General features: G+C 40.7%; 2 protein-coding genes across 6 annotated transcripts; one reads left to right on the plus strand and one right to left on the minus strand.

Annotated features, from left to right (window-relative positions):
• Window positions 1-1327: 1327 nt before the first annotated feature.
• AP3M2 (adaptor related protein complex 3 subunit mu 2) lies at window positions 1328-19608 on the plus strand. 5 transcript variants are annotated; one of them, XR_014019178.1, is made up of 10 exons: window positions 1328-1420; window positions 3220-3565; window positions 7833-8004; window positions 10558-10695; window positions 13573-13658; window positions 13952-14085; window positions 15599-15806; window positions 16108-16252; window positions 17310-17496; window positions 19071-19608. XR_014019178.1 is itself a non-coding variant. In XM_081269721.1 (10 exons), exons 3-10 carry the CDS (start codon window positions 3293-3295, stop codon window positions 17408-17410), a joined length of 1257 nt encoding a protein of 418 aa, XP_081125847.1. In that variant the 5' UTR covers window positions 1392-1420; window positions 1808-2005; window positions 3220-3292; the 3' UTR covers window positions 17411-19608. The 5 variants fall into 5 exon arrangements, 4 of the variants coding, with proteins under 4 accessions (XP_081125845.1, XP_081125847.1, XP_081125848.1 ...); XM_081269721.1 differs by adding an exon at window positions 1808-2005 and having other exon boundaries at window positions 1392-1420; window positions 17310-19608; XM_081269719.1 differs by having other exon boundaries at window positions 17310-19608.
• A 3808-nt stretch (window positions 19609-23416) lies between these two features.
• On the minus strand, window positions 23417-50923 carry PLAT (plasminogen activator, tissue type). The gene is made up of 14 exons (XM_081269827.1): window positions 50705-50923; window positions 36682-36779; window positions 35740-35782; window positions 33502-33639; window positions 33021-33131; window positions 32501-32675; window positions 31777-31868; window positions 30081-30255; window positions 29456-29541; window positions 27935-28130; window positions 27691-27827; window positions 27351-27491; window positions 25840-26006; window positions 23417-24307 (listed from the first exon to the last, which is right to left on the minus strand). Exons 2-14 carry the CDS (start codon window positions 36772-36774, stop codon window positions 24149-24151), a joined length of 1713 nt encoding a protein of 570 aa, XP_081125953.1. The 5' UTR covers window positions 36775-36779; window positions 50705-50923; the 3' UTR covers window positions 23417-24148.
• Between the last annotated feature and the right edge of the window lie 20866 nt (window positions 50924-71789).

A 71789-nucleotide genomic window follows, 5' to 3' on the forward strand; every position in this document is an offset into this window, starting at 1 on the left:
GTTAGGCACATGTTTTTTAGTAACCACGTTATTGTATCTTGTCTCTTAGGTAATAACAATTGCTAACATCTTTCCAATGCAATCTTCTCAAGTCTATTGAAGTAGGTGCGATTAGTGACCACACTTGAGAAGTGAAGAAGTGATATTTGGAGAATAGAAGGTACTTTATCAAGGTTACATGGGTGGAATGTGTTGGAATAGGGTTCAAACCTAGGCACTCTGACACCAGAAATACCAACACTTACACAATACTACATTATTCAGTCATTTTGCATTTCAGTTTTCTCTTTTACTTCAAAATTAATCAACCACCTATACTTCACATGTGTGGCAAAGAGCAATTCATACCATCTTCAACAAAGGTCACCTATATGGAGGAGATGCCACCTATGCTCCATTTTACCAAATGAAAATTAAAACCCAGGGTGAGTGAAACCCTTATCATTTAGGTTGACGTTATTACCATCATCACCATAACTTACTATTTCATCTGCCAAACACTTACCATGTGCCAGGCACCCAGGCACATTCTTTGCATGCCTCATCTTATTTAATGCCTTATTCTTAGTTTTAATGTGCTGTTGAACCTTGTCTTCTGACTTTTACTGCACATTTCTATGGATCACAATGACTGAAACCACCTAAAGTAGTGTCAAAGTTATTAATGTTCAAAAGCAGTTTGTAAGGAGAACTGCCCCACCCCTTCATTTTCAAATATGGGAATCGAGATTTTGGAAAGTGAAGTGCCAAAAGTCATACAAAGTCAAGCAAGTGGTGGCCTTGCTGGACTTGGAAGGGGCTTCTGGAATTCTTTTCCAGAACTCTGGATAATAAGCTGTACAACCAATCACGTTTATTTTACCCAAGACATAGCACATAAATGAAAAGGTTTGACTCTTTTTAAATGCACTTAATAGCGAAGGGTAGTTATTGCTATTCATGACTTCTTATCCATGGTGTACTATTAGATAAATTGTGCCCTGGAAATCACCTCCTCCCCTGCCCAACACATACTTTTTAAGCATCCCTTTCAAGGCACATCCGCAATTATGCAGATTGCAGCAGCGGCCTCTTGGGCCCTTTGTGACTGGACGACTGCAGACCAAACGGCCCTCAGACTGTCCTTGCCTTCCAATCTGGGCTCAGAACCACTGAGCTGCACCAATCAGAGATTACCCGGCCCTCAACGAGGGCCAATTAGGGGTTCGAGCCCGAGAACTGGGAAGGCCGCGGACAGCGATCAATCAGAGAAGAGCGGTGCACTGGCGCCCAATCAGCGGCCTTCAGGCCTCAGTAGCGGGCGGTGCCGGCGCGAGCCCCGGGGGCCGACCAATCAGCGTGCGAGCGGCGGCCAGTGCGCGCGTGGGGGTGGAGCTTGTTGGCACAGCCGAGTGGTCGGCGCTGCGAAGAGCGAGGCTGGGTGAGAGTCGGCGGCCTCAGGCACCGGCGGGGAGGGGGCTGGGGCGCGCGAGGGTCAGAGAGGGGGTGCGCGGGGGGCGGGCAGAGGCGCGGGGTGGCGCCGGACGGACTGACCCTTAGAGCTTCGGCAAGCAGTGGGGTGAGGTGAGAGACAAGAGTAGCGGGCTCCGGGAGGTGGTCCGCTCTGGCCGGTTGGTGGAGGGAGGAGGGGACCCTGTTACCATGGCAATACATGGGTGCAAAGTGGAAGGCCCCGGCTCCTGAACCCTGTTTACCCCCGGAATGTGCGTTTACCTTAAATCTACCCCGTGCCTTCCTCACCGTGGCTCGCGGGGTCCTAGGCTGGGACCATCGCAGAAATAACCCACTTTGGCCTCCTTCTCCGCAGCCTCGCCATTCTCCACCCTCTGTCCCTGCCTCCCTCCCTCCTGCAGTCGAGTCCGCTGGCAGAGGGATTAAGCTTGCCCTGGCGTACTCGGTACAGCAGGCCTTTGCGGTGCGATCACCTGGGCTAATAGCCATAGTTGGGGTCCCTCGCGGCTGCCTCTTTCTGGCGACTGGAGCCGTGGAGATTCCGCCGTCAGAGGTACCTGTTCCCCAGAGAGATAATTTTTAAAGGCACCCAACGAAGAGCCTGTGTATAAGAAGTGCTCAGAGAATGGGTCTCATTGAATGAATAAAGACCACAATGGCAGCTTTCCATTCTGGATTAGCTCCCAGCACAACTCTAATAGAAATATGAGCAAATTAAAATGTAATTTTTACATTTTTCTAGTAATTATATTAAAGTAATAAAACAGGTTAAATTAATTTAAATATATTTTCTATTACCTAATATATACAAAACAGTATAGCATATAATCAGTAAATTAATGGTAACATTTGAAATCTTTTTTTTTTTTTTTTTGTACAAATTCTTCCAAATCTGTTTTAGATCTTTCAGCATGTCTCAGTTCTTTTCTTTTTTCTTTTGGAACCAGGGATTGAACTCAAGGGCACTTAACCACTGAGCCACATCCCCAGCTCTTTTTTGTATTTTATTTAGCGAGAGGGCCTCCCTAATTTGCTGAGGCTGGCTTTAAACCGTGATCCATCTGCCTTGGCCTCCCAAGCAACTGGGATTACAGCATATCTCAGTTCTAACCAGCCATATTTCAAGTGCTCATTGGCCCTACCATATTTATTTTGGAAGGTCCTGGGGATCGAACTCAGGGTCTCACATACTGAGCTACACCCTCACTCAGTTCCTGGTGGCTACCAGATTAAACTGAGCAACGTGTATGTGCACATTGTGACCAAAACCTGACATCAAAGTCACTAATGTTCTTTGAAACCTTCCATTTCTCCTGTATGCAAAGTGGTACTGTGCAATAAGGCAACAACAACAACAAAAAACCCCAAAACTCCTTTAAAGAGCTTAGTTGAAGAGAAAATAGATACCCAAAGATTAAGTAGTATTTTAAGTGGGTATATTTCAGGCAATAGTAAAGATAACTGTAAATAGTAAAGATAATAGTAAGGGCTAGGACTGTAGCTTAATGATAGAGCATGTGCTTAGCATTTGAGAGGCTCTAGGTTCAGTCCTCAGCACCAGAGAAAGAGTAAGTGGGAGAGATAACTAGGAGTATATGATTGACAAAAGAGATGGCTGATAATTATTCTTAGGAATTCAAGAGAAGGATACTTCAGCTCATGCAGTAAAGGAAGACTTGAGCCTGATCTTGAAAAAATTGGTAAGTCTTAGACTGCTGGAAAAGATGGGGAGAGAATGGTACTGAATATAGCTTCTTTTGTTTTTAGGTTTGAAAGTTTGCAGAATCCTGAGGCTTTCCCATTGAAAAAGACTTTTCCTCTTCATTGACAATTTCCCACCATGATTCATAGTCTTTTCTTGATCAACTCCTCTGGAGATATTTTCCTGGAGAAACATTGGAAAAGTGTGGTCAGTCGTTCTGTTTGCGATTACTTTTTTGAGGCACAGGAGAGAGCAACTGAGGCAGAAAATGTGCCTCCAGTTATCCCTACCCCTCACCATTATCTCTTAAGTGTTTACCGCCACAAGATCTTTTTTGTGGCCGTGATTCAGACTGAGGTCCCACCTCTGTTTGTCATTGAGTTCCTTCACCGAGTAGTGGACACATTTCAGGTTAGTGAATATGAGAGGATTCATATATGTAAGTTATAAAGTGTCTTTACAGCCCTGTTTCCATTGTATTCAGCTTCAGTTAAAAGAAGTCTGAGAAATCAAAACTCTGCTATTGCTCACTTTTATCTAATTAAGATTCTTTTTTTCTAATTATTGCATTGGCTGCATTTAAAATGACAAATTGAATACTTTTGAACTTGTGTGTGGTGTGTTTAGTTCCCATCCTACATTTTGTTTACAAAGTAGAGTTTAGATTTTTTTTTTTTAATATAGTGGACTTGATGCTAACCATTGTTATAGTGTTGCTTTGAGTTGCTTCAGAAAGTGATAAATGTGTTAATTTTTATAAAAGAAAATACAGAAAAAGCCAAGTAATGCTTATCTTAATTGTCCCTGGCAGAGGTAATTTGTGAACCCATGCTTCATTTTTGGTTTGAGGTGGTTATTTGTAGCATATGACTGCTGAGTGATAAACTCTTGTTACAAACATAAGGTTGGGAAATCTTCTGTATCTGTAAGAATTTGTAACCCATTTTACAAGATACAGTTATCATTTTGATTTGAAGATCTTGGGGGTCCTGGAATGCAGGGTAAGGGAGGTAAGTTTACCAGGGTATGAGAGCATAATTTATAGCGTGTGATTTTAGAGTATCCAGGCTTTAGATTTATACAGTGGAATCCTCTTCCTAACAAAATCACTGAACTTCTAACTGTTGTAGTTATTTGTATAATTCAGATGATAAATTAGAAGCAAAGGTCCTTTGGTTTAACTTCTGTGTCATGTGAGGTCTGGAATTAGTCTCATGAATATGGGAATTGTGGAGTTGGAGAAGAGAATGAGAATCCAGACATTATGATAAAAATTAAAAAGCAAATCAAAAAGTCCATTCATTTGCACTCATATCTATATTCTATGTCTAGAACTGTTCTTATTCCCAAGAAAATTAAAATATATTTTATAAGATTTTTTTCTCCAAATACTCTCTGATAGTACTATTTTTATAAATATTTATGGACACAGTATCTTTATGTGGCGCTGAGGATTGAACCCAGTGTCTCACATGTGGGGACAAGTGCTCTGCCACTGAGCCACAATCCCAGCCCTCTGATAGTACTGTTAATCTGGGATTCCAAATATTCAGCATACTAGCTCCTTTGCACAGTGAAAACCTAAGAATTAATAGGTTTGGGGATGTAACTCAGTAATAGAGCAACTGTGTAGTTTGTGTGAGATTCTGGATTCAGCTCCCAGCACTGCAAAACAAAAACAACAAACCCCTAAGAATTATAAGCCCCAGTATGTGAAAGGACTAGAATTCCAGTAGTTATGATCTTAAACCTTTCTAACTGCGCCTTGCTATGATTTCCACATATGATACTTCACTCTTTCTAAGATTAACAGTCCAATTAGTGAAACTCAACAGTTGTTGCTGTTGCCATATACAATTATTATGTAACTCATTGCAAGACAGGTAGTGGGAAAGTTGTGTAATCTCTTTGAAATCACAGAGGAATTTGAGAAAGCAGGGTAAAATTGCTGATTTAGAAGTCTAGAACTTCAGATCTTGTAATTTTTTTGAGGGGGCCTGTTTACTGGAGATTGAACTCAGGAGCTCTCAACCTCTGAGCCACATCCCAGCCCTATTTTGTATTTTATTTAGAAATAGGGTCTCACTGAGCTGCTTAGCCTCTTGCCATTGCTGAGACTGGCTTTGAACTCAAGATCTTCCAGTCTAAGCCTGAGCTGCTAGGATTATAGGCATGCACCACTGTGCCTGGTGAGTTTGTCATTTTTTTAAGCAGTTGTTAAAAGTAAATACATATCCTGATTTCAGTGTTTTTTTTTTTTTTGTTTGTTTTTTTTTTGTTTTGTTTTGTTACCAGGGATTTAACCCAGGAACATTTAATTACTGAGCTACATCCCTGGCCCTTTTTATTTTTTGAGACAGGGTCTTGCTAAGTTGCTTTGGTCCTTGCTATGGTGCCAAGGCTGACTTTGTAGTTGTAATATTCCTGCCTCAGCCTCTGGAATAGCTGGGATTCCAGGTGTGCACAATCATACCCAGCTCAATGCCTTTTGTGTGTGTGTGTGTGTGTGTGTGTGTTTATCCTTTCTTGACACCATAACTTTTCTAGTACTAAAATATGATGATAGAGTTCCAGCTGTACTGCACTTTTGCTATGGTACTTTGTCAAGTCTCCTTTCCAAGTGTTTATATCACATTATTTGGTTTATAAAATCAAGTGAAGTCGTTTTTTAAAATTTAATTTAATTTTTAAAAATATAATCACTTTGGGAAGGAAATTTGTGACAGTTTTCCCCCTTAAATCTTGGGATCTGACAATGGAGATTATCTATTGTAATTTAGCCTTCATCTAGTGTAATGCATTCAATATTGGATGTCAAAGATATGGCAAGATGGTGAAACAATCTGGAAATCATACCATAGCATGAACAGTAGAGTGATCTTAGAAGTTTGGTTCTGTGAAAATGAGTGAAAGTTTGTTGTTGTCTTAAGATAATGGCAGTGCTATTATGTAAGCTTGCTGTGTAAGGCAGCTAGGACAAGGCAGATTTGAATTTAGCAAAAGAAAGAATTCTTAATAACCAGAGCTGTCCAAGAGTAGAACTGTGCAAAGGAGCTAGTATGTTCCTTAGAAGGGGTAAATTTCCCTTTGGTGGATGAATTCAAGAAGGATTGCATGCCTGTCTCAGAGGCCCTGTAAAGGATGAGCCGACAATTTTAGAAGGATACACTAAATGACTATAGACATTTATTCCATTTAACATAGAACTTTAAATGTATAAAGTACTTTCATGGACCTTATCATTTAATCATTTATTCTTAGTACTTTCAATATTCTTGAATATTCAAATGGTATTATCCTGATTATTACCACAACAGAAATCAAGACCTAACTTAGTTAACATGTTTATGGTTTGGATACGAGGTATCCCTCCAAAGTTCCTTTTTTAATGTAGAGATATTCAGAGGTGAAATGATTGAATTATGAGAGCTGTAATCTAATAAATCTATCCTAGTTTGAATGGATTGGTGGTAACATCAGGCAGGCAGGTTGTGCCTGGAAGAAATGGGTCAATGTCCTGGATGGGTTCATTCCCTGGAAGGGTTCGTCTTCCCTTCAAGATCCTTCCCCTTTCTCTGTGCTTCCTGGCTGCTGTGAGCTAAGCAGTACTCATCTGCTACGCCCTTCCACCATGATGTTCTCCCTCACCTTGGGCCCAAATCAGTGGGGTTGGCTTTCTGTGCACTGGGACCTCTGAAACTGTGAGCCAAAATAAACTTTTCTTCCTCTAAGTTGTTCTTATCAGGTATTTTTTTTTTCACAGTATTGGAAAGCTAACGAACACAGAGAACAGTTTGATCTAATAAGTGACAAGATTATAATCCAGGTCTTCCAGTGATTTTTCTAGACCCCAGACGATACAATATTTAACTTTGTTGTTGTCATTGAGACAGGGTTTTTCAGTGTTTCCTGACTTGCCTCAAACTCCTGGGCTTAAGCAGTTGTTTTGCCTCAGCCTCCCAGGTAACTGGGGACTAGGGGCACATGCCACCCTTGCCCAACTAGTTTAGCCTTTTTTTTTTTTCCATATCCCTGATTGTTTACAAAGTATATTCACACCCATTCATGTCTTCATACATGTACTTTGGATAATAATGTCCATCACATTCCACCATCATGTTTAGTCTTTTTAATAAAAGGAAAAAGAATTCTTAGAATTCTAACATTAGGGCTGCCTAAGAGATTTTCTACTGTGCTAGCTCATCCACTTCATTCTAATTTTTTTGTTGTTGTTTCTCAATTCTTATTCAATGCACAAATGTAAAGAAATAGCACAGTTAAGGTTAAAAAGATTTTCATGTATAATTCTGTTATAGTATAATTTTGCATAATTCAAATTCTTATTCCTAAGCACATAAAATAATCTGGATTCAATTTTGTATTCTGCATATTTTATTAAGTGGAAGAAACTAACCCAAAGAGTTAAATTGACTTCATCTAGTTTATAGAAGTAGCTACTAATGATAATAGTACCATATGCTAGTATTACCTCTGTCCAACCTGGCTGCCTAAGAGAACTGTGGCTGTGTCCCATTCCAGCATTGTAGAAGAGTACCACAGAAACACTGTGTAAAACACATGTGGATAAACCAAATTCTTACTCTTTGAAAACCTTCTTTTATTTATTTACTTTTTTACAGTCTCTGGACAATAAATGTGCATGTTATATCTTCATCAGGATTATTTTGGAGTCTGTTCAGAGCCAGTGATCAAAGACAATGTGGTTGTGGTTTATGAGGTTTTGGAAGAGATGCTTGATAATGGGTTTCCCTTGGCTACTGAGTCGAACATTCTCAAAGAACTGATAAAGCCTCCCACTATCCTTCGGACAGTTGTCAACACCATAACAGGTATGGGAGTTCTGACAAAAAGTTGCTATCATCCTGAGTGTAGCTTAGTTTGGTGTGTGAATTATTTTTGAATGTTTGGGAATCTTGAGTGTTCAGATACTTTAATGTTGCTCTTTATGGTCTTTGAATCTAACCTGAAATAATATTTTTTTTTATATAGAAAATACCCTGATTTCAATGACAAAATAAAGTATTTTATGGGCTGGGGATATAGCTCAGTGGTAAGCACTTGCCTGGCATGTGCAAGGCTCTTGGTTCCATCCCTAGCCTCTCAAAAAAAAGGTCTAAAGAAAAACATGATGGTTATAGAAACTTCAGAAATATAGAAAAGCACAAGGAGGTACATGAAAATTCCTCTTAATCCCACCACCACACTTAACATACTGGGGTATATATTTCTAAATAGGTAAATGGTAAATGAAACTTTTTAAAGCAAAAACTCTTGTATATTTTTTTAAGCTTCACTTTTATCAACATTTTATGAACACACCTTGTTTCTATATCATTATTAATGATTTTGTATTTTTTCATAGTAAATAGATGTAAGTTATTTACTGAATCCCTGTTTATGATATTTCTGACATTTCTTCTTTTAAATAATGAGGGGTTAATATTCTTAAATCTTTGTGTACATCAGGGATGATTTATTTTCAATACTAGAAATGGAAGCGCTAGGTAAAGGGGTGTGTATATTTTAGGGACTTTTGTGCGGTGCCAAGTTTTCCTCTAGAAAATTAAACATGAATTTGTGTTTTCAGTAGCAATTTCTGTGGAAGCTAGTCAACCCTAGTATTATTTTTTTCCGAGACTTTGGCAATTTGATAGATGGTTTGTTGGCATCTTGTTAGTTATGAACTCAGTTTTTGTTTATTTTTTTGTTGCTAGTGAGATTAAAACCTGCTCAAGTTTCTTGATTGCTTTTCCTCTATTGAGAATTGCCTTTTCATGTTCTTTGCCCAATTTTTTGTTGTTGAAATGTTTTTCTTTTCTCATACTGATTTAAAAGAATTTCTTTTATTTAGGGATATATTTCTAATATACAGGGTATTTGTAGGAGCTCTTTATATATTTTGAATACTGCATTGCAGATATTTTCTCACAATCTGTCGCTTGTCATTTAACATAGTTCATGGTGTTTGTTTAGACACATATTGAATGTTGATTTGCTGGGTGTAGTGACATGTGCCTGTAATCCCAGTGACTCAGGAGGTTGAGGCAGGAGGATCCCAAGTTTGAGACCAACCTCAGCAACCCAGCAAGGCCCTAGGCAACTTAGAGAGACCCTGTCTTAAAAAGTAAAAAGGGATGGGGATGTAGCTCAGTAATAGGGCACCCCTGGGTTCAGCTCCATCATAACTAACTAAATAAAAAAAATAAAATGTTTTGATTTAGTCAGATTAATCATTGTGCTTCATTAATGTTCTGTATTTTGGGACTTGTTTAATGAATAAACAAGGATTTCATGGAATTTGAAAACTAGTGTAAAAATGCATTTTAAAAAGTGTAAATATAAAAAATAGCTATGGCATTTTGAAAAAGAATTATAAGAATTTGGCCTGTTGAATATGTCAAGCCACCTTGGTCATGCAGACCAAAATTCTTCGAGTAGTAATACTAGAAGATCCAAGACAGTTTTGAAAATAATTTTTTAAAAAATAAAAGAAAGTTTGCCTCACCAAGTATGGGATATAGTATGAAGTTTTAACAACTTTAATAATATGGTAATAAGTATGGCGTTTTTTCAATATTCTGAGTTCATTTTAAGCCTTAAAAGCTTTGTTAGTGCTTGAATCATTTATGGATATTATGAAGTTATTTAAGCCTGTATCTCACTTCAATCTGAAGAAAAGAATAAAAGCTGAAATGTTTAATAAACATGCTGAATATATAGTGTATATAGTGTTTCTTTCTTTAGAGTGAAACTATCCAGGAAATGAAGTAGGAAACAATTTAAATTATTTATAACATTTGTTATTTCAGTAAAAAATCTTTGAATTAGAAAACTTTTTGATGCAAAAATGTAGAATTCATCTAGAGCTCTTAATGACAGGAAGGGATCTAATTTGTGTTTTTTTTTTTAAGTTTTAACATTAGTATGAAACAGCCCATGTTGATGTGTACATTTTAATACTACCACTAATGTACCTAAGAACCTACCTTATGCTACAATACTTTTTTTACCCATGAAAATTTTATGTCAATATGTAGATTACCAACACGTTCTGAAACCCAATACATTATTTAGGCTGCAAGCTATTGTGGAATTTGAGACACTAAGTTCAAGTTACTTTCAAATCCAAAATATGATATCTATCTCTCAGGTAACTTTTTTAAAAAACCTTTATTCTGATCAAGGAGACAGACCAGATGGAGACAATGAGTTTTAAAAATAGACCGGTTTGCCCTATATAGAAGTTTGGAAACACTCATCTTCTGTTTGATAATGCATGAATAGTGGGAGCATAGAAACTTCTGGGGAAATGTACACTGTTAGAATCAAATTGACATTAAAGTACCTGTTTGATTCTAAAAGTATCAATATTAATTATCTAGGAAGTACCAATGTGGGTGACCAACTTCCAACTGGGCAGCTGTCAGTGGTGCCTTGGCGACGGACTGGGGTAAAATATACCAACAATGAAGCCTATTTTGATGTGATTGAAGAGATTGATGCCATTATTGACAAATCAGGTAGGTGCTCTTAAGATGTTTTGAACCATCTGAGATTTGAAATTAGGAGGCCCCTTTTATATAATACGTGTTAGTATCAGAACCATTCATTTTAATTTTGTACCCACTCTGTCAGGCACTGTGCTGGTTAAGGGATGGACTTTTTTCTTTTCAATATCTTTTTTAGTTGTTGATGGATCTTTATTTTATTCATTTATTCATATGTGGTGGTGAGAATTGAACCCAGTGCCTCACACATGCTAGACAAGTTCTCTACCACTGAGCCACAGTGGATTTATTTTTATGTGGATCAGTTGTTTCGTAGGTGTTATCCTCTTCAATAATAATAGAAAAAGAAGTAACAAACTAATATTTTATTGATTAGATTTCCTTTATAAAAGTATTTAATTCCCATTTGTGATGGTGGAACTAAAATTGTAATTACTGATTCAGGAAGCCTTCCTGTCTACCTATTCTAAATTAGATAAATATAACTAAAAGTTCTAAAGCTTAGAGGTCTACAGAAAGTTCTCTTCACATTAGTGAACTTATCCATTCAACACATGTTTATTGAAAACTTGTATTATAGCACAGTGCTGTATAGTGGGTGTTTGGTGGTCATTTCTGAAGACATAGTCTGTGTCTGGAAGGCTTAATTAAAGTCTAGTGAGAGAAAGTAAAAAAGGTGGAGTATTAATGGGACCATACCCATCCAGAAAAGTATGTAGAGAAGATAGTTTTTGCTTCATTTTGGAGCAACCACTCCAACAGTGTCTCCCAAAATATTATTGGAAAATAAAGTAGTTCAGTATGACTGGATTGAGAAGCATAAAAAAGAACTGATGAGGCCTTAAAACTAAGGCAATGTGGCATACACACACACACACACACACACACACACACACACTGGAATATTACTCAGGAATAAAAGAGAATAAAATCATAGCATTTGCATGTAAATGGATGGAGTTAGAGAAGATAATGCTAAGTGAAGTTAACCAATCCAAAAAACCAAATGCCAAATGTTTTCTCTGACATAAGGAGACTGATTCACAGTGGGGTAGGGAGGGGGAGCACGGGAGGGATAGGCGAACTCTAGATAGAGCAGAGGGGTTGGAGGGGAATGGAGGGGGCATGGGGTTAGAAATGATGGTGGAATGAGATGGTCATTATTATCCAAAGTACATGTATGAAGATATAAATTGCTGTGAATATACTTTGTAGACAGAGATATGAAAAAATGTGCTCTGTATGTATAATAAGAATTGTAATACATTCCGCTATCCTATATAAACAAAAAAATTAATTAAAAAAACTAAGGCCAAAGCATCTTTTCGTATTAGTTTAAATGGGAGATAACCCAATATTCAGCAATAGAAAGGATAAATAAACTTTAATATGGCCATACAGTAGAACACTGTATGGTAGAGAAAAAGAATGAACCACTGATACACCCAGCAATATAAGTAAATCCTAACAATATTGAACAGAAAAGTCAGGTGCATAAGATTGTATAAATAATGTGGTTACATTTATGTGAAATTTGAAAATAAGCACAATCTAAGGTAATAGAAGTCAGAATTTGGGGATGTCTTTAACTGGAATGGATAAGAGGGAGCATACCAGGTTGCTGAAAAGGCTCTATCTACATTTTGATGTGCATGGTACTTGCAGAGATGTAACGATATTTACTGAACTGTATGGTTTTTGTATTTTACTATAGAATATCAGTGAAAACTTAAAAAAAAATGATGGCCAGATCATGAAGAACCTTGTATACCATTTTAAGGAAGATAGTTGAGAGCATTTGGAGAGTTTTAAATTGGGGAATAATTTCATCAGGCTTGTTGTGGAATAACAAGTGGGGTTGAAGTGGGGTAAGACTGTAAGCATTGAAAGCAGGAAGTCGTTGCTGAAGTTCACACACAAAATATCACTGTCTATAGTGGTAGTCAGGATGGAGAGGAATGAATAAATTTGAGAGCTGTTAAGTCTTAGAAAAAAGAAGAATTGGTAATTGACTGGATATGGGGACTAAGGAGGTAGAAATAGTCAAAGATGCGTCTGTGTTTCTAACTTATGCAGTAGGATAGGTGGTATCATCATAGCAATGTGGAAAACAAGAGGAGTGGTCCAGGGAGCAAGATGATAAATTTCTCTTTCACATGTAGAGTTTGAAGCACCACAGTGACACTCCAGTGGAATGTCCATTAGAAGTGAGGCTGAACTTAAAAACAGTAGGAAATAGTTGGTTGTAAATGAAAATGGAAATCTTGGGAAGTAGGTAACACTACTAAGGAGAGAGTATATAGTAAAAGAAGTTCAGAACTGTGGAAAAGCTTAGATATTTAAGGGCATGTAAAGAAATCTGCAGAAGACACTGAAGAAGAAGAGCTGGGAATACAAGGAGAAAACTAGGAGAGGTTAGGACAGAAAAGCATTTTGAAAAGGAAGAAGTGATCAACAATAGCAAATGCTGCAGAGATCCTGTAGGACAGAGACCATGGGTGTCTTATTTAGCAGCAAAGCTCATTGGTGACCTTTGGGAGAGCAGTTTCTAATAGGAAATTTTCTGAACCATTGGTTAAGATAATGATGCTCTGTGTGATTGTGATACTAGATTGAAAACTCCTTTAGGCTAATAACTATCTCATTAATCTTTTCATCCCCATCATAGTGTCTCAGCCTTGATATCTAGTTGATACATGTTTGGAAGGATGGGTGAATGGGTTGGATAAATGAATTGGACAGCTGGACAGAAGGAAAGAAGAAGGGAAGAAAGGAGGCAGGGAAGGCAAAGAAGAAGAGAGAGGAGCAAGAGGGAGGAGTAAGTTAGCTGGGAAAGACAGAGAGGTGTTCAGTAAATCTTTACACTCTATTTGTCTTTTCCTGTCTCAGGTTCCACAGTTACTGCTGAGATCCAGGGCGTGGTTGATGCCTGTGTAAAACTCACTGGAATGCCAGACCTTACACTTTCCTTTATGGTAAATCCTGGACTAGAGTTCCTGTTCTTGGGGTGGGAAATTAAAAGTTTCTATAAAACCAGAGTGGTAAGAACAGAATAGAACTAGAAATGATTAGGGCAGCCACAAAGCTTATATCAGCCTTGAATTTTCTATAAGTAATTAGAGAGTTTGTGTGTGTGTGTGTGTGTGTGTGTGTGTGTGTGTGTGTGTGTGTCTGTCTGTCTTTTAGTAAAAATAGCAACTGAATTACTTTCCTGAAAGAAAAGTGGGTGTTTAATTCCTACTTGCTTTTCCTTGCCTGGTAACTATAGAACCCCCGGCTGTTGGATGACGTCAGCTTCCATCCTTGTGTTCGTTTCAAGCGCTGGGAGTCAGAGCGTATTCTATCCTTCATCCCACCTGATGGAAACTTCCGTCTGCTCTCTTATCATGTCAGTGCACAGAAGTAAGCGGCTCCTCCCACTGAGAGTGGAATCTGTGTCTGTCTGTGTATGTGGAGATAGTATCTGTAGTGATTAAGAACTTGGGCTCTAAAGTTACCTGGGATCAAGTTCCAGCTCCTATAGTTACTAAGTGTGCCTTCTCAGGTTAGTTGTTTCCCTGCTGTGTGTTTTCTTATCTGAAAATAATAAAAGTACCTTTTTATCAGGATTGAGTGAGTCTAAATAGTGCTTAATTTGGAGGACGTGCTCATCAAATTTATCACTATCATTTTTGTTATGTGTCTAAACAAGAACATTTTTTTCTCAAATTAAAATCTGAGCAAGCCTATATTCAACCCACTTGACCCCCCAAAAGATTAAATTGTGCTATGAAAAAGCATAAAATTTAATGATTTTTTTGATCTTGAATGTTCACTTCAGTTTGAAGCATACAGGCTTTTGGATACATGCAGTATTGCATGGGCAGAAGGTGTGCAGACCCAAGAGCCAAGAGACCTCAGAGCCACCAACACCTTTAGGTGTGATTTGAAGTCAGTTGTTTAGGGAAACATCTGAATGCTTAAGGTCAAAGGCTTTGGAATCTGACTTCCTGGATTTAACCAGCACCTTTAGTGCTTATAGTATATGACCTTCACAAGTTACTTAATTTCAGTTAAGTTCAAGGACACCAGTATTCATCTCTAAAATCAGTAACTACTTCACACTTATGAAGTAGCACATAGTGGCAGTAATATTTCATTGTTATTAGAGGATGAAATAAGGTAAGGATTAAATGAATGGTAAGCATTGAGAATAGTGACTGGTACACAGGAAGTACTCAGTGACAGGAACCATTATTACTATAGGATTATTCTGTGACTTCTCTGGGTCAACTTCCTGTCCTGTCAAATCATTATAGCCTACGTAGATCTACCTTTGAGTGTTTTTTTGAGGATCAGATGAGGTAAAATAAAAAACCCTTAAGAAATTATGAGGGGCTGGGGATGTGGCTCAAGCGGTAGCGCGCTCGCCTGGCATGTGTGCGGCCCGGGTTCGATTCTCAGCACCACATACAAACAAAGATGTTGTGTCCGCCGATAACTAAAAAATAAATATTAAAAAATTCTCTCTCTTTCTCTCTCTCCCTCTCTCACTCTCTCTTTAAAAAAAAAAAAGAAATTATGAAAGGCCTCTCTCTCCAGTACAAATAATAGTCACAGGTCACAAATTAAAACAGAAATATAGGGACTTCATTATTGTTCAATATTTTTCTCATGGTAGGCTTAATGTGCACTTTGACTTTATTTATGTTATTCAGGAATTCATCAGAAGACAGTTTACTAGACAACACCTTAGCTTTTCAAAAAGAAAAAAATAATGATTGTTTTTTTTCTGTATTTTTAAAAATAAGGAGTAAGAGTATAAGTGAGGGAGGAAAAAGCTGCCAAAGGGGCAAAAAAACCCATAATGTAAAATGAAAAATAATGCCATTTTCCAGTACATGAATAATATGAGCTCTTTATTTCTCTTTTCCAGTCTCGTTGCAATTCCAGTGTATGTCAAACATAATATCAGTTTCCGGGACAGTAGTTCACTTGGACGCTTTGAAATAACAGTGGGACCCAAGCAGACTATGGGGAAGACTATAGAAGGAGTGATTGTCATCAGTCAGATGCCCAAAGGAGTGCTGAATATGAGCCTCACTCCATCCCAAGGGACACACACATTTGACCCAGTGACAAAGGTAGGGGAAAATAGGGCATTTTGAATTGTTGATGTTAAGTAGAAGTAAACTTCAAGAGCTCTCCATGCAGACGTTATGCCTTGTTTGGAAGGTGAGATTTACCAAAGGGATCTTGTTTTCTTTTTTGAGTTTACTTCTGGTGACAAATAGGATTCTCTATTGAAAAAACACTCCAGAGGCAACTTGTGATATTGTGAACCGATGCCCTGAGGTTAGAGTCTAACCATCTCAAATGTGGGGTTCTACTATACTTAATTACTTTATGGTAAAGATCATTTCTCTTTTTAAATTTTCTTTGAAGATGTTGTCTTGGGATGTAGGAAAAATAAATCCTCAAAAGCTACCAAGTTTGAAGGGGACCATGAGTCTTCAGGCTGGAGCTTCCAAACCAGATGAAAACCCCACAATCAACCTGCAGTTTAAAATCCAGCAGCTGGCCATTTCTGGTAAGTGACCCAAAGCTCAGGAAGCTTTGAAACAAACATAAGTTGCTTTCTTCTAAAAAGTACAGACAGCAAAAAGCCTTCCCAAGTCTCCCTATTTATATAAGATCTGGTTTTCTTACCTGGTTTATAGTCTTTAGGTACATCTTTTCCAGTACATTTCTGGAGGAAGTTTACAATCCTTACTTTGAAGTTGGCCTAAATGACCTTAATAAAAGTGTTTAAGTCACAAATGATAAGAAATAATAATTTGAGGTTCTCAAAGATTTTCAGTATATGAATACTTCTGCATTCTTAGCTGGTAATGGAAAAGAATAATTTCCTCTCCTTTCTCCCAATTTTGAAAGACTCATATTTGCTTTTAGTGTCACTTTGGAACCATTGGACCTATCCAGGCCAGTCCAGTCTGTACCTACCACAGGAAGATAGTAATAAGTAGTTATCATCTATTGGGTATTTATTATGTGCTAGTTGCTCTTGTAAGCTCTTTTTATATATGACCTTAGAACAACCCTATGAGAAGGAAAGAAAATGACTTTAGGTTATATGTATATTCCTGTTTTTCTTTACTAAACGACCTTATTTAATTTAAATGGTTAGAATTCAGTTAAGCTATAAGCTATTTCACCTTAAAACACTTAATAAATTACAAGCTGTATATAATATATTTTTATTACAAAGCAGTCACTGATGAGTTCATTATTTTTAATTATTAATTCATTAGTTATCATTTGTTCATTTGTTAAGTCCAATAACTTGAACAAAAAGTACAGTGATCTTTTTTGCTCTAGCTGTCATTGCAGTCTGCAACTTTCTGTCTTTCCGACACGAGGAGGTCTTCTTATAGAATAATTTTTTTGATGAAGCATTTTTTTTTTTTACTGTCAGAGTATGTACTGCGTGTGAAGAGTCCATCAGCTTCACAGAAGTGATTCATTGTCACAGCAGTCTCCATCCTGCTGATCTCTTTGAACTGAAATTCATGCAAACAATTGTGCTACCTGCATCTTTTGAATACTCATATCTTATTTTCTCTCCTCCTTCCCTTCCTCCTTTCTAGGACTCAAAGTGAATCGTCTGGATATGTATGGAGAAAAGTACAAACCCTTTAAAGGCATAAAATACATGACAAAAGCTGGAAAGTTCCAAGTTCGAACCTGAAGGGAAAGTTTTGTACCTGGAACACTCATGAACACTTTTTCATTTCTTACTTGTCTAAAAGTAAAAAATATCAGCCTGTCTCTTAGGTAAGTCCCCTCCAGGGCCCATCTGCTCCCTTTTTCCTTAGCCTTCAGTGCCATGGAACTAATCAAGGGAGAAAAGAGTCACCAGGGAGAACGGCATGGAACTGAAACACAGTCAGCACCAACTCAGTTCTCAAGAAGAGATGTGTAATGGAGGGTAGCAGTACTTGACATCTTATTTAACTATTCTTAACATGATTACCACAGAAAAAGACCAGCATTTGTTGCTTGCTTGGCTTTAATAATCTAAAGCCACGGAAAGACTTTATAGATTTTTTTTTTTTTAAGTAGAAAGATTAGAAAGAAGGGAAATTAGAAGAAAAATGAATCTTAGTTGAAGAAAGCCAGTTATAGATCTCTGATCTTGCTTAACAGTGTGCAAGGCCCTGGGTTCAAGCCCCAGCACCACACACAACATGAAAAATGATCTGATCTAGGCCTGGGGATATATCTTAGTGGTAGAATGCTTGCCTAGCATGCACGAGGCCCTGGGTTTGATCCCCAACACTGCAAAAATTTTAAACAAAGAAAAAAGGTCTGATCTTTGAGAAGAAAGAGGAAATGGTACTAAAGAAGAGTTTTGAGGAGATATATTAAAGTGAAAGATTGGCAAGAAAAGTGATCAACCTTTACATTAAGGAGGGTTGTAAAGAAAAGAGTTGATTTCTTTCTGATCCCTCTGATACATAATATTGTTTATACTTCTAAAAATGAACTGGAAACTTCTTAAATTCAAGTCCACTATTGACACAGAAAACCCAGTAGAATCAGAATTTTCCTTGAAGACTGATGATATTGAGCTAGCTTTCATATTCTTTTGCTTGCCTTTAACACTTGGTCTGTGTGAAGGTGACCCAGTTTCTTCCCAAAATAATTCTACTCTTTTACAGAATTCACTGCCTTTCTGGTTACCTGATCCTTCCACAGGATTTTCTAAATAGCAGGAGTTTCAGTGCAGCCAGATGTTATGAGTCAGAGTATTGGAGTAGCAATGGCAGCTCATTTCCCATTAAGGTGGATCACAGCTATAACTGAGTGATCCCATGTCTACATTTATCTGTGCTATACTGGTACTGGATCCTGAGCCTTCCTGTATGAAACTTTTCCATAGGTAGAACTTGGTAAAAATAATGCCTAGCATTGAGGACATGATAGATCCTTGAAACTGCTTGGTAAAGTTGTCATTTCTTCAGTCTTTTGTTTTGTACTCTATAATGTATTTATTAACAATGGATAGGCAAAAATTTCCCTTAAATCTTTGAATAAAATTAATGTTGTAGGAAGCTGGACCATTTGGTCATATGTAACCAACCCAGTTTAAGAAACAACTTAAGAAGTACTTAAGGTTTTCCAAGTGGGTAATTTTTGTTCTATTTTCATGTGTCCATTACTTATTCAAATATCTAAGTAAAAGACAGGTTTTGTTTTTGTTTTTGCTATCTTCAAAGTATAGGGTAGAGAACAATAGTGTGCTCTGCATTGTGCATGGAGAAAAAGGAAACCTGCGCTCTCCAACTGTAGTTCTCTAAAGTCCTATTTCCAAATACTTGTGCAACTTTTTTTTTTCTTTTTGCTAGTTTTATCTTGCTGCTTCCAGGACTTATTTGTGCTGCAGAGTAATGTTGCTTTGTGGTTTTTCTCTGGGATAAACTGCTACATACAACCAGATGTGCTTCATACTCCATCACTCCACACTGCAGCCTGTACACACCCACCATGGTAGAGGAAACTTTTCTGCCTGTGAATCCCAGGAATGTTCAGAATCACCTCTTCTGAGGGCTCTGAAAGGTTCCTAAGTCACAGGAATCAACTAATCTTGGTCCCTGAAGATTTTGCAGCTGTTTTATGTCTTCTAGGGCAGCTCATCTTATTGCAAGGGACATGACTAAGAAGAATTAAAGTCTAGACTATGGGACCTATGGGCCTAAGCATGTGAAATAACCATCACACATGGGTGTAGCAGACCACTGGAGTACAATCAAGCATCACTGCCAGCTTCCCACAATGTGTCAGGTGGCATGAATAGTTCAGGGTGCCTTAGTTGAGCTGTTCAGTTCCATGTGTGGTTAACATGTGCAGAAGTAGTTTCTCTGTTTAAATCTTAATAAAGTTGAATTTTACCTGTCCTCTGTGGCTGAAGTGTTTTGTTACTAGGACTAATAATAATGCTATGCCATGCATTTGTCAGTAGAAGCAATAAGCAATTTATCTTTTCAGGAGGATCTTGCTAATTTTTGTTCTATTTAGCCAGATGTTATAAAACCATATTTGATTCTCTGGTCACTGCTGGGAAATAGGGGATGTTGGTGTTAATGTCACTTTTAAGTTATGACAACTAAGGTCCCTATCAATCAAACTATTTTCCCCCAGGGTATAAGAGACAAAACCATTAAAGCTACTGGTGTTTATTCTAGTGCTTTCCCTATCTCTTTCTTTCTTTTTCTTTTTTCTTTTTGGTACCGGGGATTTAACTTGGGGGCACTCAACCACTGGACCACATCCCTAGTCTTTTTTTATATTTTATTAGAGACAGGTCTCACTGAGTTGCTTAGCACCTTACCATTGCTGGGACTGCCTTTGAACTCACAATCCTCCTGTCTCAGCCTCCTAAGCCGCTGGGATTACAGGCAGTGTGCTACTATGCCCAGCTCTTTCCCTAATTCCTCCCCCCCTCTCCCTGCTTCTCAGGTTGATTAATTTAGGCACAGAGCAGGACTGCAAGGTACTAGACATCCTTATTGTAGTCAAGGTTTTATGGAAGGTTAAGACCTTGGGAGTTTGGAAAATGTGGATGCTGATATTCCCTATCTGTACTGATATTTTTCTGAAAACTTCTGTTTAATAGCCACAGTGTTTAGGGTTTGTTAATATTCAGCTTCTTCTCTTCATCACTTTTTAGTATAGTAGTCCCCCTGTTCCTTATCTGCAGTTTTGCTTTTCCAAGTTTTAGATGTCTGAGATAAACTACAGGCTGAAAATATTAAGGAAAATTCCAGAAAAAAACCCAGCTCATATATTTTAATGCACAATTCTGAATAGCTTGATGAAATCTTTTTCTTTCCTGCGTTATTCTACTCTAGCTTGTACTGATATGTCCTGCACCATACTGCCGTGGATATGAATCATCTTCTTGTCCAGCATTTCTACCCTGTGTATACTACCAGTTAGTCACTTAGTGGCCTGGCCATCTTGGTTATCAGATTGACCATCACAATATTTCAGTGGTTAGGTTCAAGTAACCCTTATTTTACCTAGTGGCCTCAAAGCACAAGAGTAGGAACACTTGGAGTTTGGATTAAGGGTTTAGAAAAGCCTAAAGTGAAAAGGTGAAAGTTCTCTGTTTAATAAAGGAAAAAAAAATCCTACACTGAGGTTGCTAAGATTTATATCTGAAGTTGTAAAAGAAATTTTTACTCATTTTGCTGTAGCAACACAAAGTTACTGCCATAGTGCATTTTATAAGTGCTTAATTAAGATGCAAGAGGTATTGAATTCATGGGCAGAAGTCATGAACAAAAAACATGTTCCAATTGCTGATTGTGTATTGCACCAAAAAGCATTGAGCCTATGTGGAGACTTCAGCAAGGAATCCCCTGTAACAGGTGATACCAAGCCATTTATTGCAAGTAAAGGGTAAAAAAGGGAAAGAGAACACATTTACATATCTTTTATACAATAGTACATTGATAATAATTGTTATTGTTTATCTCTGTGCCTAATTTTATAAATTAAACTTTATCACAGGCAAACTGGATATATAATGTTCTATACTTTCAAGCACCCACTGGGGATTTCCCATGGATCAGGGACACCTGCAACTCTTCCCTCAGGATGTTTTGGTAGCATTGTGATGTCATGTGAAATTTTGTTATCTACTTGCACTTTCCTCTATGGCCTGCAGGTGGTGACTTAGTGCCATCAATACAAATTGGTTTTTTGTTTTGTTTTGTTTTGTTTTGTTTTTTAAAGGGCATTTAATTTGAAACTCAAACTTTCTCCAAGATCCTAAGTACTGGGGATTGAATGAGCTTGGATTTTGAAGTTAAATGTTGAGCCAAAAGTTGATGATAACATTTTGATGTGCACAAATGGAACTCTAGGAGGACAATAGTTTTAACCATCTGAATTCCTCTAGGTCTTTATACCCACTAAAACTAACTTCACAATTACTTGGGAATCTTTCTTGTTCTTTGGGTCTGTTAGCATCTATTTGTTTTATTAATCAGCCAGGGATATTGAGGAAATAATATTGAATTTCCTATTGTACCCATTTCCTTCACCTGACAAGATCCAGCCATTTTATCCTGAATTTCCTAACCCATCCTGGGTAATGATGTGTTGCTCTGATGTTTTAGTATAACTCAAATGAATCTGTATTGCTGGGTTGGATCTCTACCCTGTAACTCAGTGGCCTCTTCTAAGCAATTGTCTTCATTTGGTCTGCGGTTTCCAAGACTCCACTCAGAGGAATGCTGGAGCCTTTTTACTTTGTATTTCCATCCCAGGAGGCCGTACTGCTTCATTTCATTTCATTAACCCCACTCTCTAAAGAAAAGCTTGTCACACAAGGGGGAGGGGTTGGAACTGCTATGTTTCAGCCAGAGATGCAGAAGCCAGGGATTCTTGCTCATTGCAGTTCACAAACAGATGAACATCTGTCTAAAATCTTAGAACTTATAAACAAGTTGTGTGAAGTCACCAAATCTGCAACCTAAGTGTCCACAGTTTGCATTGATTTAACTGGCCTAGGGACATTAGCGTTTCAGGGGAGACCCCCATCTCTGTCCCTCCTCCTGACCCCCCTCCCCCATCCAACCAATCAAATTCTTGGACTGCAGATAATTTCTTTTGTGAGTGTAAACTACTTTTCTTCCAAGAACCTCAAACTGGGTAATTTGGACAACCCCTCAAGAGATAAAGACCTTTCTCTTCCCTTAAGAAACTGTCAGCATATGCCCAAAAGTAAGCTTCATTGGATATATTCTTGAAACTAGAGTGTCAATGATAAAAACTGAGGCAGCAGCTAGGAACATGGGTCTCATCTCAAGAGTGATAAGAAAGTAGTCTAAGAGAAGCAGAAAGCAGCAGTATTCAAGTAATATACTTTGTGAACTAATCTAGAGGTAATTCTGATGAACAGAAAAGCGAAATGGCCTGGGAAAAAGTGACCTAAATACTAGCTTCTAGTCTGAACCAACAATTGAGATATTGCTATGTTAGCAAAGTCATGATTAGTTCATTTGTTTTTTATGTAACTGTAGTTACTGTCAAAAGAGTCTCACTACCTGTCTTGTTACTCTCCCATTACCACACAGTTCATTTTCCTGACATACTCCCACTTGCCTGAGCAAAATACTCAAAATAGCTCCTTATTAAATTAAATCTAAACTCAGTTTGGCATTCACAGCCCCCATAATCTGAATTCCAATCTGCAGTCCCCTTCATAAAGCTCACCGTAGACAAACTACTAATTTCTTTTTATACTTCTCTGTCTCTCTTGCCTCCAGATCTTCGTATTTCCAGGTACTGAATTTTTTCATCTCAAGATTGCTTTTACTGCACCTGTGTACCAATCCAGATCTCACCCAATCTGAGAAAACCCTCCCTAATTTTTTTTTTCCTTCAGATTCCCTAATCCCTCCTGCAGCTGAATTCCAATAAAAGTTTCTGCCCTTCTATGGCCCATCTCCATTCTACCTTATTTCTAAATATCTTCTGTTCCTGTTATACCAAGCTGTCCTTTCTTCCCTCTTATACTGTCCGCAGCACCTAGCATATTTATTTGTGGGCACTGGGTATTCTGTTTATGTTGAATGAATGAAAGGAAATATTTCAAATGATTTTTAAAAATGTGAATTATGAATAACTGAGTGAGCTGTGGGATACTGCATATGTAACAAAACCATTCTACTCTGGAGAAAAATGTGAAAAATATATCTGAATTTATTATTTAAAGACAGTATAATACAGGGTTATGGCAACAGAACATGAAAATTACAGTGGATTGATATAAATAGTCTAAATCCTAGCTCATCTATTACGAAAATCTCTCAGTTAACTAAAAAGTTTATGAAGAAAAAAGATTTACACTATACACAAAAGGAATATTTTCCAAGTGGAGTGGAAAGGCAGAAGAATACTTGATTTAAAGGATCGTTTTGGGAAAAATGATCTGTCCAGCCAGCCCATCCCTTATTTGGAGGCCCTGTTGGGCTCTTGTGACTATAAATACACATTCTTTTTCTAATGCAATACTTTTCTCTTTCAGGATCTAGTTATTGTTTGTTATTGAGACATACTTTTATCTTTGTGTTCCCATTTCCAGATTTTCTCACAACCAGTGATTAGGAGTCTGGACTTTCGTTCTACATCTCTTCTGCTCTAGACAGAATTCCAGGAGGGGTTGGCATTTATTTAGCTGTCTTCTTATCTGACAGAATACATTCTGAAATCAGCCTTTAACTCCTGTAAAATGTCCAAAATGTAAAGTACCCAACTAAAACACTTTGTCTTCTCCTACTGATTCTTCTCCCCTACTACCATGTGGTGGCTCATGGAGAAATCGGCATAGAGAAGCACATGGACTTGACAGTATGTCTTCTGAAGAGGAAGAAGTCAGGATCTCCTTTGATTTTAAGGAGCTGAGTTTTCTTGGTCATAGTCGCATATTTTCTTGAATCCAGTCTAGGTAATTCATGACCTTGGTGTATATACCTGGAACGTCCTTCTGCCCACAACCAAGACCCCAACTGATGATGCCAACCAAAGTCATATGTTTGTCCTTTACACACACCAAAGGGCCTCCTGAGTCACCCTGCAAAAGACAGAACAGGTTTGCAAACATGGCACAATTTCTGGGAGAAAATTAGAATTACTATAGTATTATGATATATTCTTTAAAGTACTTAGTTCAGAGAGGGCAAATTATCTCAATTTTCTTGATCCTCTAGATGATTAGGTTGTATCTATTCTGATAAAGTGAATTGATACAATTGCTCAGGATTATGGTAGCTCAGTGGTGGAGCACTTTTCAAGGCCTGGCCTCTATCCCCAGCACCACACCACACACACAAACATACAGACACAGACAGACAAAGATAATTGCTTAGCCATTTCAAGCCTCCAAAAACACCTGGTTTGAACTTGACCACTTACTAGCTTTGTGGATTCAGGATAACTGTCCTTTGGTTTTTTTTTTCTTTTTAATTTTTTAATGTAGATGGACACAATACCTTTATTTTATTTGTTTTTATTTTTATGTGGTGCTGGGGATTGAACCCAGTGCCTCATGCATGCTAGGCAAGCACTCTACTACTGAGCCACAACGCCAGCCCCTTTAGTTTTCTTAACTATAAAATAGAAAAGATGCTGTGTAACTCATGAGGTTGTTATGGAAATTCATTGGGAGGATACACAAAAAGCAGCTGAGAACAATATGGCATTTAGTAAAACTCAGTACTAATTATTGTCATATTGGATCAAAATAATATTTTTTAAGCATAACTTTAAGCATATAGATAGATCATAGTTTCACTTTGTATACACCCTTGTTTTGACTGTGACTAGGTGGTACATATGAGCTTTCTGAAGAAACCATTCAGAAAGAGACCAAATGCTCAAGAAACCAGGCCCGGGGAACTGCTTTTATGATTATAAGAACAATGTCTGCAAAGTCTTCAACACAAGAGCCTCATTTGACTTCTTTGTGTCCTAACTTCCATCCCCTAATGGAGAGCATGGTATACTGTAGACAACTGAAATGTCTGAGCAATAACAATTCCTTGGCTATATTTTAGTCTTAATACCAGCAGTTTGTCTGTCCCCCATGCCCCAGTATCTTGTTAATCATGAAATATAAATATTCTGATAGGGATTCTAACACAGAACCTAAATTAGCCTGTATTCTAGAATATTAGGGCTGAATATGAGTTTTTAAAACTCCTTTCTCACAATTCATCCTATTTCCTTTCCTCCTGGCCCTTCTACAAAATAGATTCTGGTTCTCTAGCACCTATAGAAATTAAGGATTTCTTACTTATATTGCTTTACCTATCACTTCAATAGTCAATTAATTGCCTTGGCTTACAGGAAATCCTGTACCAGGTGGAGTTTCCTGTGAAAACATGGGAAAATTTCCTACAGTTTTCGATTTCTTAAGTTTAGGTAACTTTCATCTTTCCCCAATTGCTTTATTCCTGGAGGCCCCTATCTAGAATCCCTAGGGCCTCACAGAGATGAAACCACTCCATTCTGGCTATAACTTTCCCCCTTAGTTAAGAACTTGTTGGCCAAGGAGCATTTTTGTCCTTGGGTGGGCCTCAAGAGTGGAGCAATATTCATATTTACCTGGCAAGCATCATGCAGGTTTGCTTGGTTCCCTCCACTGCGAGTATCTCCAGCACACAGCATGTTGTTTGTGACAGTTTTATTAAACATATGTTGTGATGTACAGCGGCTAGATGGGTACAATCTGACATGAGCCTCCTTCAGCCGTTCAGAATAGAAAGGAGAAGCTGAAAGAGAGGGAGGAAATGTCTTGTAATTCTAGGAAAACTTATTTGTAAGCCTTTTGGAAGGAGAAAGCCAAATTTTCCAATAATTAACATCTCTCAAGTATTAATACATGTTAGGTTGAATTCTATAATATCACTAACATTTTATCATTTTGACTTACAAAAGCAGCAGTTTTATAGGGTTTGATCTAGGATTTCTTGATAGTGACCCTATTAACATTTTGGATGAGATCTGCTGAGAGGACTGTCCTGTGCGCTATGGATGTTTAGTAGCATCTCTCTTTCTACTCACTGTCAATATCAACCTTCAGCTTGAGACCTTGAAATGACTCCAAACATTGCAAAATGTTTCCTGGGTGGCAGAATCACTCCAGTTGAGAACCATCAAGATTAACTTGAATAATATTTAATATTTTTAATCCAACTAGAGAATTAGATCTAGCTCCACTTTAGCATGAGGAAACAGATTTGGAGTAGCCAGACATGGTAGCACAAACCTGTAATCCCAGCTACCTGGAAGATGGAGGGAAGATTATTGTGAGTTCAAGGCCAGGTTGGACAATTTGGTAAGACCCCATCTCAAAACAAAACAAAAAATTATGTCCAGTGCTATAGATTAGATCTTGATTGTCACCAGAAGGCCCATGGCTTGGTCCTCAGCCAGTGGTGCTGTTGGGAGGTAAAACATTTAAGAGGTAGGGCCTAGTGGAGGAAGTTAGGCCATTGGGCGCAAGACCTAGAAGGGGATATTGGGACCCCAGCCTCCCCTTTCCCTTTGTTTCCTGGCCACCGTGAGGCAAGCAGCTGCCTCTGCTGTGAGTCCTACCACAAAGTGCTACTTACCACAGGCAATGTGCCACATGACTATAGACTAAAACCTCTGAAATTATGAGTCAGGAGAAACCATTCCTCTTTTTAAGTTGACTTATTCCAAGTATTTGCTACATTAATGGAAAACTGACTAAGACATCAAAGGTCCTAAAGCTAAGCAAGATGTAGATCTGAGATTTTAAATCAGGCCTACACAACTCCAGCATCTGAGAACCTACCTCCTTTGTTGACTTCCTACATAGCACCTTCTTAGAATCTTAAGTTCTTCAAAGTATTTGCACTATTCAGACTTTCCCTCACCTGTACAGTGACCCTGTGAGGTAGGGAAATCAGATGATGGGTCTCACCAGTCAGGGAGGCAGGGGCCTCTCTCACATATAGTCAGCAGCAGTACCAGAACTGGGGCTAGACCCTGCTGCTTTACTGACCACTTTTTCCTCCATCTGCTCAACTACCACATCCCCTGCTGTCCTGCAGACAGACAGGATGGGGCCAAGACTTCCTTCCACTTACATGCCTCGTGCTTGCCATAGCCAGACAGTTCACATTCCGTCCAGTCAGCCAGCTGCAGGTTGGCGTCAGGGAGGCAGACGGTGCGGACAGAGTTGCTGTCCTGGGCACACTGTAATGAGTCTGATTTCAGCTGCAGCAATGCTGAAAGGAAAAGAATAAGACCTGTGTGAAAGAGAGCCGCTTCCAGTTTTAGGGGAGGAACTAGCAGGAGGGAGCCAGGCTTAGGAAGGAGGAAGTGTGTGTGTATGTGTGTGTAAACATATTCGTGTGGGTGTACATGTGTGGGGGTATGCTGTGTGTTCCAGACTGTCAACTGTAGCAGAGAATAATAACATCTTACCAATATCATTGTCATAAGTGTCATCATCAAATTCCTTATGGACGATGTATTTTTCTACTTCAAATTTCTGTTCCTCTTCACCAGGGACCACCCGGTATGTTCTGCCCAAGACCACCTTAAGGTGGTGGGGAGGAAACCTAATGGAAAAACAGCTTTAGAATGCTATTTTTATTGTAAAATTTACTCCATTGATTCTGGTTTTAAGAACTTAGTAGAAAAATCTATCGGTTTTCTAAGCCCCTACCTCTCCAGGAAGCAGTGAGCAGCAGATAGGACCCAGCAGGAACTGATCAGCACTCCCCCACACAAAAACCTCTCTCCTGGTGACCTCCTGTTCTTGGCAAATATGGCAGCCTGCCAAGGATGAGAGGTGATGTCTGCGAAAAGTCCTCCTTTAATGCGAAACTGAGGCTGCTTGTACTGTCTCAGGCCACAGGTGGCTGGGAGAAGAAAGGAGAGAGAAGGGAGATCAGATCTGAGATGCTGGGGCAAGGCCCGGGAGCACCCATCTAGGTTTCTTCTCTTGGATCTCTGACTGCTATAGGCTGACTGCTCTTTGAAAGGTGGTTCGAGGGTGATGTAACTTTTCCCACAGTGATAAGAACCACAACTTTCCTCTGTTGAGTGCATTACCAACATGCTAAACATTATGTGTACACTATCTTTATCCCTTCCTAAGTTTCAGGGAGGCTAAAATATTTTGGCCCAAGTTCACAATGGTATCTAGATTAGAACCCATATCTGTTTGACTCCAAAACTGGGGATGTTTCTGCTATGCTTCATTCCTTCTAATTGTATCCATTTCCTGGCTTAAGAAGTAGTGCATTGTAAGTTTCCTTCTGAGGACTGTCTACCCATTTCTTTCCTTTACTCAACCATAGCCATTCTTCAAGGTAAGTGAAAGCTGACCTCTCAGAGCTTTTGTCAACACCCCAGCTGACAAGGCTCTGTGGCTGACAGAGGACCCACCATAAATGCCCTTGGTCATGAGTTAACTGAGAGTTTATGTCTTACCTTCCTAGTTAGACTCTATATTACTTGAAGAACATTCTGGTACAACTGTGTATTCACAGGAGCTGAGTTATAATCTATTCTCAGACTATTTCCAAAATAAAGTTTCATTTTCTTAGCAACATGTGCCAATTTGAATTTTCTCTGCCTCTCATCCCTTATCATTAATGCAGTTTCCCCATGTTAAATGGGTTCTGTGGGTAACGTGGAAGAGTTCACAGTATAAGCCTTAGAGTCAGAGGACATGGGAGCGAGCCCTATTTTTACTACTGGGAGCCCAGGGAATTAGGGCAGGCCATAGGACTTCTGAGAGAGTGTTTCCTCCTCAGTAAATGGGAAGAGGAAGACTCCATCCAAGAGGAAGACTCTCCCAACACCACTGTTGGGAGAGCACAACGGAAGCACCTTACTTTCTGAGGAGTCTCAAACGTGAGCTCCTCTCTTCTTCCTTATACTCACCACTACTATCAACACCACTATTAATAGAGGCATCCAGAGAGAAAAATTAGAGCCCACTGAATTCTAAGAGAAACCAGAGTGGTCTTTGCTTTCTTTTGGTTCCTCCCCATCACTCCCATGCATGGGAAGTGCACACCTGCCAAGACCATTGCTTCAGTTACAGAAGCCTCCTACCCACCAAGGCCTAGCCCTTCTAGAAGTCTGAACCAGCAGCTGTGAGGACACTCAGGGAAGCAAAGGAAATAGTGGGGAAGTGAGAGTAGGCAAAGGCAGGTAGTAGAGGGCCAGCCCTTACAGCACTGGGGCATGTCACAGTATTCCCACGTCAACTTGCGGTCCTTCAGCACATGGCACCAGGGCTTGGCATCTCCATCTGGATTCCTGAATGATAAGGGAGTTTAAGGTTTTAAGTCACATTTTCAATTATATCAAAGGCCACATAAGAGTGGAAAGAGGTAAATCAGTGGTAAAAACACTGAGCTGGAAAGGAAGATCTCAAGTTCAACTTGCCGAAGTGGCAGGCCCAATGATAGTGGAAAATTTTCCCTTTAATTTTTTTACTCTCAGTAATATAATATTCTAATCTCACAGGGATGTTGGAAGGAACTGGGAGATGTTTTGAGAAGAAACTCTTACAAAAGTATTATAATAAAAGTGCATTGAGAACGGAATGAATGAGGCTTAAATTAGGTGAGGGGACAGGACCGCTAACTTGGGTTTTGGGTTGGAAAACTGTTATACCTTGAGTTTCAGAAATAAGCGTTGTTCTATCAAGTGAATAGGTTGGACTAGATCATATCCAGAGTTCCTTCCCACACTTTGGATCTTTCTTATAACTTTTGGCATCAATTCTTCTCCCATCCCACACTCTTGACTCTTCTCTGCCAAAACCTGAATCCCTTGGGTTCTGATCTACTTACCGGCAATAATTATGTTTTCCCAGGCCGAGAGCCTGGGAGTTGGTCTTCCACGCTGTATAACTCTTGCCTATCAGGATCATGGAATTCCACGGAAGGCAGGAGGCACCAGATGTGGTGAGGCTTTGGGTGCCACGGTATGCTAACCCTTTTCCAAAGTAGCAGTCCTCGTTTTTTCCTGGAACAACAACAAAAAAAATCCCAAGCTGAAACAAAACCAATTAAATGGTGAGGCAGGCAAATTGGGGTTTGAAGTGGAGGTGAGAGCCAGTCTAGCATGGAGAAGAGTGTGGTATCTCCAACTTTTCATTTTTTCTTTAAGGCCTTTTACGTAGAAATGGCAAGTGGGTTTCACTGTAGTTTGGACTGGGAATGTCTCCCAAGGGCCCATATGTTAAAAGCTTGATCTGCAGCATGACACTGTTGGAAGTGGTGAAATCCTTAAGAGGTGGGGCCTGGTGGGAGGTCTTCAGGTCACTGAGGGCATGACCTCAAAGGGAATTGGGAGAACCCAGTCTCTTTCTCTTTTACTTCCTGGCCATGCAGCGAGCAGTCTTGTTCCACCACATGCTCCCACCATGTGTCACCACAGGCCCAAAGCAACAGGGCCAATAGATCATGGACTGAAATCTCTCGAACTGTGAACCAAAATGGACCTTTTTCTTTATAAGTTGAGTTTCTCAGGTATTTGTTATAGTTATATGGAACTGACTAACACAGATTTCATCTCATGTACCACTTTCATCAACTGGATGTCATCTCCCTAGATTGCTGTGTGGAAGCTGATTCTGAGGGTCTGTTCAGGTTTAGTGAAAAAGAGTGCTGTGTTCCCTTAGTGGTGATTATTCTTAGAGCTGCTTTGAAAGTAATTAGGGATTTCCTTGTTTCTACCTGATGGTTGCATTGAACCAATGTGCTTCAACAGGGGGTTGTGATGTTAGGTTCTACTTTGTCCACCAGTTCTCTGAGGGCTTTGCTAGGCTTAGAAGAGAACATATGAGCCCAAGAGTGCTACCCATTTTCATCAGTTTGCCCCACCCTACCCTCTTTTCTCGCCATTTGAAACTGATGAAGTATACCTCTTCACATAAATACTGTAATTAGAAGGCATCTGTAAGATCATTTATGTTTGTGAATATTAATTTAGACAAAATCCTTGGGATAGAGAGGATAACTTCAGAATTATTGTAAAAGGAGTTTTCACATTCACAGGTAAACCAGCATTACCTGTAGACCTGTGAACCAAATGCTCATTGTTTTTCCATGTATATATTTAGAAAAGTATCTTTCATACTATTGTGGTTACTAATATAATTATTTTTGAAAACACCACTGAATTCATAGTGCCTTTTTTTGTAACAGTTTTTTTTCCTCTCTGGGGAATTATTTTATATTAAAAGTTTTGAGAAAGAGAGACCATGAATTCAAAAAGGGAGAATTTCTATTCACTCAAAAAGGACTAGAAACTACTGATTCATCCCCATTCTTTCCTCTGTAGATGGGGAGACTGATGGCCAGAGGGGAGAAGGAGTCCACTTATAGTCAAACAGCTGGAGGCAATGTCTGGGCAGGACTCTTCCCTCTGTGGCCATCACTAACTCCCAACTCTTTTCTCTCCTCAGTTGTGGGACTATCAGCCCTATTCTTTCAGATGTTTCTCCCCTAGTGACACTCAGAAGGTGTGGTGACTGTCACTTACCCTTGGAGCAGGTTGGTATGCTGCAGAACTCTGAGGTGTACTTCCCTGCCTTAAAGACATAGCACCAGGGCTTTGAGTCTCGATCAGGGTTCCTGAAAAATCATCCAGGGAGGACCGGGGAAGGTTAAAAGTGAAAACTTTCCTCTCATACCCAAGGACTTGGCATACTCTTCTGGGGAAAGGGTGAGTGCATTTTTTGCATAGTTGAATACTGGATAGTTGTATTATGTTAGGCAGAAACATGACTTAATAATATTGTTTTTATTTGGAAATTAAGTATAGTTTAAGGAAATGCATATGGTTGTCAGTTGACAAGGGGTGGGCAATAATTGTTAGTCTTAATGTGTCAACATGGCTAGGTTAAAGTCCCCAGGTATTTAATCAAATATTAATCCGGGCACTGCTGCAAAGGTATGTCATTAGCACTTGCAATCACTTGATCTTAAGTACCTTATCCTACATGTTGTGGGTGGGCCTCATCCAATCCGTTGAAGGCCTCAAGAACAAAATATGAGAAGACTACAACATCAACTCTTAAGGTTCCAGCCTGATGAGTTGCCTATAGATTTCAGACTCACTAGCCCCCACAGAGCTGTGAGCCAAATCCCTAAAATCAATTTATTTCTATTTCTGTATAGATAGTACTAGGGCCTAGCAGGTTCTTTTCCCCAACCATAGTGCTTTTCACCAGAGAAGAACCTACTGAGGAAGATGGCCGCCTCACCTGCAGTAGTTGTGATTCCCAAGGCCCAGCTTGATGGCATCTGGTCTCCGCCCATTGTAGGACTTCAGGGCCAACACACTGCTGTTCCAGTTGACACATTCAGCTCCGCTTTCCACAGTGCTCCACGTGCCCCTGTAGGTGATGCCCTGATCCTTGTAGCATGTGGCACTGGTATCTGATTGAGAGCAGGATATGTGACCCTTCACATGTGACTCTCCCTTTGTTCAAAGGACTCTCACATGGGTTTCTGCAGTCACCTTCATCACTGGGGCAGGCTACTGCTGGAATTGCCAGAGTAAGCTGGGAGCTAGGTAACCCAGCAGATGATGGCTGAGCTGGACTCAGATTCACACTCAAGGCTCTGCCCATTGGACCCAACACTTTGGTTTCCTCAGCCACCCTCAGCTGATACTGGATTCTACCTTCATCCTTCCACCACACATTTCCTTTCCTTTCCTGGTTCATTTGGGAACTGGGATTTTTGGGCCTCTCTCTTTTACACACATACACACACACTCACCTATTTCACAGCGTTTCCCAGCAAATCCTTCAGGGCACTGGCAGACAAAATCTGAGAAATATATAGCCTGCCAACATGTCCCCCCATTGAAGCACCTCGGCTCACTGCAACCTGTCAAGCGTAAACAAGGAAACCCCTAATTACCTCAGCTTCAAGAATAACATGAATTAAAAATTCAAGAGTGTTCCTATATGCCAGCTGCTGTTCTACATGGTTTGCAAAATCTAAACCCCACAACCATAAAGTAAGTATATATTGGTATTCTCCCAATTTACATATGAGGAAACTAAGGATCAGTAAGTGAAGGCATTTGCTACATAGTGTAGCTCCTTTTTGTTGTGTATCTTTACTTTTCCTAACACAGAACATGCCTAAAATCTCCTTTTGAAGATTTGAACATGCTGGGAACCATGAAAGACAGGGTTTGGGCCCATGAGATTGAACCTCTGAATTGAAGCCTCAACATGAAGTCCATACTTACTTTTGATGGGCACCGAGTGGCACTGTGGCCTGCCGCTATTGCACCAGCAGTATTCCACTTGGTTGTTTCTGAGCATGGGGCGCAGCCATGACTCGTGTTGCTGGTAAATCATCTGTGTTTTTTCATCCCTGCACATCACTATAAGAAAAGACAGGCTGGCTTCTTAGAATAAGATTCAAATAAAACAAAACAACAACAACAAAAGATTTATCACCTGTGGACCTACTGAGAAATATCAGCCCATATAGTTCTACATCCACTGATTCACTGCTGGTTCTACATCCACTGATTCACTCACTGAGGGTTGAAAATACAAAGCTTGTATCTGTATTGAACATGTACAGATCTTTCTTGTTATTTCCTAAATAATACTGTATAACAAGTATTTACATTAATGTTATGGAGTATATAATTAATGCTTTATTACATATAATAGGGAATCCTGAGATTATTTAAGTATATATTTAAAGACATTCATAAGTTCTGTGCAAATATGTCATTTTATATAAGGTATTTGAGCATGTGTAGATTTTGGTATCTTGTGAGAGGTACTTGAACAAATCATTGCCCATCAGAGGGATGACTATAATCTATTGTAAATTCCTTAGGAATACAAGTGGAAAACAAATACAAATACCTAATATTTTGTCACTAAAGATAACATTCCTGTTATTGTTTTTCCTCTGATGAGTCCTTTTTTTGAAATAATTTATCTATCAAAATACACTTATTAAGTAATATTCAATTTTTCATTTTAATTCACCAAAAAAATATATTGTATAATTGCCTACCGTTTTTGATCTATATGAGTACTACCACACAGAAAATGTTGCACTTTTGGACCAATACAAAGAAAATTGGCATTTTAGGCTGCGCAGGAAAGTGCTGTTTCCATGAATTTTTCCTTCCCTCCCTACCTTCCTTTCTGTGTGGTTCTGGGGATTGAACCAAGGGCCTCAAGCATGGTAGGCTAGATAAGCAGCTCTAACAATGAGCTACACTCCCAACCCTTTTTATTTTATTTTAAGACAGGGTCTCACTAAGTTTCCTAGGCTCGTTCAAACTTGCGATCCTCCTGCATCAGCCTCCTGAGTAGCTGGGATTATGTGTGTACTCCATCACACCTGGCTCCATTAGTATTTTTGATATAATTAAAATAGTTGAAGTACTCCCACTAATGTTTTCTTTTCATCTTTTTCTGTTTTCAAACCAGAATGCCAACTTTAAAAAATAAAAAGAAAACATGGGGCTGAGGCTACAGCTCAGTTGTAGAGCACTTGCCTAGCATGTGCAAGGCACCGAGTTTCATCCCCAGCACCACAAAAACAAAAAAGCAACAAAATCCCTATTGTATTTTTAGTTAATTAAAGAAGTAACATATGCTCACTGAAGATAATGTTCTTGCTTCTTTCAAAATTCTGTCAAGGCTAGAATATCCTTGTAGGAAATGCTTTGCTATCCAACAACAAAATTATTAAGAGTTAAGTGTGATTTGGCCTGAGGAGACTTCCACTTTAAAATGGAGTATTGAAAAAAATCAGGTCATGAAGGAGAAAAGATGAGGACTCTAGGTTGGTAGTACTCAACCTGAAGTGGGGCCTAGAGTTCTTCAAATCAAAGACAAGAGGCTGTTAGCATTTTTTATTTTTTGAAATCCTGATGGAAGCATTTCTCTGCTTTCTAGAGTCAACTCTAGACGTGGACTTATGAAAAAAAATTCTTTCCTCACTACCTCTGTGAAGTAGCCCAGGTTATTATTCTGATCTGATTAACAGGAAGAAACGGAAACACAGAGATGCTAACAAAGGTGCTGAGTGGACTCTGGAAGGTTCACAGCCCAGGAAAGACCCCAGAGGACCTGGACAGCAATGGCTGTCCTTGCTCTGCTGTTAGCATTTAGGTGGCCTTAGGCAAGAAACTCAGTCTCTCCAGGGCTCTGTTCTCTCATCTGTATAACAAGGAATTTGAACTGGTAGGCTCTCACCAGCTTTGTGATCCCCTGACATCCTGACTCTGTTCCTCTCAGAACCTGTCTGGCTGGCATCAGCAGATTGGGTGAAGGATGAATTAGCAGCATCTTTTAGAATCCCCCTGAAAAATTCACCTTAACATAGTAAGCAGGTCATGGGTAGAAGTGAATCTCCCAGCAAGTCTAAGGTACCCTAATGTCCTACTACCCTAAGCCCTGACCCTGCCTCCTATCTCCACTGACCCTCTTCCACCTTAGCTCCTTCTCACCTCTGTAGGATCTGGCTCCTCTTCTGAATCGGGTGTAGATTTCCTGCAAAGAGACCATGAGTAGGTAAAGATCAGCACAAGCTGGGAGATGACCACACATGAGTCTGCCAATTAGAAGCCATCTACTCAGAAGCTCTCCCTCGGGTAACTGGCCCAGGTGGAATATCCATTTCTGGCTGCCTTGTCTAATTCTTCCTCTCCTTTTATACTAGCCAAAATAACTTTATGTACAATGGAAATGTTTCCTATTTCTGTGGTCCAAAATGGTAGCCACTGATCCCTTGTAGCCACGGAGAACTTGAAATGTGGCTACCATGATTCATAAACTGAATTTTCAATCTCATTTAATTTTAATTTTAAATATAAATAGCTCCATGTAGTTAGTGGTTACAATACTGAACAGTGGAGTCATAGCTCCCTGTGTCCTCCAAGTAGCTGTCTGGGGCACTCTGTTCTTTGAGATCCTGCTGCAGAGTATTACTGTTATTTTTTTGTTGCCAATCATTTTCAAAGAGTGTGTGTTTAGCTTCCATCCTGATCAGGTAATGAGCAGCATAAGGGCAATTTACCTGATTCTATGGCTCAAAGAACTTGTGTTGTCTTCTATAAATACTTTGTGGATTAATTCAAACACATTCGTTAATGTAACTCCAAAGAAGGCAGGCAGAGGCCGAGGAGCAAAATTAAGAACTGTTGGCTCAAGTTGGAATAAATGCCTAGGTTCCACTTCAGAGACTTAAATCCCAAGTATCTGATCCAGAAAGAAAGGGCACATGCATGTCTGTGGCTTTACTGATATTTTGTCCCTTAGCCTTCCTATTCTTGGGCATTTTTCTCACCCCTGGAATCCTTGGGAGGATGCAGACTCTTGATTGTATTGAGGAGCATCTGCAAGTATAGCAGCCTCCAGGAGGGGCATGCCGAGATGGATTGGACACTCACCTGGCGGGGCAAAGTGAAGACTACTTCACAAAGCAGCAGTACACACAGAAGCCCTTTTTTCATTGTATTCATCATTTCTTCAGAGTGTCCCATAAATTCTGAAAGAAGAGGAAAAGATCTTAAGCATGTGATACAGGAGGGCAAAGTACAGTAAAGTTCAAGAACCTGAGTATTATAGCTGGATTCTTCCTCGAGCTACAGCTCCCATGGACAAGTGTCCTGAAGATGATTACTCTCTCTCTCTCTCTGTCTCTCTCTCTGTCTCTCTCTCTCTCTCTCTGAATCTGACTACTTTGCACACATCACAAAGGTTTATCCATATTGTAGCATCTGTCAGAATTTTCTTTCTTTTTAAGGCCAAATGATGTTCCATTGTTGGATATACTATATTTCATTTATCCATTCATCTTTGATAGACACTTCAGTGGCTGGAAGATGATCTTGCCCAGAGATTTCCAAGGGTTGAAGGGCAAAACTATCTCTGGCACTTCTTGGTAGCCAGTGGACTCCAGGAGACTATAGTGCCTTACTTGGTTTCCTGGAGGGGAATTCCTGACTTGGGGTTGACTAAATGAAGCCACAGTAATGTCCTCTCTGAGTTTTTTTTTTTTTTTTTTTTCTGGTGCTAAGGATTAAACTCAGGGTCTCTCAGGGTCTTAAACAATGCTGGGAAAGCACTAACAATTCAGCTATATCCCCAGCCTTCCTCTCTGATTTTTCCAGAGGAATATGTAGGGATTTTATTGCTGACACATCTCAGAGCCAGTCTACCCATCTCAGATTGCCTCTGCTCTTACACTTAAAATGGACAGAGCTGCTTCCATGTTCCATGGTCTAGCTCACCAAAAAGAAGGCTCCCTCTATGCCTCACTGCTCCATTGGAATGTCTTTCTTCTTTTTTATAGACTATGACAGATCTGGCAAAATGCAGATTTGCAAAAATAGAAGAGGCATCTGGTTTATGGTCATTAGACTCAGATCTTCCTGAACCCCCAATTCCCAGTTTCCATTTGCCTTTCCCCACTGATCTTTCTTTCCCTTAGTGACTGAAAGTAGGTTAGTTGGTCGGGGTGTTATTTTGTGGTCTGGCAAGCCCTCTCCTTTATCCACAAGAATTAAAACCGACCTTTGTTCCCCTGACTCATTTCCCTTCAGTCACAACAACTTTTCTTCCCACCCTTCCCCCCTTCCTCAGGACCCCAAGGTCTATTAATTCAGAGCCTTCTGGGATTTACATTTTGCCTGGCTGTGGCTCTGGCTCTTTCTTTCTTTGAAAAGAACTCCTCTCTGAAAGTGCCATCCAGCCTCCTCACATGGCCAAGTTCCCTACAGGGTCAGGATGAAAATAGAGAGGGAGGATAAGGTGGGAGACTCTTCACGCCTGACTGATTCTCCCTGGGCTGCTGGGGACAGGCAGAGGAGGGAGCACAGAGCTGCTGGAGAGGGTGAGAAAGCCTGGCAGGAGGAGCTGAGCAACAGTGGTTCCAAGGAGAAAAATGTAGGCTCCCAAGGAATCTTGTCTCTGGCTTCCCCTCCTCTGCCCATTCCCCAATGTGAGGGAACAGAAGGGCTCTCTCTGGGCTTTGTTCTCCTTTGGCACACCCAAAGCCTCCTAGGCAAGGTGGACTGAGCACTCTGGAGGCCCTTTTCTTATTCAGAGGGCTCAGCTGAGCTACTAATCCATTGGTTTCAGACAGTTCCAGAAGAAAGGAACCATGCAGTTGAGGTCATCCTAAACAGAGTGCAGGGTGAAATCTTGAATTTTTCAAGATTATCTTTCTCAGCTTTTCTTTTCCTTGAATTTCCACTTTCTCAATCTTTTCCCAAAATTTCACTTAAATTTTGTTTCTTAATTTTTACCCCATTACTTATAGGCTTTGGAAAACAGATCTTCCTAAACTGATTCCCCTTCTTTCTTCCTGATGGTCCTCTATGGGTTGTCCTATCTTTTATGATGCTACACTAGCTTAGAGGATAGGGAGAGCTCTACACACTCAGAACTTTTTAAAGAATCCTAAATGAAGTCCAGAATTATATGACTGAGTAAATGAACCACCAACAGAAGAAACCTCTTTTCTATATCTTGCAGATCAAACTAACCAGCCATTTCAATTCACTCATTCAACTAAGTCCCAAGGGATTGGCTGACTATTTATCTATCTATCATCTATCTATCTATCTATCTATCTATCTATCTATCTATCTATCTATTTATTTTCCCTGCCAACCAAGGTACTATTTTATTTCAAGAATTTAAGATCCTTCTAAATGGAACCCAATTCTAGATGTTGAACACTTACAAAACCAAAAGTGAAGTAACAACATATTTGCACTCCCTGCCCTTCCTTAAGGGATCTGCTCTCTTCTTGGACAAGTGGGGGTGGGTGGGAATACCAAGTAGGGAGGAGAAGCATGACCGGGCTGGGTGTGAAGACTCCAACAGCTGCATCATGTTAAGCCCTTTAACAACTAGAGAATCAACATAAGGGGACAGGAGAATGTTTGTGTCTTGTGCTCTTGGGAAAATTAGTCTTGTTTCTTCTTTGGCTGCTTTTGGCCTTCCTTGGCCTCAGGCCCAGTGTAGATGTCTCATATTAGCAACACAGCAGCTCCCTCACACTACACAAAGGCAATCAGAGCAGCTGGATGGGCTGTATGGAATAAGAAGATGACAAAGGAATTAGTCATCCTGCCATCAGAAAAAAAGTGCAGTCTGAAGACTAGGAAGAAAGGAGAGAGGGAAGAAAAATGTGTCCTTATTTCTCCTTTGGTGCAGATGTGGGTGTAGAGATCTGAGGGGCAGTGCCTGAACAAAGAACAAAGTGAACACCAGAAATGTGGACTTACTCAGCACCCATGGGAACAGATTAGGCCAGGCCAGACTATGACTCTGCTCCCACCAAAGGGAGATTCACAAGTAGTGCTAGGGAGGCCAAGGTACAAGATGAAGAAGTCTAAGAAGTCTTTCAGAAACTCGTTTTACAAATTCAAAGAAAATTGTTATTTTTTTCTGGTTCTTTTCCTTTCGCTGTATTTAAGAGTTTCCCAGTATTATTAATGAACTTAAAAGGAAAAAAAGCAAGCAAGCAGGTAACAGGAAGAAGGACTGCAGGGAAGGAGGAAAGGAGAAAAAGAGAGGGAAGGAGGAAGGCAGACTGGTCAACCAGGAGGACGCCTGACTTTAGTCAATCTGGAATCCCTGAGTACTGCATGAGAAGAGTGGTAGAATGGCTGTAAGGCCTGTGGTCTCCAAGGTTGCAAAGCCCCAGACCCAGCAGGCCTAACCTACACACAAAGTTGATTTTTACACATTTGCAAGAGGCATCCTCTCTAGTGGGAGGAGTTAAGCAAGTTAACACTCTGTAAATTAGAAAATGTGGGCCACATGGTGCAGCAAATAGACCACAGCCTGGATTTCACTGATGTGTGAGCAGGCACATCTGCATTCAACTGGCCTTGTCTGCTTCCCACATGCATGTGTGTCTCCAGAGCAACTCTGACCTTCCTGCCTGGAAGCTGTATGCCATCTTCTTGGCTGCAGCAACAGTGACTGTTCACTTGACCCTTGGAGTAACTTGCAAATGATGACCACTCTAGGGGAAAGGGAATGATGGTCTGGTAACCAGGGACAGGAAAGCTGGCTAGAAGCTAATTCTCCTGGGAGAGGTTCTGTTTCCCAGGTCCAAAGATGGGTACCATTTTGAGAAATGCCGGAAACATATTCATTTGTGCAGTAGTAACATGGCAGAATAACGATTAATGGGCACTAGTTAATAATTGATTGATTCTGGATTGGCCAAAGTCATTGAAATATATGAAGAGGACATCTTGCCCTGATCAGAGTTACTCCATAAACCTGAGTTACTCTATTTTGTAACAGTAGTTTTTCATAAGTTACTCCATTTTGAATTTAAGTGCTGAGGTGGAATGACTGTATACCTTCTTTGTACAAGTAAACAGCCACTATCTGCCAGGCACAACTATAAAGCACAAATTGAGAAATCAGTTAATCATACTAATAAAATCACTTCTGTATGCTGAGAGCCATAGCCAAGTAAAAATGATGCACGGCATTTTTGGTTGTAAGGTGCCGCCAACAAGCCATTGAGATGATATGATTATGTTAAGATCTGCATTCAAATGGATATTAGACCCCTGCTGTCCACCTTGGCCTGCTACTTTGGAGCTCTAGCGGGACTCCCAGAGTTCCCATTGGTTGGGAAAGTGCAGTAGGAGGGAATTCCGGAGGAGAGATTTCCTGTTGGGTTGTGTGTCCGGGAGAACGCCACGTGTGTGGGTCGGCATATTTCCCGGGAACATACAGGGCATTGGCGGGAGTTTCAAAAATAAAGTTTGTTCCTGTTTCAGTGGCTCGTGATTTTGTGCCCAGCCAGACTGTGGCATCTGTGGACTTATCAAATTAATCAGAAGCACATGGATGCATTGGTGTTATCAAACTCATTGGGAAAACCTGGCCCATGAGCTTATGGAACACACCAGACCACCAAATGAAGCTACCCCTCACTCAAGACTCATAAAAGAAAGAACACCTGAGACTGGACACAGTGGCACCTGACCCCATCCTTGTCACTCCTGATCACCAGGCTTGCCCAGGAAAATCACCACAGTGACAAACTTTAGAATTTCTGGCCTCAGGCTTCAGCAGAGTACAGTTTCTCCTGCCCTTGATGATCGTGTACCCATGGCTCACTCCGAGCTGACACTCTGAAACTACTGTCTGGACCTTGGCCTAGAATAAGTTCCTGGTCTTTGACAGCTCTGTTCCCTTCAACTGGTTCTTGATCTTATCTGACCACCTGTAGTGACTCTGCTTTCTATCTGCTTTCTGTCTTTGCTCTCTTTTATACTAATAAAAATCACTTCTGTGGACTTATCAAATTAATCAGAAGCACATGTGAACTCCTGTGGCTGCCTGAATCTTTTCTTAACCTTTCTATAACACACACACACACACACACACACACACACATTTTTGTGTCAAGTGTGATATGTGACAGGAGTGTTGTAGATACTAGAAATTAAGAAACTACTGGGCTGGGGATGTGGCTCAAGCAGTGGCGCGCTCGCCTGGCATGCGTGCAGCCCGGGTTCGATCCTCAGCACCACATACCAACAAAGATGTTGTGTCCGCCGAGAACTAAAAAATAAATATTAAAAAAAATTCTCTCTCTCTCTCTCTCTCTCTCTCTCTCCCCCCCCCCTTTTTCACTCTCTCTTTAAAAAAAAAAAAAAAAAAAAAAAGAAACTACTGTTACAAAATAGAGTAACTCAGGTTTATGGAGTAACTTGATCAGGGTATGATGTCCTCTCCATATATTTCAATGACTTTGGCCAATCCAGAATCAATCAATTATTAACTGGTGAACTCCTGTGGCTGCCTTAACCCTTTCTTATCCTTTCTATAACACACACACACACACACACACACACAAACATTTTTGTGTCAAGTGTGATACGTGACATGAGTGTTGTAGATATTAGAAATTAAGATTGGAATAAAAGAACTTGCTCAGCCTATGACTATCAGGTGACCTACAAGTATTCGAAGAACTGCCATCGATGAAAGTGGTGTATCCTCAAATTTATTTTTATTCAATAAATTCTGACATTATGGAAAGGCACACACATGTTTGGTCTATGTTAACAGCATAGCTTACTCACTGTCAAATGGCAGTTAGATAACAGAGGGACCTGAGAAGAAGTAGGCTAAGTGTTGTCCTCGGTGACTTTGCATTGCCTGTCTCCCCTCTATTTTCCTCCTACTTCTTCATAAAAATCTTTCAGGAAAGGAACTGATACACTCACTCACACAAGGTAGAAATTATTGAACATTACTGCACATTAACTAAAGTCAATGTCCTGCCCCTCCAAGAAGCTTTTATAATTTGAAACATAAAATGTGCTCCTAGCAATATAAAACCAAGCAAGCTGGACGCTCTAAGTCTTCCTCCAGAGCTGTGGTTTCTACATTGTATCGAAAGTGAGTGTTCACATGCTGTGTAAATAATGAAACTCTTATAAATGGGGATAAGTACTTTTATTTAAACACTCAATCTGCTGTCTGCAATTATATAGGAAAATGATTTGCAATAAAGGAACTATACAACAGCAGTCAACCAGTCAGTCAAAGTCTAGGTGGAAACATTGCAATTTCCTGAGATGATATTGAACTGGAGGATTTCTAGTTTGTACTCTTGCCATCAAGAGAAGGCAGAAATGTGAGCAAGCTGAAGGAGGATGGAAATAGCTAGGTAACATAAAAATGAGTGGATACTGTTATCAAGTTTTGCAACATGTACAATATTTGGTCTATTTTTTCGTTGGTAAAGGAGGGCCTTATGTTATTATTGCCTTGCAAAAGTTTTCTCTGGAAATCTGAGTGAGAGAGAGGGAGTCAGTCTTCAAGAATACCAGTGCCCTAAAATGATTCCTAGTTTTGAAACAACACACACTCTTCACCCACTCCAACCACTACAGTTCAGAACAGGTGCCAACAAATTAGAAAAGAAATGGTCAGAACTCTCCAAAGCATCTTCAAAATATAGGTATGTCCTATGCCTAAGCTACATGAAATTAACCTCAGAAAAATCTATACCCATTACTTTGGGTGTTATCTCCTCCACTTTTACCTTCAGCCAGGTAATATGGTTATTTGCAGGAGCTAAGAAAGTATAAATTGTGAGTCTAGGAAAAGAGATGTCTCTCCTTGCCTCTTCCCATGATAAAAGCAAAAGCAATACTTTCTTGTGGGCCAGGGATATAGCTCAGCTTATAGAGTGCTTGCCCTGCATGCACAAGGGCCTGGGTTCAATCCCCAGTACCACACATATTTAAAAAAAAAAAAAAAAAAAGTATGGGGAGGTGGCTCAAGCGGTAGCGCGCTCGTCTGGCATGCGTGCGGCCCGGGTTCGATCCTCAGCACCACATACCAACAAAGATGTTGTGTCCGCCGAGAACCGAAAAATAAAAATTAAAAATTCTCTCTCTCTCTCTCTCTCTCTCTCTCTCTCTCCTCTCTCACTCTATCTTTAAAAAAAAAAAAAAAAAAAAAAAAGTAATAAAGACACAGTTCAACTGGCAAGAGCTAACTCAATTAGTGCAATAAAATATTAACCCCCGAATCTAAACAAACCCTGAAATTCAATGATAAGCAAAAAGAATGTGTTGTTAAGTAAGCGATGAAGGTGCTTTCTCAGGTTCCTTCTACTTCTTAAAGCAAATGGCACTACACGGTAATTAGAGATTCAGTAATGTGGTTCTTCCATCTATCTCCGTATTTTATCAGACTTGAATCAGAAAATAATGACCAGAAGCTTTCATTGTATCATTAAATCAATTTATCCAAATTTTACTGGCATTTTGTGAAACTAACATTATAGTGTTTGAGAAATATGTGTGGATTAATGCTTAGCAGGTATTTGAGTTTACAAAACTCCTTTATATCTACTAAATCACTTAAGGCAATTTTAACTCATTTCTACCAATAAGAGAACTGAACTTCAAAGAAAGCATAAGGGACTTACCCTAAGATGACAAGCCTTGTAAGAGGCGGCATCGACTTTCAAACCCAGGATACTGAGTTTCTCTAGCCCAAACCTGACACTTTTCACTTGTCTCCATGATACTCGCTTGTGACAGTCTTTCTTTTTGGTGCAAGGAGTCAAACTCAGGGTTTTTTGGATGCTAACCATGTGCTTTACCACTGAGCCACACTCCTCCCCCTCACTTGTAAATTTTTTTTCTTTTTTCTTTTTGGTGGTTCTAGGGATTTGAACACAGGATCTTGATCATGCTAGGCAAATGCTCTCCTGCTAAGTTATACTGCCATCTTGTGACATTCTTAACGAGTTCAAAGTTGATATTAGAGCAGCATGTTATCAGGTATGGAGAAGGACTCTAGACCTTCAACCTGGAACCCCAACTACCACTTACAGGCCCTCTGAGCCTGTTTCCTGGGTCTTTCCAATAGGCTCCTCATTTTTCATTTTGCTTAATTATTCTGATAACTAGAGAAGCAGCAGGTGAAGGCCCTGCTCAATGCCTTATGCACAGGTGTTAGCTGTATTTAATATCATGAGCTATACTCCCTTCAGCAATAGGAGCACCAATATCAACAGGGTCTTCCTGGAACAACTGCTTGAAACTAGAGACGTAGAAGAGATACCAAGCTCTAGGGTCCTCAATGTGTTCAAGTGTTAATATCAAATCCTGTTTCCTAACTCATCTGGATACCTCTTGATAATCTGTGATTGAATTCTCTACAATTGAAAAAAAAATTTCATGCTTTGTTTTTATGGTCACAGAAAGGTTTGAATGGCAACCATTATTTCCTGAATACAGACAGGGTGGTGTCTTACATCTTATTTTTAATCTGTTTTTTTATTTGTCTTTCCCAAGCCCATTTACATCACACATGCCAGGGACTCTGTGGACTTTTGAAGGAAGTCAGAATTAGCAACTGAGACATATGAGATATCAGGTGTCTCTATTGATAATTCCTGCCTGATGTAGAGGGTATGGATGTCTGAAAGCCAGGTGTATTTTGTGAGGAAAAATAAGGACACTGGAGCTTCCCAGAAACACACACACACACACACACACACACACACACACACACACACACACACTTCTTTCTCTTTACAGCCCTTGTGGTATAGACTGGCTCTTGCTACAACTGGGCAGAATAAAACAAGTTTCTCTTTGCTGTGAGCATAACACAATGTGAATAGCCAGAGGAGATGGAGTTGACTGGTAGACTTTCTTTTAGATTACGTGCACTGGGTTACTGGACTCAGCTTCCTCACTCAGCCCTCTATCTTCAGCCTTCATGAAACCCAGCTGACATCAAACTGCTTATTAAAGAGCTGGAACAAAGGGGCCTAAGAACCTCCCAGGGTCCCATCTACCCAGTGCCTATGGGACCCCTCACCATACACTGAGACCTCAAGCCCTAGCTCAGATAAGATTCCACTTTCCTGGCATTCACAGGTGATGATTTACTCACAATATATATTCACTATCAAATGTCTATAGAGCTCCAACCATGCAGGAGGCATGCAGCAGGCTAGCATTCCCTGGGCAATCATGATCAGAGACAGAGTTCTCCTGAGCTGTCCCTTCAGATATGTTTGTGAAATTCATGCTGTGTGCCCAGCACTGGTTTCATTTTCCCTTCCGACCCTGGAGCTATTTTGGGTAATCAAAAATTGAGTTTATTTTTCCTTCTGTACCCTTCTACTGAAGTCTGTTTCTCAGGTAGGAACTGGTATCAGAAGACCATGTGGCTTGATTGGGGTTGGATCAGGGTGGATTATCTTTAAACTCCCCCTAGAGCTGATTTTCTATAAATCTAAGTCCTCCTCACTCTTACCAGTTTGGATGAGAGGTGTCGCCCAAAGCTCATGTGTGAAACAATGCAAGAATATTCAGAAGTGAAATGATTGGGTTATGAGAGCCTTAACCCAATCAGTGAATTAATCCCTATCAGGAATTAACTGAGTAGTAACTGAAGGTGGGTAGAGTGTGGCTGGAAGAGGTAGGTCATTGAAGGTGTGCCTTTGGGGTATATATTTGGTGATCTGAGCTTAGTTTCTCTGCTTTCTGATCATTTTGTGAGCCTCTTCCCTCTACCACACTCTTCTGCCATGGTGTTCAGCCTCACCTGACCCCAGAGGGATGGAGCTGGCGGTCTATGGACTGAGACCTCTGAAACCATTAACCCTCAGATAAACTTTTCCTGCTTAAAATTGTCTTTATCAGGTCTTTTAGTTACAGCAGTGAAAAGACTAACTAAAACAGAAATTGTTACCAAGAAGGGAGTTCATTGCTGTGACTAACCTGCCCATGTGGTTCATAAGCTTTGAAACATTTTAGAATTGGTGGGAGGAATTTTGAGATACTTAGTAGTACAAACTGGGAATGCTTTAGATTGCTGTAAATGGAGATTAATGGGTAATTCTGATGGGAGCTCAGAAGTCCAGAATGTCAACAGGACAGTGGATAAAGAATTCAGGGTTCAAGAGAGTTCAGAGAAGGAGGATTTTATTGGAAATTGGACTAGAGGCCATTTGTGTTATGGTCTGGCTGCGAAATTGTCTGCATTTTGCCCACGTCCTGATACCTTCTGTGAGGCTAATTTTAAAAGCAATGGCAGATGTTCCATGGTTACTGGCATTTCTTAATCTTGGGGTTTTCCACTGTAGCTTTAGCTTCCCCCTCACAAATATACTCATTGCTCTCTCTTAAGTGTGCCCACAAGGATCTTAATCTGGTAGAAGAAATTTCTAGCAATATGGCATTCAGGCAGTGGCCTGGATATTGCTGGTGGCTTTTAGACAATTTTATTGTTATAATTAGGCACAGAAAGCAGAGCAGAAAGATCTGAAAAACCTTGGACTTGAAGGGTGGGAGTAAAATGAGGGCTAAGGAAGATTCAATTGCCACAAAAGAAACTCTAAAGATTTTGTCCAGAGACAAAAAGAAAGATGGCTTGAAGGCATCTCAAGGAGTTGACAAGACCATACCCATTTCAGGATCAAGGGAGTGAAAATAAAACTTCCTTTGAGAAGAGACCAGTGGGCACACTTCTTGCACAAGGGGCCCTAGCTACCCAGGCACTCAGAGGCTCCTACAGCCAGGGTCCCTGGAGACTTGGTTACTGCTCAAGATGGTGATAGACCTTGGCATCAACCATATGGTGCTGATTTTGCAGGATTGCAGGATGCTGGAGTAATAAAGTCCTGAAGGCTTCCACCAAGATTTCAAAGGAAGGTCTGGGAGGCCAGGCAAAGTGCCCTCAGGAAGGATCCCTGTGGGCAGCCCCTAAGAGGGCAATGAATATATATATATATATGTGAGGGGGAAGCTGAAGCTACAGTGGAAAACCCCAAAATTAAGAAATGCCAGTACCATGGTCTGCCAAGGAAAGCTGAGACAAGTTAACAGAAAGGCCACTTGCGCTGCCACCAACAAGGCCAGAGAGGCAGAGCTACACAGGCCCTTTGGAGAGAACATCATGCTATATGCTCCAGATGCTGGACATGGAGCCACAGGACTTGTTTGCCTAGCTATATTTCAGTCTTGCTTTGGTCCCTATTTTTCTGAATGGAAATGTTTATTCTGTACCTCTATATATTGAATACTTGTAAATTGCTTTTGATTTTTACAAGAGCTCACAATGTGAGCTTGCCCTGAGTCTCAGAGGAGACTTTGGACTTGAAATTCTGGGCAATCTTGAACTGTTGAGACTAGGAGGACTCTTGGAAATAGAATAAATGTATTTTGCATGGTGAGTTGGTCATGAGTTTTGGGGGGCCAGGGGTGGAATGTTATGGTTTGGATGCAAGGTATACCCCAAAAGCTCATATGTCAAACAATATAAGAACATTCAGAGGTGAAATGATTGGGTTATGAGAGCCTTAACCCAATCAGTGAATTAATCCCTATCAGGGATTAACTGAGTAGTAACTGAAAGGTAGGATGTGGCTGGAAGAGGTGGGTCATTAGGTATATATTTGAGGTATATATTTGGTGAGCTAAGCTTAGTCTCTCTGCTTTATGATCATCAAGTGAGCCTCTTCCCTCCACTACACTCTTCTGCCATGGTGTTCAGCCTCACCTGAGCCCAGAGGGATGGAGCTGGCTGTCTATGGATTGAGAGCCATGAAACCATTAGCTCTCAGATAAACTTTTCCTGCTGAAAATTGTTTTTTGTCAGGTCTTTTAGTCACAGAAGCAAAAAGCTGACTAAAACACCAGGTTTTGTTTGAGACCTGCTACATGAGTTTTGTGAGCTGCTTGATTAGGCTGAGGCTTATAGTCTGAAACTGTGGACAGAACTTTTCTCCTGAATATACAAAACAAATGTCCCAAAGATGGAATGAACAGAATATTCCAGTACCCCATTGCCTATCTTAATCATCTTATCAAAACAGAGCCGAAAATCACCCCCAGAAAAATTTTATTCTAAGACTGAAGATGTGCAGTGCCAAATAATCAAATGACAACTGAATAATTTCACAAAAGACTCAAAATCTTCCTCACTACCAGATACTCAGTATTCCAGAAAAGCATGCTGATTTTGTATTTTGAATGGAGTTAAGTCTGCTGCTCTTGCCTATGACCCAGGTTGTTACCTCAGCTGTCAAAATGAAAATAACCTACACACACTCTAGAAGCTTCAAAAGTCCTAAAACTAGCATTAGTCCTTCCAAATTGATGAATCCAGCCAAGACCTCTGTAAGCTGCTATAAAACCCCATGACTGAAAAAATTCCTGTTGGCAGACGAATAACAGGCCTCCTCTGAACAGGAAACTTTCCCAGTTGTGCTGTGATCCTCCTACTCACTCACCCCCAAAATTGATAGATGGCTATGATCACTTCAAATTAAAGTATAAAAGTGTGCCTGGGTTGCCTATTCTAAGAGTGGGAAATTCACTGGTTTTCCAGCTCTGCTTGTCAACTCTTTAGGCCCTGGGAAAACAAAGGCCAGAGCCCTGTCTTAATAAGCTTTCAGATGAACCGCAGGGTCATGGCTATTCCTAAGCTCCTCCCTGGCTGATGAACTCTCCTGGGCCCTTGATGAAACAGCAGAGAACAGTGCAGACACTGGGAGAATATGATAGGTGGCATCACAAAATAAATTGAGATGGTTCTGGGAAGTCTGGGCAGAGACTGAGCCCTTTGGGGAAAGGGGCAGCTATCATCGATCCTGACAAGATTCAGAGTCTCAAGGCTGGCGTCTCTGAGAACATTTTAGGCAGAATAAATTGATGGGTAGGATGGAGCTATTTATGTTTCAATATTTACGGCGCCCCCGCTGGTGCCTGCAGTCTGACTCCTTCATCCTGGCAGGAGGAATGTACCCCGCACTCCTGCCTGTCAGCATATATTGATTCTGGACAAGCCAGGGTTTAGATCCCAGTTTGAGCCTTCCTGCCCCCACACAAAATTGCTAGGAAGTCACCTTTCAGGAAATTCCACTTAGAGTCGTATTTGCAGGATTTCTTCACAGGATTGCACACACATATCCCACTCCCCGACTGGCTCCTGTCATCAATCAACTGCAGGAGATCTCTATATTATTCCATATTGGCCACCAAGTAAGTCATTGCTACGACACTTCTTTGTGTTTGAGTTTGCCTTTAGTTACTTGGGAGCTCAGCATATCTTCCCACTTCCCTCCTTCCCACCCTTCCTCCCTCAGCTTTGAGGTTAAGAAAATAAAGATAATAATAGGAAGAACCTAAAGAGACTTACTATGCTTCCTGAAGAGAGTGTTAGGAATAAAAAATATTGTTATTTTCCCCCTCTGTAATTGAAAGGTCCTTTAAGAGGACTGCACATTTGATTAATGCATACTTGGAAAAAAGCTGGGGGACAAAACTGGTGGAGATTATAGCAGGGTGATGGGAGAGAGGAGATCAAAGGCATTTTTTCTACCCTAACTCCCAAGTGAAAACGTCAGAGATCCCTAGAAGTCATCTGCTTCTCTTTCCCAGCACTTCTCACCTAATAATCATGCTCAGGAGTCTGCTGCAACCCAACCTCAGTTTATTCATGGGCTCCTTGAGGGAGGGAGGCAGCCAGACAGACAACACTTCTGGACATTCCCCAGCCCTCCCAGCTCTCCCAGCCACGTGTTCTGAGTGCAGCTGATTTTACTTTTACTGCCCATTACTCATGTGGTCGGCTCATTGTCTATTCTAAGATTTTCTATGTAATTCTTTCCATTTTCTCCTTTACTGTGCAAGCAGACATTTCTGCAAGAAATGTATCTTGCCTATTCTCTCCCTTCCTGTGACCCCCCACCTCCCTCCAAATCACTCCAGCCTTTCTCGAGCAATTGCAGATGCAGAAAGAAGATTTCCCTTTGATGTGATTCTCTTTATGCCTGAATTAGAAATCAGCCCCTTCAATGAAGCATGCCTTCACTGGCTCAGTTTGCCTGAAAGACTTCAGAGAGACAGAAGAGGAGGAGCTGGGCACAGCAGTTCAACTTACCGCCACGTCTTGTGACTTTTCTCCTTCACGGGCCTTCTTTTTTGGCTCTGGGCTCTTGCAGGATCTCAGCTCCAATCTCGATGAACAGCTCCAGCCTCCTTTAAGGTTCAGGGCAGTGGGTGGGGTCAGTGGACTGGGTGGGTGGATTTCTCCGTGGTGGAGGATGCCCAGTGGACAGGGCTGTGCGGGAGCCAAACCGGGCGGGACTGTGTTTATAAGGCAGGGGAGGAAGTTCGCTGTGGAAGCAGCAGTCAGTCCTGGCTCGGTGCCTGCCTGATTATTCACAGTCTTGAAGTCATCGAATCACAGGAATTTGGGAGTTGGACAGGACCTTAAGAATCATCTTCCTTTAGAATCCTGGTCTCAAAGGCCTAAAAGAAACCCTCAAGATCAGGCTCTCAGCTCCTGTGTCCCAACAAGAAGTATTTACAGTTCTAAACAAACACACCAGCAGGGGGCTGAGAGTGGGGGTGTCTTCTGGAATCCAAACAATAACTACTGTTTCAAGGACAGACGGACCAGTTGTTTCAAGGCATAGGAAGCGCCAGGGTGGGAAACTCAGCAATAAAAGTGAAAGAGCAGGGCAATCCTCTCCCACTTACCTGCAGTGGAAAGTGCCCCAGCCTGGAATCTGGCTTCCTTAGGTCCTGGGTTTGAGTTTCTGCCCTACCACTCCCCAGCTCTAGAATTTTCTGGAGAATTATTTCACTTCTTTGTAAAGTGAAGGATCAGGACTAGTTGGTCTGGAAGTGTTTTCAGCTCCAGCAGTCCCTGAGCAGGGCTGTGGAATAAAGGCAGGGCTTTGAGCAGGTGCTCTGCCTAAAACCTCCTTTGCAACCAAGTCTGAAGTTCCATCAGGAGCCGTCCATCCCTTGGGCAGCTGAAAGAAGACTTTGTGTTCTAGAATTTGCAAGCAAATGGAAATTCTCCTGGAGAAAGACAACCTGTTTGATGGGTTGATGCCTTTTCAGATGACTAACAAAGAGATGTAGCCTAGTACAGGAGAAAGTCTTAGTTTTGAACATGACTGCACCAGTCATTAGGGATATGATCTCAGTCAGGCTTTTTAACTGTGCTGCACTGGAACTTTTCATCAGTAGGTCATGTGAGGCTTAGAAGGGGACAACATGCATATTAAGTACATGAGAGGGGTTCAAGCATTGGCGTCTATTATTCTTGATTGATGTGTAGCTGAGATGAGAGTTTGTGGGGCAGAGTGACCCCTGTGCTTTGCTGAAATATACCCCAATGATTCAGACCAGCTAATACCTGTAGATCTAGAAACTGGGGCTTTTGTGTTCCCATTATAAGTAAGATTGTTTTCCTTCTGGCAGGCTCCAGGGAAGCCTGAGAATTCGAGGAGGTGGGTGTGGGGATGCTGATATGGTGACAATGGGCACTTTGATTTTAATCAAGAAATCGCTGCAGGGAGCGGGGCAGGGTTGGGGGGGAGAAAAATGAAAATAAATCTTGGTGACATCACATCCTGGGAAACTTGCATCAAAGCCCTTTGCTTTCAAGAAAAAGAAATAAAATCCAGGCCCAGATAACACCAAGACAAAGTGGCACAGAGAAACCGAAGGAAGAATTCCCCAGAGCCTTTCCCAGGCAGGCACTACTTTGTGCAGTGGGGCACCACCCCCGCAGAATGTGTGCGTCACCGGCGGGGGCCGAGAACAGGGGCTTCTTGGACCCCTTAACACAGCAGTGGGTGGCAGGATGGGGCACCAGAACAAAGACCATACTGAGACCCCAAAAAGGCTGATTAAGAAATGATGTGATGTCTGCGGAAACCAAGAGAAAAGAGAAGTGGACAGGGAGCTTATGACAATGTAGTTCTGAACCTAAAGATGGAAATTCTGCTTAAACTAAGAGTTTTTGATTTTGGAAGTCATCTAGTTTTTCAGGAATGGGATAAATGTGACAGTGGATTTGAAATCACTGTTGCTGTAGCCTTCATCTAGACCAGACATACGCTGCCAGTACGGTTGTGTGAATTACACACATACACTGAGAAATTACAAATAGGACAAGCTGAAGGCATAGGAGGAGCACTTAGGAATTGTTATTCCTGTTAAGAAGTGCTCACCACGGGGCTGGGGATGTGGCAGTAGAGGGCTGGCCTAGCAAGTGAGAGGTCCTGGATTCAGTCCCCAGCACACTCCCAAAACATTGTTCACCAGGCTGTAGGGAAGGTCTTTGCACTATTCTTGTAACTCTCTGGTAAGTTTGAAATTATTCCAACAATTTGAAAAAAATTATTCTAAAATATTGAAAATTGGGTTATCCTCTTAGAGCTGTAATTCCTTTGACTATTCAGCTCCATTAAATACAATTTTTAAAATTCCCATACAAGGTAATGATAGGTCCAAAACATTGTTTTGATGATCTGAAAACCAAAAATAATTTCAATGTCCAAAAATAGAGGAATAGTACAAAACGACATGTCAGTATGCAGTACTGTGTAGCCATTATGATGATTAATAACATAATTATATAAACAGATAAAATCAATGAAAAATTATCTTGCCCACAAGAAATAGAAAACAAATTTGTATACAAACTGTAATATAAACAATGGAAGACCTATATGGATATATGGATAAAGATTTTAAAGAGAAAATTAAGTGTTGGAAAATTAAGTGCTGTAATTATTGGTGAATTTTTTCATTCCTTCAGTGATACTTTTCCATTGCTTTATTGATAAAGAGACTTACGGACTCCATTCTGGGTCTAGGCAGGTTCTGGAGGGTCCAGCCCAGTGGTCTTCCCCCACAAAGCACTAAAATGGCACAGTTGGCTATGAGAGCTTGCCACGATAGGAATTTTCCTTAATAACTTATTATGGAATTATACACAAATTTAATCAAACTCTTCTTGAACATATCTCTTCTTCCATCAATTCCTTGGTGGATGGAATTAAGTTTCTTAGGTTGTTTTCCTGAATCTCTAGAACAGAACTTCCTTTTCCTAGTCCTAAGTCTCATTTGAGCTGGTTTCAATCTTCTAGGACTCAGTAAAGAAACACTCTACCTGGACACAACCCCCATGTGGAGCTGTGAGGTCCAGAGAGACTGGAGCTGCATATCAGGAAGTTTGCTCTTTTTCGCTCAGTCATTAATTGCATGACTATGGGAAAGTCTCCTTGCCTTGTGCTTAACTTTCACTTCCTTGTGTTTCAGATCAGAGCAATACACTCATAGAATTGTTATTTGACTCAATAGGACACCATGGGAAAGAAAATGCTTTGAGACAAATGTATGCTTTCACCTATTTAATAAATTGTCTTATAAACATTTGGGGGGGGCTGGAGGTATAGCTCAGTAGTAGAGTGTTTGCCTAGAATTCATGAGACTCTGGATTCTATCCCCAGTGCTGAGAGAGAGGGCGGGTGGGAGAGTGGGAGGGAGGAAGGAAGGAAGAAAGAAAGAAAATTTTTTCACCTTTGTCCCTTTCCTATATCTATCCTCAGGTGGAAAGCCCTTTGCAAGGGAAAGCCCCTTACTCATTTCTCAAAAATGCTGAAAGAGAATTTAAAGAGCTTCTGCCTCTTAAATTACTTCCAACTGTCTTTTAAGCATTATCAGTGTCACATGTGAACAAAAATTCAGGACTCATAATATTAAAAAAAAAAAATATTACCGGGACTGGGATTGTGGGGTTGAGTTACAGCCCCAATCCCTAGAGCACTTGCCTAGTATGTATGAGGCACTGGATTCCATCCTCAGCGTCATATAAAAAAACAAATAAATAAAGTTATCATGTCTATCAACAACTAAAAAAATATTTTTAAAAAATGCAAAAAGCAATATTACCTCACTCAATGCAAGGTAATGAGGTTGGAGGGAAAGAGCAGGGTACATGAGAACTCTACTTTCTTCTCAGATTTTTTTTTAAAAAAAATTTGTAATTATAGATGGACAGAATGCCTTTATTTTTTTTTAATTTTTATGTGGTGCTAAATATTGAACACATGCTGGACAAAGCATGCTGCCACGGAACTATAGCCCCAGTCCCTCAAGGTTTTTTTTTGTAAGCCTAAAACTGCTCTATTAAAAAATGTCTATTAATTTAAAAAATTTACTTGAAAATGCAAACTATCACCATTTCTGATATTATAAATTTGTACCTATAGTGTCATACTTATGTATACAGATTATATGTAGAATTTAATTATTTTGCTGAGATAAATTGGTCAATGGGACCATTCACTGCCATCTACTTATTTCCAAGCATATTGTATCTAATGAATATTTATAGGTTTTCTATCATTACCTCATAACTTTAAAGGTGTTTGTGGTCAATAAGTTTAGGAAAATCAAGTATTCTAATCCAAGTTATTTTTGTTTTTGTTTTGGTGCTGGCCTAGGCCCTCTTGCATGGTAGACAAGCACTCTACCACTGAGCTTTACCAAGCTACACCCCCAGCCCTAATCCTTGATTTTAAATTTGAGGAAATTGAGAAGTGATCACCTTGAGTCACTGTCAGATGCTGGTTTCCTCTGCTTACCTAGGCCCTAGGCTTAGTGCCGCCAGAACTTATAGTCTAATGTGGAGATGTGGCGTACTTTGTTTCCTTCCTGGTTTGTCTTTTCTTTTCTTTCCTTTCCTTTTCTTTTTCTTTCCCTCCCTCCCTCTCTCTTTCTTTCTCTTTCTTCCTTTTAAATATTGATAATAGCAACGACCAAAACCAAAGTGGACACAGATAACCCAAACACATGACTCCATGGTGACCCCAAAGTGTCACATGTGGCTGCTGTGTCTGGGACAGGCATTATGGAGAGAATTTCCGAAGCCCTTCTCACCTCAGCCATGAGATCATCCCCATCTCATTCCAGAGGAAGGCAGAGTCCTAGTGACCGTGGTGACTTATGCAGGGGCGGCTCTTGCATCAGTTCTGGTCACCAGCTGGGGGACTGCACATGTTCAGGGTGACAGGAACATTACTGTTTACACTGGATCCACCTTCCCTGTGCGGCATCACAGAACTCCCTGCTCTGCCCTTCTTCCTGAGTCAAGCATTTTTGCCCTGTGAATACAGCTTGTGTCCTTTCCATAGCCTTCCTCTCCTCCACCCCAGGGAAGTGATGCATGATTTGTAGAGATGCTTTTTTTTAACCTCATTCTAGCTAAATTGTACTTTTTCCCTTATGAAGGATTTGCCCTAATCCAAAAAAACCTGAGCTCATTTTTCCTTCCAGTCTTCTTTTATCTGTGGGCCACAGGGCTTCCTGTCTGATCTTAGTCCAGACTGGATTGATGACATGTCAAATGTTCTTTAATCTATCTCACTACGTATGCAGGAGTGGCCAGTTCACAGCTTTTATTAGGAATTAGGGAAAGTGGGCTGGGGATATAGCTCAGTTGTAGAGTGCTTGCCTAACATGTGTGATGCACTGGGTTTGATCCCTAGCATGAAGATGGAGGAGGAGGAGGAAGAGGAGGAGGAGAATTATTATTATTAAGGGAGCCACTAGAGCTCAGAGCACTGAATGAACTCTTGTGGATCTGAATAATCTTACCTAAACTATAATGTAGAAAAGATGTTTTGTCAGCATTTACCTGGTATGACCATCACAAGACCCACTCACACTAAAGTGTCGGGACTATATTAGTCAGCTTTTCATCATTGGTACAAAATATCTGAGAAAAGTAACGTGAAGGAGAAAAGATTTATTTTGGTTCACAGTTTCAGAGATTTCAGTCCATGGTTGGTTGACTTCATTGTTTTGGGACTGAGGTGAGGAAGAATATCAGGTCAGAGGGGCATATTAGAACAGAGTTGCTGAGTTCATGGCAGCCCAGAAGTACAGCAAGAGAGAGAAAGTGTCTAGGGACAACATACCCTTCTGGGGCATGTCCCCCATGACCCACCTCTTCCTAGTAGGGCCTACCTCCCGAAGTTTCCACCACCTGCCCATAGTCTACTAACTGGGGGCCAAACCTTCAACACATGAGGCTTTAGGAGACATTCCAGATCCAAACTGCAACAGGGGCTGATATAGAAACTCATTTGCAATGTGAAAAGATAAATCAGTTATAAAACACTTTCATGCCAATCCTTAAAAAATGTGTGGGAGACCAACCTTGCACGTGACTGAGTCACACTTCCCCGCTGGGTGCTGAGGCGCTCAGTCACAGAAATGTGGCAGAGCTTTCCCCACCCTTCCTAGGTTTGAGGGACGGTGTCTCGTGCATGGGTGTGTCTTGCTACAGCCCCATGGGTGAAGCTATGCTCACCTGTTCCTTTGTAATATAACCCCTTGCCCTGTTTAGGATAGAATCTTCCATGGAAGTGCCTTGTGTGTGTGTCCCCTTCTCTTACTGTGCCCTTGGGTGTGGCCTACCCAGGTGTCAGTCAACCTGCTGACAGTGGACATCATGAAGATAGACTCAGCCCCCCGAAACCTGACCCCTTGCCTCATTTGAATAGCTTCTCCTCAATAAAAGGGGTCAGCACGTTGTGTGTGTGTGTGTGTGTGTGTGTGTGTGTGTGTGTGTGTATGTGGGTGTGTGCGCGCTCTCTCTCTCTCTCTCTCTCCCTCCGGACCCTTAAGGTCAGAGGAGCCGTAACAGCTACCCCAAAGAAAAAGGTATTTGTGTCTCTTGTGTGGTTATTATAGAAGCTATGGCTGAAGATTTGAAAGGTGATTGCTCTGAATTAGTATATGAACCTAAGGGAGCAGGTGAGTGCTCTGAGTGGAGTGTGTCAATAGGGCCTTAGAGTTAGACTAGGAGGGCAAGGTTTCTAGCATGTTCATGGCCACTGTGGTAAAGGCTCAATGAGTTTATGTTGGCAGAGGATTTCATGACAGGGTTTAGGTGGGAGGTACTTTGAAGATCAGTGGAGATTCAAGAAACAGGAAGAGGAGAACTTGGAAGGCTGCTGGGTACCATGAAGATGGAAAAGGATGCAACTGAGGGGAAGTGAAAGGTATCTGGGTTTATCAAGGAAGATGAAAATCTTTCCTAATTCTTGATGATGTGGGCCTATAAGTCACTATACCACAACTATGACATCCAGAGGATGGTGATATTACTGAATCAAGCCAATTTTGCTGGCCTATGGTATGCTGATTACTGAAATGTTGAGTTTTGCAAAAGAGAGACTATATTTGCAATGTGGCCAAGCCTAGAGGTGGAAGACCCTAGTCTCAAATCCACCTCCCTAAGGACAGGGTTTGAGGATACCTATGGGGTAAGGAAGGTGGGCAATTTAAGGAATGAGGAAAGGTGATTGAAGGTGAAGTAATCAGTGATCTATACGTACACGAGTCATTAATGTTTATGGATCTTCTTGGGATGTGTATTCAGAAAATGGCAGCATCAGCCTGAGCTGAGAGTGGAGTTTTCAGTCCCCTGATATCAAAAGGCCACCCATCAGACACCAGCACAGGTCCAAGTGAAGAGTCAGTACATTTAACAAAAACAGCCTTCAAGTCCATGAAAGGTAACCAAGGCAACAGTGATCATCATAACCCCACACATCAGCAGTTTTACCTACATTAAAGGTAGTGGGAGAGTAATAATATAGAGCTCAAGCTGTGTGACTTCCAGAATTAGAGATGTTTAAAGTCAACTAAAAGCAAATAACTAAGGGAGAGCACAAAGGCTCAAAGTCAGAGAAGTGAAAAGTACAAAGGACTGGCTAGTGGGAATGAGACTGGGCCAGCTGTGTTTGTGGGCTGGTCATTATTAAAGTGAGCTTTCTACCCTCCCAGGAAGTCTTGGAGACAGGTTTCCTTTTCTTTTGATGATTACACTCTTGAGAATAGCTCTCAGGCCCTTGAGAGAGGCTTCTGAGCTGTAAAAGATATTGTAAGGTCTTCCTTTATTAAATGCTCAGTATATGATTGTGACCCATTCATAAAGGCTTGGTTTTAATTACTATTTGGAGAGAAGAGAGAGACAGGAAGGAGACTTCCAACAAAGAGAAGCAAAAACCTTCCTACATTGAATGCTTTACAGACTCCATGTGGTTGTTGCTAATGACAAACTGTATAGTGCTTTGTTTTTCAGAAGGTTCTTTCACATACACTATGGCATCTGTTCTTCACATCTCATATCCTGGGAGAGGTACAGAGAACATGTCTGTATTGGTCAACTTTCTGTAACTATATCAAAGCACCTAAGGTAACTAACTTATAAAGAAAAAAGGTTTAGGACTGGGGTTGTGGCTCAGTGGTAGAGCGCTTGCTTAGCAAGTGTGAGGCACCACATATAAATAAATTAATAAATATAATAAAGGTCCATCAACAATTAAAAAAAAAAGGTTTATTGTAGCTCTCAGTTTTGGAGGTTCCAGTCCAAGACTGAGTGGCTCCATGGCTTTGGGCTGCTGGTAAAGTAGCACATTATAGCCGGAGTATGTGACAGAGCAAACCACTGACCTCATGATCAATGAAGCAAAGAGCAAAGAAGATGGGTTGAGGTCCCACAATCCCCTTCAAGGGTATGACCTCAATGACCTAAGAACTTTCCAATCGGTCTCACTTCCTATAGGTCCACAGGAATCCCAATAGCACAATCCAGGGATCAAACCTTTAATACATGCATCTTTGGGGGCATTCAGCATCCAAGCTTTAACAGTGTCATACCCAATCTACAGAACAGGAAACAGAGGCTTGGAGAGGTCAGCTAACTTGTTAATGGCCAAGTACTTAAGACTTGCCAGGATATAAAGGAAACCCAAAAGATCAACCTAAATCAGATCTGGGCTCCTTCTGGGACACCATATTACAAAGGAGCTCCACTTCTGCTAGTCACCCATCAGTGAACACATAGAAAGACCAATATCGGCCTCTCCTAGGAGACAACTCCAATAATTGAGTTTGTTATGGTTTTGTCTGTCTTGCTACCCACAGAGCCCACACCACATTAGAAATACTGATGGTGTGTTGGCCTAAAGGGATTCTGTTGTGGTAGATTTGCAGGCCAAGTGGCTTCCTGGAGCTCACGCCACCTCTGTGCTGTCCACAGCTTCACATGCTTGAGGCAGAGCAGGCAAGTGGGCTCTTGAGACTTTGAATAGTATTTCCTCTTGCTTACTTCACTCACTGATGGAATAGAAGGCTCCTTCCTTGAGTCCTCCTCCTGCCCCTATCTCTCTGCTCCCACACCCACCCCAATCAGGAACCCCCATCTAGCCACAGGGTCCATTGGCCTCAGTGGCCACAGCCTCCTGTTGTGGAGAGGGCACTGACGACGGGAAGCTGCAGCTGCAGTGGCACTTTACCTCAGTGGCCCTCAGCAAATGACCTCAGGCATGGTCTGACTTCTGGATCATGTCTCTATTAACAGAGAAAGTTAGAGCCTTTGGGAAGGCTCTACTCTTTGGGACCTGGGATAGATCACTATTTTCATCCCCAGAAATGCCAAAAGCCATCCATGGTCAGAATCTTTAAAATTGTCCCTGCAGGCACCTGGAGCCCTGCAGTGGTGGTGGCCGGTCCTGCTGGCTGGCATATAGCTGTCAGGATGTCAGAAAAGGAGGAAGTTATGTCCACTGGGAGAACCGCCCTGCCTTCTGCTGCAGGGCCAGGTGCGGGAAGCTGCTTTGCAGCTGAGAGAGGCAGGAGGAGGCCGGCGAGAGGAGCAGGCCCACCTCTGGGACACATCTTCCCAAAGGTTCTGACTTCCTCTATTAATAGAGACATGATCCAGAAGTCAGACCATGCCTGAGGTCATTTGCTGAGGGCCACTGAGCAAGCCACCTAACTTCTCAGAGCTTCATCTGTAAAATGAGAATGTAATCTATTTTCAGAGGGGTTTTGAAGAATCAAATGATAATTTGTGTAACATGGGTATATAAGCATACATCAAATTATTATTCCCTAGTTGGGCATGTGGCCTTTGCCTAGCATGCACAAGACCCTGGGTTCAATCCCTAGCCATGTAAAATAAACAAACAAACAAATAGATAGATAGATAATTAAAATAACAGTAACTAGCATTCCCTATTAAGAGAACAGACCAGAAATGAGGGTAGGGAGCAGAAAAGTAGGGGAAAAAAGTTTAGCTACCTCTGAATACTCCACTGGCAACCCAGACTAATTAGATTTTGTTTGGGTCACTCTGAGGTCATCCAGCTGTACTAGGGGGGGTTAACAGTACTGGGGATTGACAGTCCAGGGAACAAAGTGCTAAAAGGATACACTGCACCATTTCCCTGAAGCACTTCTGCCTCCCCAAACAGGAAATGGTGGCCTGAGTACTGAATTCCTATAAATGATTCAAGGTAAAGCCATAAACAAAAATATATCTGAAGTTGTTCTATCCGGCTAGAAGTTGGCCAAAAAAGAACGACAAGTGTTTATTAATGTGCTCAAGTTGCTGCATTCCCGTGCTGAAAGGAGAACGTTTCAATCAATGGTCCAAACTTCCTCAATTGCAACAGGAGACGTCAAAGGACTGTGACTCCCTCTATCAGCACACACTGGCACGCCCCACAAGAGAGGACATTTCAAGGACCCAGGAACTGCACTTGTATTTCCCAGAGGTGTCAGGTCCATGGGTGGAGGCTGTGTTCCCGGGAGTGGCTGTCACTGGCAAACATACAGTTCTATGATCCTGTGTGGCTCCCCTGTATCCCCACAAGATGATCCAGAGTAGGAGGGCTTCCTCTGGGGTCTTGCTTCTTGCAGGAACCAACAGAGTGATGCTGCCACTCCTGTTGCCAAAATTTCACACATTTTCCCACTGCTGGCTCCCTTGACCTGACTCGAAGTGAAAACGCGTTTTTTATAGTTTTATTCAAAGAAGGACTGGCCTACCTTAGAGAGTATTAATAGCCACTTCTGGCAAAGAACTTTCTATGCACAGGCACTTCAAATACATTCATTCTTATAAGATAGGTGCTGTGACTATCCCCATTTTGCAGATGAGAAAATAGGCACTGAGAGGGGAAGTCACTTGCCCAATGTTATACAGCTACTAAATGGAACCAGGCTTTAATCCAGCCTGACCCCAGAGACTACCTGTGTCACCTTAATGCAACACCACCTGGTACAGATCTGAGCTTGCAGTGAAGATTCTCCCAGAGAGAACTGAGAGGATATTGAAAGGGCAGTACTCTAGGTTGTAAGTGGGCAGCTGCCTGACGTGCTGGGAAAAGCCTGGGATGGAAGCCACATGGGCTACCTCGAGCAGAGTGGATGAGAAACCAGTAAACTGATCTAATGAGTAGCAGACCCTGAGTCTTTTCTCCCCCATCTCTCTGCTTCTTTCTGCATGACAGCTACTCTCTCAGTCTGGTGTTCCACCATGGAGACATATACAGTATAGCTCCAGTCTCCAATTTTATAGCCTATGACCACTGAAATATCCTGAGGATCAGCCCAGTCTGGGTCATGTGCTACTGTTATGATTTGAGGATCAGGGTTCATTCTCAGAAGGCACAGGAAAGGTATATTACTCAACTTTTCAATATTATAGCAAAATACCTGAGAGAATCAACCTATAAAGAGAAAAGGTTTAGTTTTAGACCTTCCAGTTGGTTGGATCCATTCCTTTAGGCCTGTGGCTAAGCAGTACATCATGGTAGGAGAGCATGGTGTACAAAACTGCTTATATCACAAACTAGGAAACAAAGAAGAAAGCATAAGGGACCAGGAAACACCAATTCCTTTGAGAGCATGCTCCAAATGATCTAAAAGAACTCCCAATTGGCCCCACCTACTATAGGTTCTACCACCTTCCAATAGTACCATCCCAGGGACCAAATTTTTAGTACATGGGTCTTTGGGGGATATTTAAGATTCAAACTATAGCAAGATGGATACCAGGAAGACAAATAATTGACAAGGAATGCCACCTCAGGAAAACACATAGCAGTTTCTCTCTGGCCTGAGAACCTTGTACCTCATTCCCATGAACAGGAGGAAACATCATATTATCAAAGCCAAAAGTAAAAGAAATCAGGTTTGCAGAATTGTAGAACTAGAAGATACCTAAGCTTTCACCTGATCCAGCTTACTATTGTACCTTTCCACTTCTCTAGACCCCTAGTTCTACCAGTCAGTGTTAGAACTAGGACTAGATTCTAGGGCTCGCTCTAGAACAATGTGAAACAAACATTACTGCTTCAAGGAAATCAAACAAGATGAAGTTCATTGCAGCTACAGGGTCAGAGATCTTGACCATCTAAAGAAACGTTAAGTTATTACCCTCCACAAAAATAGGTATAAAAACTCTCATCCAATTTGATGTCATTATCATTCCATAACAAACTTATTTGGTCATTTTTTAAAATATGTTCTTTACAACACCTGACCACATAACTCTTCTCCAAATAGAAGTAGGTTCACACAACTTTTCCAGGTTCCCTTGTCCACTTTCTTCCCTTGTCCACTCTCCTGAAGTTTGGCGGGTGTCCTAGGTGCCACCCTCAGGAGCATTTTGCAGAAAGGTGAATCTCTTGTATGCAGTTGGGCTTTTCATGACCCAGATAACTGCTTTATTTCACTATTTCATTCTGGTGTACTTACTGGGATCCAGAAAGCCTTATCTCAAACAGATCCTATGTCTCTAAATTCAAGTTACATGAGCCCTCACTCCAGCTAGGGGAAGAATATCTGTGCTCCTAATTATTTATGTAGTCTTGTAACTCCTTATTCATTGGATTCTTGCTACTTGCCAGGCAGTGTGCAACAGAGACTAGTCACCTTACTCCTTGCCCCTAAGTACCCAACTGTCTTTTGAGGGGAAATAATAGAGTGATGGTTGGCAAATTTTCTGGTTAAGAGCCAGATGGTAAATAGTTCAGGTTTTACAGGTATATAGTCTCTGTCATAACTGCATACTATGCCATCTGTTATGGCTTGGATCTGAAATGTCCCCCAAGGCCCATATTCTACAGATTTGTTAACCGGCATGTGGCACCATTAGGAGATAGTTCAACCTTTACCAGGGGAGCCCAGGAGAAGAAACTGAGGTCATTGGTAGCATGCTCCTAAGGGGTTATTGGGACCCTGGTCCTCACCACCCTTTTTATTTGTTTCCGGGACCCTATGAGTGAACAGCCGCCTCTGCTGCACATTCCCACTGTGTTATCACAGGCCCAAAAGCATGTGGCCAAGTGAGAATGACTGAAACCATGAGCTAAAATAAACTTTTCCATTGTTTAATCTCAGGTGTTTTGTCAGAGCAACAGAAAGCTAATATACCATTGACATGAAAGCAGCCTTAGCCAACATGTAAATAAATTAATTTGGCTGCATTCTGATATGGCTTTTGTAAAATCAGGTGATGGCGTTGGACTAGTCCATGACTATAGGTTGCCAATCCCTGTGTGCAGGACAGAAGTAAGTACCTGGTATGGTAAGGCTGGGAAGAAGAATGAGCAGGTTTTATGGAAGAGGCATTGGGATGAAGTAGAGAAGTACGAATTTGCCAGCTGGGCTGGGGGAAGGAAGGGTCAGCATTATTGGACAGGGAGGCACATGTCAGAGCAAAGACCATGCAGCACAGCATCACATGGGTATTTGGGTAGCTAGTGTGACTAAGTAGTGGGTTTAAATGATCAGCCAGATCTGGCTAGGGAAGCAGGCAGTGGCCAGCTCAGGGAAGTTCTTTGAGCCATTCTGAGGGGTCAGGTGGAGGGAGGGAGAGGAATAAACATGGATGCCATTGTGCTCCAGTCACTCTTCTAGACAGTCTACATAAATGATCTCATTTTTGTTCTCACAAGATACCATTAGGGTGGTATTATCAGTCCCATTTGTTAATGACAACACTTGCTCAAAATTCATTTCTTCCCCTAAATGGCAGATCAGGACTCAAGCCCAAACTGCTCTAGGCCAGATACCCTGCTTGCCCCATGCTGCGCTCAAGACCTGCAGATCCTTCTTCTCCCTTGCTCTGTGCCAGTGGTCAGCCCCTGCCAGAGGGAAGGGTTTAGAGAACCTCATGACTTCCCAGGGTTGAATAATGGATGGCCTTTTGTGGTTAGGAGAACGAAAGTTGAACCCTGGGTGTGCAGAGAGGGTATCTCCAGAAGGAAGGATGTTGGCTGGTCACCCTCCTAGGCCAGAGGGAGCCAGCCCCCATGGGCACTTCTGTGTTGTCTGGGGCCTAGGGAAACCTGGATCCCTTGGGGGAAGAAAGGAGTGCCTTTATGGCAAAGTATCTGTCCTGTTACGCTCACCTCAGCTGAGACTCACCTGGAACCCAGAGAAGAGGCAGTGGCTACTCTATGCCTGAGGTCATAAATGTGAAGAATTCCAGAAATTCCTGCTGAGGAGTCAGCCCTGGCTCATCTCTTCCCCATGCCAAGTTTACTTGGTTGCTTAGTATCAGAACATTATGATTCTTTAACTCCACCTTCTGAAAATTGGCACAAATTTGCAAGAATAGGTCTCTTTTCCCCCTATCACATATGCCATGCATTTGGCAAGTTCTCAATAAATATTTGTTGGATTAAACAACTAATGTTGAAGGACATCGTCTCTATGAATGTCTTTTATTTAGTTTTTTGCATTTGCTCTACATCAAGACCTTCTGAAATCGTTTTACAGAGATTTGTCCTTTTCGGAAATCTGGCTCCTTACTATGCACAGGGAGGACTTGGACCAGCAGCATTGCAAGTTCAAGCCTAGTATGGGCAACTTAGTGAGATCCTGTCTCAAAATAAAGGAGGGCTGGGAATGTAGCTCAGTGGTAAAATTCCCCTGGGTTCAATCCCCAGTGCCATCCCCCCACCCCCAAATGAAGAAAACAACACAATGAAATAAATGCAGAGTCTTAAGGATGGAGAAATGAGTCAGTGGCAGAGCACATGCTTTGCACCTGTGAGGCCCTGGGTTCCATCCCCAGCATCACCAAACCAACCAACCAACAAAACCCAAAGAAAACAAAAACAAAAAATGCAGAGTCTCAGGCCCATCCCCAGACTTAATAGATATGAATCTTTACTATAGTAAGATACTTAGGTGTTCATACACAGATTAAATTTTGAAAAACACTAGAGATGTGATTTGGCAATTTTACCCAGAAATGGTCACTAATCTTAATTCCATTCCTTAGATAATTTCTAAAGTGATATTCTTTACATATTCTGAATCCAGCTATATTATGAACCCAGAAAACATGTTTAGTACTTACAGGTCTCTTCCCTGTTCCAACTTCCTTGAGTGTACCTCCCCCATTCCTGCTTTTACCAGCAATGCCATGGTTAGACAGGTAGATTTTCCAGTGCAATGATAGTTGAATAGGTTAGAAGGAAGTGAGAGTGGAAAAATGTTTAATGACACATTGAGGGTGGGAGCCAAGTACCTCACCTTTGGAATCCCCATCTTACACAGATTATGTGTACCCTATGCCCTACTTCTTCATTCCTTTACCAAGCCTTTCAAGATTTAGAGTAAAGGTAAAGGGACAGCTAGTAAAGTGGAGGTGAGGGAGAGGAACATCTAACCCTAGAGGATCCCTGCATCGTGCCACTGCCTCTGGAAAGACAGTACAACCCCCTGGTCCCCCACATCCCTATTCATACCAGACAGCACTGGCTTGACCCCCATTCTCCTTTGAAGAGGTACTACACTTCCAGGCTTGAGGCAGGTGCTTTCTTCATGGGTAGATGAAAGATGGCCAACTTCAGAGCTGAATACATCTGCTTTGGATCTTAGTCCCATGATTTACTGATAGTGTGGCTTTTGGTGAAAGACATGCTTTCCGAGTCTCTTCCTTATTTGTAAAACAGGAGCAATAACCACCTTGCAGAATGACTCTGAAAATGAGAAAGAGAGTATGCACTAGGCCTGTACAGTGTCTGGCACATAGTAGATACTCATAGGTTACTAGTTCTGGTTTCTCAGAGAGTTGTTCCCAGGTTATGGGTATAGTTTAGTGCCACAGCACTTGCTGGGCATGTGTTGGGCCCCAAGTTAGATTCCCTGGCACCTTCAAAAACAAAGCAAAGCAAAACAAAACAACGAAGACAACAACAACAACAACAAACCCCAAACCACCCACCCACCACTACCGACAATAACAAACAAACAAAACCCAAACTAAGAGAGAGCTGGGGGTTGTAGTTTAGTGGTACAGCGATTGCCTAGCAAGAACAAGGCTCTGGTTCTATCTCCAGCACTGCAGGAAGGAGAAAAATGAACTCCGAGTTGCTCCCAACTTTCTTGGGGATGGGGAAGTGAGTCAGTGGAAGAGCACACTCTTTGCACCTGTGAGGCCCTGGGTTCCAAAACAATGCCTTCACATTGCTGCCATGCTGCAAAGCATTCATTGCGCTTTGCTTTCCAGGAGAGAATGTGAATTTTATTTTATTTTTTTTTGGGGGGGGGGCGGGGGGGCGGTCGGAGTATCAGGTGGGAGTAACACTCCAGGAGTGTTCTACCACTGAGCTACATCCTCAGACCTTTTTAAATTTTTTTTTTTTTGAGACAGGTTCTCACTAAGTTACTTAGGGCCTTGCTAGATTACTGAGGCTGTTCTCAAACTTGAGATCTTCCTACCTTAACCTCCCTTGTTGCTGGGATTACAGGCGTGCGTGCATCTCCCAGCTGAGAATGTGAAATTCCTTAGAATTCAAAGTCTCCCACATTTGCTCCCAATCCCACCTTTCATAAGCCTTCATTCTTCTTTGTCCTCTCCCCTTCCTCCTCCATCTCCTCTTCTTTTTAAGGGGATGCTGAGGATAGAACCCAAGGCCTCCTGCATGCTAGGCTAGCACTCCTCTAAATCACAGTCCCAGTCTACTTCTTCTTTGAATGAAAGTTTGGTAGGAAATCTGATTTGCTTATTTCTAGCTTATGTAAATATTATTTCTTTTACAAATATATGGATTAGCTAATAGATTAGTCTGATGGATTGTTAAGAGTGATGGTTAATTATAGGAATTAAGCCACTTAATTGTTTCCTTCTCTCATGCCCAAGAAGGATTTGAGTGGGGTTTTTTTTATATTTATTTTTTAGTTTTAGGTGAACACAACATCTTTATTTTATTTTTATGTGATGCTGAAGATTGAACCCAGTGCCTCACGCATGCCAGGCGAGCACGCTACCACTTGAGCCACATCCCCAGCATTTGGGTGTTTTTAATTCATTAACAAAAGTATTTCCTATTTCAAAACAGCCATTCCTTCCTTTTCTGTTAAATAGCTTAAAGGAGACTGGGGATGTGCGTATGTGTACCATACATGAGGCTCTGAGTTTAATCAATAGTTCAAAAAAAAAAAATCATAAAATGACCTTAAAGTTATTATTGCTAAAGTTTAACTTAAATTCCATTTAGATAACTATCTCTATCCCACAAATAAACCGTCCTTGCTATTTTGTAACATAGATGACTTCATCCTATTAATCGTTCATGAGTTGTTCATTTTTATGAGATTCTAAACTGATAAAACTTTGAGTACACAATTTTGGTTAACTTCTTTTCTCTCCCACGTACAAACTCAGGACCTCATGCATTTTTAGGCAAGTGTTCTATCATTGAGCTATATTCCAAGCTCCTTTAATTTTTTTTAAATTTTAATTGTACTGCATTCTGCTATCGTGTATTTTAAAAAAATAAAATCAATAAAACTAAAAAATTTTTTTTCTGTTTCGATACAGGGTCTCACAAAGTTGCCCAGGTTGACCTAGAATTTGTGATTCTCCTGCCTCAGCCTCCCGAGTAGCTGGGATGACAGGTGTGCACCACTGCACCAACTTCTTGTTAACTTTTTATGCAAAAGATGTGTTAGTTTTTGCTAATTTTTACAATTACTTGATGGTTATTTTCTGATAGTACTATTTTTTTCTGAATCCCCAGTATTTTTCCATTTCAATTATTGAACATGAATGTTTGAGTAAGTGTTAAACAGTTTAATTAGACTTGGAAAGGATTAAGGTGAGTTCAGAATAATCAGGTGGCCCCAATAGCACCTCAAATAAATTGGTTGCTTAGATTGATTTATAATTTGATTCATCTTTCAGTCTATTTACTGTGTTCTGTCTCATCTCTTCTATAAGTTTCAATAAAATTAAGATAGTTATGAATTACAGATTTTTCATTGAGGTGAAATAAAGAAGGAAAGACTTGTTGACTATTTTTATTAAATATTAAGTCCACATGAAGACTTTCATAAACTTTATACTCTAAATGAAAGAACATAGACTTAGTTTTTGGTTTTTATGTTCCTTCTTTTCCCTTGTACTGGGGATTGAACCCAGGGCTCTAGTTCATGCTAGGCAAGCATCTTACCACTGAGCTACATACCAAGACCTTAATTCAAATATTGCATCATTTCCTAAAACTTTTACAACTATGCTTGTACTTGCTCTTCCACTTTCCGAAGGCTGTGCTGATATGGTGAGTAAATAAGCTGAGGGTTTTTTTTTTTTTTTTTTTGTGCTACGGATTGAACCCAGGGCCATGTGCATGTGAGGCAAGAACTCTGCCAAATGAGCTATATCCCCAGCCCCAAAAGCTGAGTTTTATAGGAAAATATCAATTATAGAATATATAGTCAAATATAAGCACTATGCATTATTTGCATTTAAAGCCATTACTAACAATATATTTAAATTAACATATATTAGTTGTATAAATTAATGGGGTTCAGTATGATATTTCTAGATTTGCATAAAGCGTTCACTGATCAAATCCATCCTTTTTTTTACATTGATGCTTGACTTTCTGTGGCTTATTTCCTTTAACATATGTCCTTCAGTTCCACCCATTTTGTTGCAAATAACAGGATTTAATTCCTTCCTCTTTATGGCTTAATAGTGTATATATATATATATATATATATATATATATATATATATCTCACATTTTCTTAATCCATTTATCTGTTGATGGGCACCATTACTAGCAATTCTTTGGCAAAATAAATAAATAAATATTTTGTCTTTGTTGGTTTAGGATAAAGCATAACAAAGTATCTAATTCTTCTCGAGGTCTCAATTTACCTGTTCTCTGATATTATAGTCATTTTCTTAAAATCACCAGTTTATAATCCTGATTATAATAAGGTACTCAAGTCAAGAATCATCAGTAAACGAGTAGGCGAAAGGCTGTAGTAAACTGTAGTAAACATAATATTTTTATGGTGCTAAAGAATAATCTATTACTTTTGTAATAGAGGACTTTGGTGAATACCACTTTAATCAAGGGATCAAAATTAACCCCGCAAATAGAGGGACAACCTGACTGTATGTGTCTCTTCTTGTGATAGAAAAAGCACACCGTATCACCCATGAAGTATTTCCTGTCCCATATGTTTAACTTGAGTTTAATCAAGGTGATAAACTTAGCTTCCAGTTTCCCAGAAGTACAGAGGAAAGAAAAAAGTTAAATGATATCAAGAGACCAGGTAGACAAATCTAGACAAATTCAACTCCACAAGATTACTATCTTTCCTTAAAAAGTCAAGATCATGGAGAGGAAAATAACGGGTAGGAAGTATTGCTAGACTGAAAGGACCAAAGCCTACATAATACGCAATAGAAAGGCAATCAAAGCTATAAACGACATTTTAAAAAAAATTATTTACAAATTTTTAATGTGGATTTTATATAGATGCTTTGTTAGTCAACTCTCTGTTACTGTAATAAATACCTGAGATAATCACCTTACAAAGGTAACATTTTTTATTTTGGTTCATATTTTTGGAGGTTTCAGTTTATGGTTGGTTGGTGCTATTGCTTTTGGGCTTGTATCGAGGCAGAACATCAGGGCCAGGAGGGGGTGGGTGGAACAAAAGTAATCTTATACCAGGAAACAAAGGAGGAAGAATCTGGGGTTCCATAATCGTTTTCAAGGGATATGCCCGGTGACTTAAAGACTTTCCACCAGGCCCCCAACTCTTCAAGGTTCTGTCACCTCCAAATAGTGCCAAGCTGAGGTCCAAGCCTTTAACATATATGCCTTTGGAGAACATTCCAGATCCAAAATAGAACATCCAGGTCCAAAATATAGCATGGAATTATGATTAGTTCTTTTTGGTCTGGAAATAGTATTGAAGTTATAAGAGGAATTGTCCTTATTCTTAGAAGACTCATGCTGGAATATTTAGGGATGACCTGTCATCTGTCACGATGGCTACAACTTACATCCAAGTGACACAGCAAAATATAGGCATAAAATTTCTATCTATGTATCTAGAGAAATTTAGAGGGTGTTTGGGAAACACTAGTCAGTGCCTAGGAAAGCTTGTTGTTCTGGGCAGCAGGATAAGGACTTTAAAGAATGTGACAAGGAAAGAAATGGAGAGGGGAAACTGGCCACTTCCCTTGTTTCCAGTCGTTAGGTGAGGATCAAAGCAAAGTGATCTGGGTTATCAAGTAAAGGAACATACTCAAAGAACAGCTAAAGAGATCCATCTGCACAGCGGGCACATAACCCTACCCGTATATTCCCCCTGTTGTAGGCATGGTACAGCTCTCCAGTGTATCCCGGTCTGCTGCCACACAGGAGCATGTGAGTACTAAAATACCCAAGCCCTCTCTGTTGAGTCCTTCAGGTTCTTTCTTTGAGATTTGTAAACAGTATGCTTAGGGCATTTGCAGCCTTGGGGTTGAAAAGAGGGAAACAGAGTACATAAATATGGCAAAATGTCAGTAACTGTTTAATCTGGGTGAAAAGTGTATGGATTTTTTTATTGTGCCATTCTTTCAACTTTTCTACATGTTTGAAACTTCATCCCACCCAGCACCAAAAAAAAAAAAAAAGAAAAATAAAATACTTTTTATGCTCATTTTTATTTCAGCTGATGCTATCTACAATGTAGTTGAAATTTAACTTCACTTCTAAAGTCTAAGATTTGGGGGAGATTTGCTTAAGTCAATTATATGAACTCAGTAGCTAGGATGAAATTTGACATTTTGAGGATCATTTAGTCAAACTCTCATTTTTTTGCTTGATTTTAAAAAAATTACCTCTGAGGCTTGCTGGTAGAGCACTTGCCTAGCATGTGTGAGGCACTGGGTTCAATCCCTGGCAGCACATAAAAATTAAAAAACAACAAAAAAGTTTCCTTTAAAAAAAATTACCTCTTAAAAAAAATTTACCAGGCACAGTGGCTCAGGAGGCTGAGACAAGACTTGCAAGAATTGCAAGTTCTAGACCAACCTCAGCAACTTA

Source organism: Spermophilus citellus (genome assembly GCF_964194105.1).
Source record: "Spermophilus citellus genome assembly, chromosome: 16".
Lineage (NCBI taxonomy): Eukaryota > Metazoa > Chordata > Mammalia > Rodentia > Sciuridae > Spermophilus > Spermophilus citellus.

Bases quoted from the DNA above. Each gene is read 5' to 3' on its own strand.
- AP3M2 (XM_081269719.1), top strand. From the start codon at position 3,293: ATGATTCATAGTCTTTTCTTGATCAACTCCTCTGGAGATATTTTCCTG. The intron at 3,566-7,832 runs GTTAGTGAATAT...TATCTTCATCAG, and splicing joins GAGTAGTGGACACATTTCAG to GATTATTTTGGAGTCTGTTC. The intron at 15,807-16,107 runs GTAGGGGAAAAT...TTTTCTTTGAAG, and splicing joins CATTTGACCCAGTGACAAAG to ATGTTGTCTTGGGATGTAGG.
- PLAT (XM_081269827.1), bottom strand. From the start codon at position 36,774: ATGGGACACTCTGAAGAAATGATGAATACAATGAAAAAAGGGCTTCTG. The intron at 35,783-36,681 runs GTGAGTGTCCAA...GTCTCTTTGCAG, and splicing joins TCTTCACTTTGCCCCGCCAG to GAAATCTACACCCGATTCAG. The intron at 30,256-31,776 runs GTAAGTGACAGT...TTGTTGTTCCAG, and splicing joins CATACCAACCTGCTCCAAGG to GAAAAAACGAGGACTGCTAC.